This window comes from Papaver somniferum, chromosome 1 (assembly GCF_003573695.1).
Source record: "Papaver somniferum cultivar HN1 chromosome 1, ASM357369v1, whole genome shotgun sequence".
NCBI classification, from domain to species: Eukaryota; Viridiplantae; Streptophyta; class Magnoliopsida; order Ranunculales; family Papaveraceae; genus Papaver; species Papaver somniferum.
This window is the reverse complement of record NC_039358.1, coordinates 248,191,305-248,259,807: the sequence shown is the minus strand read 5'-3', so window position 1 is coordinate 248,259,807 and position 68,503 is coordinate 248,191,305. Positions and strand designations below refer to the sequence as shown.

Sequence of the window (68,503 nt, the reverse complement as noted above, 5' to 3'; positions counted from 1 at the left end):
TGCTACTTCAAGCTGTAACAAAACCCACAAACATAATTTCATAGTTAATTTTCTCTCACCAAAATCAAAAACCCAAACCGAAACCCATCTTCGAATCTTCATTTGAATGATTTTTGTTCGACAAAAAGAAATCATCTTCAACAACACCGACAGGAACAACTTTCTTCCCATTAAAAACCCACAAAAGAATTCCCCTCATAAACATAGAATCCATCTAATCTTTAGGGCATGTTCTTGAGTAAATTCTTTAACCCGATTTCGAATCTGACCTCAGATTAGTGATTAGTATGCTATAATATGCATTACCCATAAAATGTTTTGGTAGTCAAATCATTTACAAATTACAATTTTTTGATTTAATGGAGGAGATTAGAGTTCATCCGATTGTAACTGTATAAACCCATTAATCAAGTAAGTAAGTTTGATATGTTCATCTATTTACTTCAAATACCTTTTATGTGGATTCAATCTTTCAAAGATTTTGTGCCGATTACATCTTTGTTTTTCTAATTTCTTATGATTTCCGTTAGTTTCTCAGAAATCAATTCGAGTCTTGTATTGTTCCAAAGAAAAATAATTGGTTTGCTAATTGGGTTTTTATTTTGTTGCAGTTAGGCGTGAGTTTTGGTTTGTTTGAAGGATTTGGACATTTGGGTATCCATCAGCAGCTGAATTGATCACCAGTTTTGGGTAATTTTCTTCTTTTCTTTCTTTCCCCCGAGTTAATCTTAGTCATCCTTTTGATACGTGTTACCTGTTTGAGATAATGTCTCACTTGCAAATATTATGGATTGCTTTCTCAACAGTTGTTATAGTGGTTAAGAAGATGCGGTTCTGGTTTGTTTTCGTGTAATAATTCCCAGTTCCGAGCTATGAAATCTGTATGTAACTAGTGAAATTATCACTAGTGTTTTCTTATTTTGGCATGTTGATCCTGTATGCATTTTTTTAGGTTATGTTTGCGATTTTTGCAGATCTGAGTAATATGGTAAATGTGATTCTACGCTACATTTATTATGAGTGCCTTGCTTCTAATAAGCTAGAGAGACTGATTGCTGGTGCTGCTGCATATGGTGCACAACTAGTTGTATTCCAGAGGCATTTGTTTGTGGTTTTCCCTGTATTCCCAATTTTGATGATAAAAATGAAAGGAATTCGATTGAGGTCCACTTGGTAATGGTAAGTGATTGGAAAGACCTGTAACTCATTCTTGAACTTGATATGCAACAGTGCAAGTACTCTCTATAACTGGACAAGGGATCGGTATTTTGCTTAGGTGATAAGGTTACTGAGAATTTATTAGTTTGATGAAAAGTTAGATTGGGACAGAATTCGATTAAATTGTTTAATTTACTTAGATTTAACTTCTTATCAATCAGGAAACATAAAGTTCAGATCTTTACACTGTCCTATGTATCTAGTGTAACTTTGAAGTAATTGTTTTTTGATTTCTTGTGTAATTTTATTAGTTATTGTTTTGTTGGTTTCAATTTTTTTTTAATTCCAGCTAAATTCATAGAAAGTTGCTTCCAGCAGACATATGCTAGCTACTCAGGAAAATATCTTTTATTTTTCCTTGTTCAATGTTTATATTTTTTACTTTGGTTAGCATCAAAGGTTTCAGGGTTGAGTCTCTCTTGTCATAAATAATGATTCTGATTGTCTATTTTTATGTGTTTGAAGGTAAACTTGACTAAGAACAGTCTAATTCTTCGTTTTATGTTGCAGGTTCAAGTTTCATTCTATCATCAACTTAGGTAGATTGAAGTCGTTCCAATGATCAATAAAGATTAGGTTCATTGGCCAAGGTCCCATACGTGGATTTTACGTTCTTTACTTAGGTTTGCTATCATGTTTACAACATTTTGATTTTTTCTTTCTAATTTCATACATCTTACATGTTCAGGGACTCCTAAATACCAGGATGCATTTACTAGTTTCATAGATATGGTCAATGGGAAACTTGGAAACCCTGAAATCTTTATTAGTTGTCATTGTGTTGATGGTAGGAATCTTGCTGTGTGAATTGCTGGGAACAGTGTTTTTGTCACTTGCAAGGGATGGACCCTACTTGCATCCATTACCCCAGGTGGTATATGCACACATTTGATTATCACTATTAAATTATATAAGCACATGACTGTAAGTGGTGTTAACTTTCTCTTAGGTCTGACATTTGTTAATTTGATGTTGTGTTATAACACCCATATTACATTTGTGACCGCAATTTGCACTACTACTTCATAAATTCATCAAGTTCAGGTCAGTGAAAAAGTTGTCGATGTGTTCGATAAAAAGAAGTGCACAAAGCTTACAAATCTTGAACATTGTTGAGGATGGTTGTTCCATCACATATGCCTGTGGATTCCAGTCATACTCAAAGCAACAACACCACTTCAATTCCTAGAACTGAGAGGAGTAAATCACTGGCAAGTCATCGGGTATTTTGATTTCAACAACAAAATTTCAAATTTGACTCGTATTCATTTAGATGAAGAATCAATTTTTTGTCTGCATAAATAAATATAAGGACAAAAGTTACACGTTGTCAGCAATAGTTTTTCCGGAGACCAATTTTTTCTCCGTCGGTAGAAAAACAATCTATTTGCGACAACAATTTGTTTGAATACTAATAGTTTTAACGGCAAAATCCTTATTTTACGGGCATTCATTCGGCAACAAACTAATTTTGTCAGTGTAAGATACATTCAGGGACAAAAGTCTCGGATTGTTAGCAATAATATGTTTGGAGACTATAATTTTCCTTTGTCGCTAGAAACTAATTCCGTGACCGAAATAATTGGTCACAAAGAAATATTTAGAGGCGGAGACAGGATTGGTCACTATATTTGGTCACAAAAAAAATATTTTGAGACGGAGACAGGATTGGTCACTATATTTGGTCACAAAAATTTTCAATGACAACTTTAAAGACTAAATTTACCGTTTGTCGCGCAAAAAATATATACGGTGACCAAAAAAAATTCTTCCCTAAACACTAGATTTGTAGACAAAATTTTATTGGTCACGTAAAATTTTGTCACTAAACGTGTGTTTTGTTGTAGTGGTAAACATTATCTCGTACAGTTGAAGACGCTACTTTGGATATTATAGGGTGATTGTGAGAGTTCTTGTGTTCGATCATGTTGTGGTGAGTCGATGGATTTATTTAGTCAATCAGTTTTGTAATTATCAGTGGTTATTCTATAATGAACAAAGAGGTCGTAGTCGTTTGGTAGATGTAGACAATATTACACACATTGTGTATATTATTGAACCACGTTAAATCCGTGAGTACTTTTACTTCTTGTTGCTTTGTTTATAGCTTGCATCTATGTAGCTATCTTTCTCTTCTTCTTATCCTAGATCATAGCAAGGTTCATGGAGAAATCCGAGAGATCAAGTGTTTCTTGTTAGATAATATGTTTCCGCAAGATTAACAGGTAGATGACTCTGAACCCCAACAATTGGTATCAGAGCTTTAGTATCGATAGAAGATTCGGAAGAGAGAAGTTTTGGGTTTTCTGGTTAGCAGAAAATTTTAAAGACAAAGGATTATGTTCCATCAAGTATGTGAGGATTTGATGTTATAGATTACGAAGATGCAGAGTTTGGGAACAAACCAAAGTAAAGCGTATTTTTAAAGGAATGTGATTATATCAGGTGATCTTAATTCGATATGGTCAAGATATGTGGTCTTGATGTTTATGGTGCTTTAGATTGGATATTTGACATTGATATTTATTGGAGCATAAAATCTATGCACGGCTTCAAGTAAGTTTATTTATTCTCTATACTTCAAATTATATTCTTGGAACTGTTTGAAAGACCTGCGTAGATTGGTTTTCAGTTAATCAGTGTTTGCTTGGCAAGACACAAGAAGGCAACAATATCGTAGTTGGGACACAAATTTTTGGTTTGTATGTTTGTGAAAGTAAAGATGAAAATATTAGCATGTCAAAGTCTCATTATGGTTCCATACCAAGGGAAACAATTACTTGGTTATCAATCGTCCTCAATAAGATTATGTTGCTGATTTTATTTAACCTGGAGTTGAAGAATGCGAAGATGGATTCATACTCGCTCTGCCTTAGTTGTCTGTTACAATAAGGATTTTGGGAAATCTCGTAGTAGGTTTCTTTTTGGATGTATTGTCCGTTGACCTGGGTTTGATATGTTCCATAAGTGAAGAGCTTATTTTCAGTCTGAGTATTTGAAGTGTGTGGCTAAAAAGAGTTGCAGGATATAGATCATTAGATAACATGTGATATTGGTTGTGGTGGAGCTATGGTTTCTTATTATTGTATAAGAAGCAGTTCTTGAACACAGTTTGTAGGGTTTATTTGTCTGTGTTGAAGTTTGACATTGTGTCGGGTAGAACAATGTTTTGGAGTTTCTCTCGTACTATTTCCGATGGAGAAGCTAGATAGTTTGTGATCTTTTGATTCTTGTTGATGATGTTCAGTCGAATAGTTTTTTGGTTGTACATCATTTGAAGTCGATCGGAGCTAGTTGAAGTGCAAGACCATTGTGAAAAACAGGTTGGTCTATTTGTGTTGCGGATACGTTCCTACTTTGGTGAAGACCCGTTGTAAGGAATTAAAAGGGTATCTCTTGGAAACTTGTAGAGTTTAAAGAATAAAGATACAATACTACAACGTGTATGGTGGTGCGGCTACGGAAGCTAGCGCATAATACTTGGAGAAAACACAGTGCATGAATTTCAATGGGCTGCAATTTCAACGTGTTTTTCCGAAAACCTTTTATTATCCATTGGATATTTGATTCCCAGATGATTAGTATGAGAATTTCTGTTGGAGAAAGCTACATTATTGCAATGATTATATTTGGAGGGATAACAAGTTGATCGTCTCATGCATAAATGCATGATCTAAGGTGGAGAATTTTTAGTTACGTCGGTTTTTGAGTTTAGGATAAACTCAAACATATTTTGAGTCGGTTAGTTTAGGTTTAAGAAAACAAAACCAAGTCGGTCAAATAATTGGGGTTAACTCTATTTTGTTTACTTGATCCTAAATTCTAGGACCTTAATACCTAAGTTAAGGAAACCGTATTCTTGTAGGAGTAGTAATTTTACTCCTATAAAAGGAGGTTTAGGGTATGAGTTTTAGCTATGGAATATTCAATGTAAAGCTTGTAGACATGTGCCGGGTTCATCCCACCTATTGAGGTGGTTATGTGAGAGACCTAATGGTGGAAGGGGTACATCATTATGGTGCTTATGTGATACTTATCGATGTTGGAATATATGTCGTTATGGAGTATTTGTATGGAGATGTTGATAAGACATCTTTTTAAGGAGAAGATCATATTGTTGGTGCTGGAGTAGATTATTGGTGTTGAGCAGAAGGCTTCCATGATAATCTATATCAGAGTGTACAGAGAAGATCCTCTCGTTGTGGTAGATGTGGTAAACGTTATCTCGTATCGGTGAAGACACTACCTTGGATGTTATAGGGTGCTTGTGAGAGTTCTTATGTTCGGTCACGTTGAGGTGAGTCGATGGATTAATTTATTCAATCAGTTGTGTAATTCTCAAGGGTGATTCTATAATGAATAAAGAGGTCGTAGCTGTTTGGTGGATGTAGATAATATTACACACATTGTGTATATTGTTGAACCACATTAAATCCGTGAGTACTTTTACTTCTTGTTGCTTTGTTTATGGCTTACATCTACGTAGTTCTCTTTCTCTTCTTCTTATCCTAGATCATAGTAAGGTTTCATGGAGAAATCCGAGAGATCAAGTGTTTCTTGTGAGCTAATATGTTTCCGCAAAATTAGCACGTAGATGGCTCTAAACCCCAAAAGAGTTATCATTCAATCTTACCTTTGCCTATGCTGTAACTCCATAGTGGAAACGAGTGATCACCTCTTTCCCAACTGCAGTTGGGCTATCTTCTTATGGAACTTCTTTATCTCTTCTCTAAGAGTCATGTGGTTCTTGAATAATGATTTTACGTCACTGATGTTGGGATGGAGACTTGATAGCGGCTCTGAATGAAGAAGAACGATATGGCATCTTTCACCTTTTTCCATTAGCTTGGAATTATGGCTGGAGAGAAACAGAAGAATTCATGGAGGAAGAAAGAAATCAAAATAAGAGCTGGTGCATGCGGTAATGTTAGATATCTGCTTATGGAGCTCTTCTACAGGGATTTTCAAAGATTTTTCGATGAACCAAATCTTAAATCACTAGGATGATGTAGTTAATAAGATAAATAGGTTTTCTTGTTTTTCCATTGGGTCTTCTGACCCATTCCTTCTGTACAAAACTTTTCCTTGTTAATTTAACCTCCCTTTCTCAGAAAAACAAAAACCAAAAAACAAAATGATCTTCACAGATTGTCGTATTTGAAGTGTTTGGTACATCCAAATTATCGGAGAGTCATATGAATGTGTGATGTGTCGTGAAAATTCTCGATGTTGGGTCTAATGCATTTTTATTTTCTGGCGGGTGTAAAACTGGATGATCCAACACTAATGGTCGGTCCTCACCACAAGAAAAAAAGAGTGATTGGTTTGATTCTCCTCATATGGGTTACCCATACTCATAGACTGTTTCAGAGCATCTTAAGTTATGACTCCATTCCCAATAACCAGTTGTTGTGAGTTTGCTCTTTTTGGGTGAAGATCAAGACCGAGAAGCATTAGCATTAGCTGAACGAATGAAAGAAAATTCATTTAGCATGTTACCTTTAGTGGCGTCTAACAACACTAGTGAAAACGAGTGGCAGGTGAAAGTGAAAGTGTGAAACAATATGATGATTCTCTTAAAAAATTCAAGATGTTCATTTCTGGAACATCTGATCAACAAACTCTAATACTCTAATTAATAGTTCTGGAATTAAAAGCAACAGACATCAGGGTGAAAGAATTGGTTACTTTATACGTACAATAGTTCTAATTCTCAGGACTAAGGAGTGAATGTTCAGTCTTAGTTGTGCAGCAACAGATTGGAGGATTTATGATCATAGGCTAGTGGATTCATGGTTTGTAAGGAAAACAAAATTGCTTTGTAAAGGTGTTGCTGAAGATTCGACAGAAACAAAAGAAAGAAATATATAAATTATATATTAGGGCACCGTATTTGATCGACTTGGCAACGCATAACATCTTCTTTCGGTCCTTTCTTGGATTCAAACTTGGCAGCTTAAGGATTCTAACAAAAAAATTAAACAAACACCTCTAGTTGTACACTTAGCTCTCTGTATAATGCACTTCATTTGGAAACATAGATGTCGAGTTGTTTTTAGCAATATAACGCACAATCATCACACTGTCACACTTTTACAGGGCACAAATCATTTAGATAACTCAATTGTTGCTCATGGTCATTCTCATATACATACTATATCTTACAACTTCCTTGGGAACCTCCTCCTATACAGTTTTTAAAGAAAAATATCAATCATTCTTATAATTCTGAATCTTTATTAGCTCAAAATTCTACAGGAGCCTATATCATGGGAAGGGAATACTCGATGCTTCGTATAATTCTGAATCTTTATTACCTGGTATTGGAATTATAACTAGAAACTCTACATGAACCTATGTCATGGAAAGGGAACACTAAAAAGAGTTAAAAATGTTCAACAAGCTTAAGACTGGGCTATGCAAATAGCAGCTTCAAGTGGTTGGGCTAATGTCATTTTCGAAACAGACAATCTGAGCATCAATAACTTTTACAACATCAAACTAGTCTCTGTCAGCGGCAATGTATACCTCTTCTTAGAAACTATGTAAATATATGTAATAGTTATCCTGTGTGGTCTTGTGAGTTTGTTTATAGGTCTTGTAATAAAACTGCAAATGCTTTAGCAAAGGCAGCTCGTATACATAATTTATGTGGGGATTGGTGGGATTATCCACCCGACCTAGTAATTCATTACATAAATCATGATGTAAGAAATATGTTTATGTAATATAAAGTTTGCTCTTTAGTTCAAAAAGAAAACTGTCAAGATGGTCAACTAACTATGATCCTGAGACCAAAATTCTAATTAAAAGTTTTCAAAGACCCAAACTCAAAGCTGGTCCCAAAGTTTAGACCCAAACTCTAAATATCCCAAGATACTACAGTATATTTTTCAAGAGGGAAAACAGTTAAAAGATTTCGTCTTTGTGGGTTGGACCAGTCTTAGAAAACTCTGGAACATTGTGCTTATCCCAAGGGAAATCATCGAGATTGAAATTCATTACTTGGTCATCCTGCTTGCCTGCTCCTAGGGTATAAGGAACTTCTGCCACCTTCCATATAGAAGTCCGAGGACGCCTATCCTGACTCGAACCCCTCATACCAGCACCACCAGTTGTAAAAGCATCTCCAAGGGTATAAGTAACTTCTGCCACCTGTCATTCAAAAGTGTGCATTTTTCAGTTGCAGTGTGCATTTTCCAGTTGCAGATATAGCAAAACAGGTATCAAAACACAAGACCTAACCAAGGGAGGACATGGCAATAAAAACTATGGCTCAAGCAAGGGAGGAAGGTTATACTATTACAATCTAGTTACAAATTCATAGGGATTAAAAACTTACGGCAATAAGACATTTCAGAGTTCCTCAACAAGAATAAAAATGGTCGTAATCAAACAAGAATGCCAAATAAGATTCATCAACAATTCCGAGATTCTAAAATTCAACTTCAGATTTTCATGCTCAACCAGGACCTAAATCTTACAAAACTAAACTTCTCTATCGTTCCACATGTGAGCATAATCTGCAAGGCCAAATAGCATACACAACCAATGGACAGAACAACAAGACATACATAAACGAGGACTGTTCACCCTACTAATTTGACGGCTCAGTTGAGTAGCTTGGGTACCATTGACCTTTAGAATCCCATGATATACTAACAACAACCTTCAGAACGAACTACCAACAGTTGTTTTATAATGATGCATAAGTGGGGCTGTAAAAAAATGCCATTTTTAAAGAATGCAGACCCATTTTTATTCAAGCTTCTCAGTAGCTAATGTTACTTGTGAATTTTTTTTTCAGTAGCCTGATGACTCATGGTACTAGAAACATATTAAGAAGTGTTTGATTCTAGTGGACAAAGTCAAAATAAAAAGTGTTTGATTCTTGGTAAACAAAGTTAAAAGATGGAGCATACCGCTTTCTGCATGTCCATAAATTCAACTAGGATGCTTTTCCCAACTGTCAATAGTTGATTAATCGACAGCCTAATTTGATCCAGTTGATTGTTTGTGGCAGTGTCAAACGGTTTCACCTGTAGTACACAGTCAGATGAAGGCATGTAAGAAACTATTGGTATAATTTTAACGATATAAGCTGGTGAGAGAATGCGTACGTACCCCGAGTTTGACTGTTTCACTGTATTTTTCACATATACAATCCAACCGAAGATTAATTAGAGATGATTCAAATATAATTTTCCACAAAGCGATACATCCAAGTGGAGAGCCTCCGCCAGTAAGATCAGAATGCTTGACTGATTTTAGTTTCTCAACTGCTTCATATATCAGCTCTGATGTTTCCTTGGCAACCTCAGAAAACACACATTGAAGGGAAGAACGTGTGTCCCCGTATGGATTGCCTCGCTTGTCAGACATATCGACTACATCTACAAAACATTTAAGCAGTGTTTCCGCGACAGATTTTGTTTTAACGCCTTGCTCCTGGAGATTTTTTATACGGCCTCCGAAGGAAACTAATATTTTATTAGTATCCATAACTAATCGAATCGGGTCAACAGAACGATGACAACATTCATCATGAAGATACCGATCCAACAATTCCTAGAACAGAAACTCAATAGTTTAGAAAAAAGGATTCTAATTTATAACATTCAATGGTCTCAATGAGAACAAACAGGAAAAATATGTAGAATACCTTTGATTCCTTGAACTTTAGAATATAAACCAAGATGATGTCAAGAATCTTGCTGGACTGGTCGATAGATGAGGGACTAGAAAAAGGGGAATCCTTGAGTTTCTTCAGCAACCAAGCCGATTCACGTGACATGGTACACAGACTATCGAATAGGTGCTGAAATATCAAAACAAGGTTAAGTAATTCGGAATAAGCGAAGATACTTGGTGATTCAGCAGGATAAAGACTTACCTTTTGTCGCCAAATATAGTAGTCCACGGTGTGCTTGGAAAGGATAAGAGGACACTTGTGCCTATCTCCATCATCAACAGCATTGGAAGAAAATGCAACTGCATCAGACTTTCTCAATTGTTCCAGATGCTCAGAGAAATTATATATATGCAACAAACTGCTGCCCCTGCTGTATCTTGATGAGGTGATCGAGGAAAGACTCCAACAACCGAGCCTATGAAGAGGCACATACATGCCACGACATAAAAATATGTCAAATCCTATCCTATATGCCAAAATAAAGCCAAGATGCCATTTCCAGCAGTAAATATTAATTACCTGCTCTCGCCTGAAATCATCGCCAGATTCTGAACGAATTCTTTTTAGAAGTTTCATCAACCACAAGCTCCCGTCATAGTATTTATCTGCAATAACCACATCATCTGGTGACGCCTCAAGATGCAACCATGTATTCGGCTGGTAACAAATATCGATGTCATTATCCTGTACCCATTATTAGAATATGAGAAAATCACGAGACTTGAGATTGAAATAAAGGCAGATATGCGAGGTATAAACAAGAGTTGAACTTAGTTGCATACCTCATAGGAGGCATACTTGTCCAGGCCAGACATTTTCAACATCCAAAGAAAGCTAGAGAATGACCTCCCGTTACCGTATCTTCTGTTGACATCCGTCCAGTCATCTGCATCATATGCTGCTTCTTGGAGAAACATTTTAAGTGAAACCTCTAAATCTTGTTTCTTGATTTGAGATCTTGAACCTATAAGCGGTTCTCGGGAACGGTGATATGCAAATTCGACACTTAACCTTGCAAAGTATGCGTCTATCCATGAACCTTCTGATGGTGGCTTGCTTTTAGGTTTTGGATGTTTTGCAAGTTCTGCATGTTCAAGTCTTTTCTGTTCTATCAGTCTGTCTATCCATGTCATCTCATCCGTCATGGTAGCTCAAAAAATCAGAGTTGTTGCCTACTTGTTTGTTTAACCAATAATAACCTGCACAAAACCTGAGTTTCAGAGTTTTCTTTTTGACAAATAATGGAACAAAGATAAACGTGAGAAACATTGTGGTGTAATAAGGGCATGGCTTGCTTTACAATAATAATTACAGATTGTTAGACTCACTGAACTAGCTTTTGTGGAGATTATGTCTATCGTATCTCAAATCTGTTTCATAATTGTAAGGCTCGAAGAAAGAGATCATAACCATCTCAATCATAACTAACACATGAGATTTATCTAGTAATCAGTTCAATTCAAGGATCAGCTCTAACAATCAGCCAAATTACTAGATAAATCTCATGCAAACACTTGGATCAAAACCCATAGCAAACGTAAATCCCAACAATAAACATCCTGAAACTTGATATCGCCAAAAAAAAAAAAAATCAGCATGGTTTCCTGTCAAACAATGATCGATGGAACTAAAATACTCATCAACTCTAACAAAATTTCTTACAAATGAACAAACAGTTGGATTAAAACAATAACCTAACCAATAACATTAAACATACAGATCGAAACAGTTCCAGTTTACAGAGATTCGAAACTCACCAATGTTAACCTCCAATTTCTTCCTCATTCATCTGTCGACTTAGAGAGGAAAGAGGGGTTTCGTGTAGCCGGATCTCTCTCCTCTATGTTATAAATAAAAGTAGGAATTACCTATAGATCCTATTATAGTGTTCTTACTTAGTGACAGGTCCACCCACTAAAGCCCAGTAATCGGAAGTCCATAATAAAAAGAAAACAGAAAAATGGACCCAACTTTTTAAGTTCTGGTCCTGCACACATGTGGAACATATGGAGACGTATTTTTAAATATCGAAAACACCCTCAAGTATATAAAAGCAGTAACCAAATCCATTTCTTCTTCATTTTCTCGATCTATTCTTCTTCTTCTTCTTCATTTTCTCGATCTATTCTTCGGTGAAGAGCTCCGGCTATGAAGATCTTCTGAGGTGTTGATCAATTCGTGAACTCAAACTAAGATTAATCGGTAGGTTCAATTCCTTACTGTTGGTATAGTTTAGGTTTTCATTTTTCCTTTCTTCTTCAAAAGCTTATTTTAATTTAGGTTTTTTCTTCTCGGATTAGAGAAATTTTCATGTGTTATAGCAAAATCTAATGTTTAGGTATTATATTTGATGTTGATAGTAAACTGGAAGAGTTTACTTTCGTCGATTTGGTATGATCTCTGAGTGTGTTTGTGTTGCACCGCGTTTTTTAATTGATTTTTGGGTTCGATCTATGAGTACGTATATGTAATACTGAAATATCTTCTTTGATTCGGTTATATTCAGAGTTTTGTCATTGTTTTTGGGTTCGATCCATGAGTACGTATGTGTAATACTGAAATATCTGCTTTGATTCGGTTATATTCAGAGTTTTGTCATTGTTTTTGGATTCGATCCATGAGTGTATTTGTGTTGCACCGCGTTTTTTAATTGATTTTTGGGTTCGATCCATGAGTACGTATATGTAATACTGAAATATCTGCTTTGATTCGGTTATATTCAGAGTTTTGTCATTGTTTTTGGGTTCGATCCATGAGTACGTATGTGTAATACTGAAATATGTGCTTTGATTCGGTTATATTCAGAGTTTGTCATTGTTTTTGGGTTCGATCCATGAGTACGAAGATTTTTAGAACATCTTGATCGATTCAAGAACCCAAATCGATTCTAGCCTTTGGTAAGTTGATTTTCCTTATTAATCTTCTTCTCGTAATGTTTATTGGAAGGTTTCAAGATCTAATCATTAATTAGTTGATGTTTGATTATGTTTTCCACTTTGCACGCATGATTAATCAAGTGTTCCTTCATTTTCATGAAAATAATTCAGATCTAGATGAATAGTTACGTTTTTATTCATTTCGTTACTAGATTTGATTATACTAGTTTTCTTTTGTTGGGTTTAGGTTTTTTCAGTTGTTTTTGTGTATGAACTATCAGTACGTATATGATGTACTGACAAAAAACCTAGTTAATTGTTTAGTTTTTGTTTAAATAAATTTTTTTGTTGTTGTTTGATCCAGCAGTAATATATGCATACTGAATAATTACGTTATTTTTATTCATTTTGTTACTAGATATGATTATAATAGTTTTATTTTGCTGGTTTTAGGTTTTTTTCGGTTGTTTGTGTATGAACCATCAGTACATATATGCTATACTGACAAAAAACCTAGTTAATTGTTTATTTTTTGTTTAAATAATGATTCTTACAGATTTGTACTCTACCTGGAAGCAGTGCAGCAAATATGTACTCGAATTTGTATGCATTCAGATATATAATCGGATTTGTAAGCAATACGACAGATATGTACTCAGATTTCTAAGCAGTGCAACAGATATGTACTCAAATTTGTAAACAGTGTAGAAAATATGTAATCGAATTTTTAAGCAGTGTACCAGATATGTACTCAAATTTGTAAGCAGTGTAGACACACACGTTTGGTAGTAATGGGCATTATGGACATTTCCATGTTTTAATTAATTTTGGACCTCCGGATAAAAAAATGATCCGGTTGGACCTTACTATAAATAACTATATGGGCCTAGGACCAAATAAGAAATTTTCCTAAATAAAATAAATGCGGAAACCTACAAGCTAAGGAATCACCTTATGGGCCTCGGTCCAAATCTGTTTGGGAACTACTTTTAAACGGGTCCGGTCCCTCCGGATATCCGTAACCAGACCCATTTATCTGTAGCTTTCCAATTATTAAATTCATTTATTTCTACAAAATTCAGCATTTGTTTTAACTCCATAAGCCCAGTCAAATTTGTACATTATCCACAAACTCACTTTTATTTCCGTTCACTATTGTTTCTTGCCGAGTAAGTCTTGATTTGACTGAATCACAGTTTGTGGCTACATCACTCGTTGAAAACTATATTTTGCCAGAGAGTAAGTCTTGATTTTGAATCGCTCCGTGTGTTGCTTATCGGCCATGGTGCCAATTTTTCGGTCCCTTAGAATACTCCTCTTGGCCATTGACTTCAGAGACTTTTGGCTCCTATTCTCTTTTTTAGACTTGCTGTAGGACTCGATAATCTCATAATTTTACCCTATGGCATAGGACGACTCTAGTGTGCAGTAGTAATAGCAGTTACAGTTTGGTTTACACCTATGTTACACTGTAACTGTAATTGTCATTGATTAGTGGTGAGCTGTCTGAGTCAGTGTTGTCGGTATTAATACAGCCCGTTCTCTATTCTGTAAAGCACATTGATAAATACAATTGATTTGATCAATTGCATCTGTAGAAATACTTTTATCAAAAGTTCAATGGAATAATTGTTCAACTATGGTACCAGATAAACGTTTTCGATCCTGTTCTTCCGCTCTTCATTACCATTAATGGTGATTTTCTTCTTCTTTTATCAATCAAATCTCAGTTTTTTACTTTTTGACTTCTTCCATGTGTCTCTTTCTATCATCTACTTCAATGGATAATCTCCAGTACGATTCAAGAATTTCAACCATTCCATTAAATCAGATCTCTAATATCATTCAATACAAACTCAAGGATGATAATTTCATTATATGGAAAAGCCTGATTCTACCATTGTTGAAACATTACAAAGTTTCTGGTTTCTTGGATAGATCTACTGCTTGTCCTACAAAGTTTCTAACTCAAGATGATTTGATCAATGGAGTTGTGAATCCTTCTTATACAAACCGGTGTGAAGATGATACTACGCTGATTTTGTGATTACAATCAGCAATTTCAGATACTTTAATTTCCTATGTGGTTGGTGCATATTCGGCTAGAGAATTATGGAATAACATTGAATCAAGATTTGCAAGAACCTCTACAACTCATGCTATACAACTTCGTACAAAGCTACAATCATTCAAACTTGGCTCCAGTTCAATATCTAAACACTTGTGTAGGATTATGGATTCCCACCTTTGTAAGTTTTGGTGGGGAGAAACCCTTGACTCAAAAGATAAGAAACTTCATCTTTTGGGCTGGGAGATTCTGTGTGCTCCCAAAGCTGAAGGTGGTCTAGGCTTTTGAAAAGCGGAACTGAACAATCTTACCATGATTTCCAGAAATTCTTGGAGAATTTTAGAAAATCCTAACAACATGTTGACTAATGTCCTTAAAGCTAGATATTTTCCCAATATTGATTTTCTAAATGCTAAGTACCCTGATAATTGTTCTTGGACTTTGAAGTGTCTGCATGCTATAAAAGAAGTCATAACCTTTTATCCCATGGATTGTGGGAGATGGTCAATATATTAATCATTGGTGTGACAAGTGGATTCATGATTTGGGATCTGCTACTCCAAATCCACTTGTCCCTCAGGATCCTTCCATCAAATACTCCTACTTCATTAAGCCTGTCTCTAGATCTTGGAATATCTATAGGCTTAATACTCACTTTGATGATGCTTCTGTTTAGAATATTATCACCATTCCCTTAAGCCAGCTTTGCACTCCTCATAGGAGGATCTTACTAAAGATGGTAAGTTTTCTTAGAAAACTGCTTATATGGGTATCAGAGGCCTTAGACAATCACCCTGTAACATCTTTGGTTAAAAATTTGGAAGCTCAGGGTTCCTCACAGAATCCAAGTGATTCTTTGGAAAGCTGCTAAAAATGTCCTGCCTGCTAGAACGATGTTGCATATTAGAATGCATATGCACAATTTTGATTGCGCTAGATGCCTTCATCCTCAGGAGTCTGTTATGCATACTTTGGTCTTATGCCCCTTTACTAGTCGTGTTTGGTTACTGTATGATCTTTGCATCAACATTCATGTTTTTCAAAACAATTCTTTTACGGATTGGCATGTTTTGGTTGACTGATTTTGTTTCCAAATTGTCTGATGAAAACCAATGTGTCTTCACTACTATTTTGTGGTCTCTGTGGACTAGCGGAAATAATATGATTTTTCAAAACTTATCTGAAAATCATGTTAATGTTTTTCTTAGAGCCAGAGCTATGCTTTTAACCAGATCTAACCCTGCTTCTATTACCTATATCAGTTTAAGTGATAAATGGATGCCTTCATTCTTTGGTTGAATCAAATGTAATACTGATGGTGCTTATGATGATATTTATGGAGAAAAAGGTGCAGGTTATGTGATGAGAGATTCCTCCTGTAAAGCCTCTCTTTGTGCCTCCCTGGTGTTTCAAGTGAAGTCAGCAGAAGAAGCAAAAGCTAGAGGAATCTGGAAAGTGATACAGAAAGCTTTGGAACTAAAACTCACCCATGTTATCATTGAAAGTGACGCAAAAACTCTTATAGACAAGTTCTCTAAGGGATGTTTTGATGTAGACACTAGAACTGATGTCATTTTCAAAGACATTAAACTTTTTTCTTTTAAGTCTTGTAGAATGCATTTTCAATTTCCAGCCTCGTAACTGTAATTATGTGGCACATGTGCTTGTTCAATGGGCCAAGAAAAACAATGCCTCTATGTACCGGTCTGTGTCTCCTGTTTGGTTATTTCCAACAGTTGAGAGGGATCATTAACCTTTTTAAAGGACGTTATCTATTAAAAAAAAATAGACCCACCGAAAATGTTTCATCGAAGTTTATCCCGACTGAAATAGGAAATGGGACCTATTAAACCCATTCCTAATGCCGACGCTGTGAGTGTTTAATCTCTTCTATCAATTATCCTCTTGGGATAATGCTCGGTGTAAAGTTGCGGTGTGTCTAGCACGGCTGGAAAAGAAGATTGGGTTTCGGTTAGCCTATGTCAACACTTTGACCTGTAAGGAAAACCCGTCTCCATATTGCACTGTTTCAATGGAAACTGAGTTTCCATCGCATTAAGCTAAGCTAAACCGCTCTCGCATAGTGAGGTGAAATTAAACAATCATTTACTCAAGCTATAGCCAAGCCAAAATAATGCTGGGCCTACAGAAATATAAGTCTGCTAAACTGTAGCCGGCACAACATGTAACATCAGCAGCACTCATGGTTAATTATCGAATTTAATATTTATCTTCCAAATATGAACACAAAATGATAACTTTTTCGGTAATAATGATAAAGCTACATTTTTATGCTTCCAACATTTATCTGCCCTCTCCGATGGAAATCCCTAGAGAGTGAAGAGCGAGAGCGGAAAGTTGCAACTTTCATTAAACCCAAATCTAGCTAAGCCTGGAAAAAATAAACAACCACAACTATATATGGCTCTTGGCTACATTAAGCCGGATATTTTAGTTTCTGCCAAACTTAATGTGGATAGATTTGATTTGTGGCTTAAGATAAGAATGGGGTTATGAATGATCTTAAAAGTCTAAAGAATTCCATCCATATTTGTGACGAACATAAAACACGTATGACGAAGAGTGTAAGTTGCCTTGGCACTTGCAGTAGAGATTTATTCGAAATCTACTTTGGATTAGTGCTTTCAAGCTTTTTTTTTTTGCTACATGAAAAAGATGAGCCGTAATCTTTAAAGGTCCCAAATGAGAGCCTGAGCAAGTGCGTCCATAACCCCCCAAAATCCCCTTAACATAGTCGTTGTCGCTGTCAAGTGCACGTACGCCGGGAGTGTGTGTGGTAAATATAGCCGTTGATGTAAAAAAAACAGTGGTTTCCTAATTCAGAACCAATTGGGGAAACAGGGGTTTAAGCAACAAAGATGATAAAAGGAAATTATGAGAACAAAAAAGGATTTAATGAACGAGAATAGGAAACAAGAGCGCCTTTATAACACATAGTTTACTTCTTCTTCCGAGTTTGATTATTAGGGTTCTTTTTCTAATTTGATTATTGAAGATCATTCTTGGCGTAACATAATACATGGTTTTACTTCTTCATCTGAGTTTGATTATTAGGGTTCTTTTTATAATTTTCTTTCTCTGTATCTGATTCTTTAAGTTCTTCTTTCTCTCTCGGCTGGGGATTACTTGGGTTTTTAGAATTTTGTTTTGGATTAGGTTTTGTGATGATAATTTACTTCTGTTGATTGTTAATTAACAAAAAATCTCTGTTTCAAGTTGAGTTGATTCGATCTTGGACGAATTTTCTTTCCTTGGTGAAGAAGAAAAACTCCATCTTTAAGATTAATGGATGATGACAAAATCAACGGTGAGGATCGATGTTCGGGTGATCAGAAGAGGGAAAGAAGAATATCTTCAAATGATGGGAAGAGACAAAAGTTAACTTTAAGATCAATGGATGGTGTGGATCAGTCTCCGAGTGATGAGAAAAAGAAAAAAAAGGAACTGTTGTGATTATGTACCATTGTTGAGGAGGTTCTTGATGTTGATCGTATACGTAAAATGATTGAACCTGCGGGATTGGATGAAGGGCCATTTGGGTCGGAGCAATTTCAGTTTGTACCGGTTACCGTTCGAATTTACACGGACATAAAAGATCGTTCATTTTATCGGTCGGCTGAATATTTGGATGGCAGCTTACATTTCAAAGACTACAAAGTATTTTTGGGACAATGAAAATCTGCAAGAATTCATTATAGGGCCTGATACCGTCCAAGTGTTTCAAGAACTTGACAAGTTTCTAAATGGCAAACACATATACTGGGAAAACGAGAGTGAGGTCTTTGTCCTGTTTTGGCTAGGTTAATTTCCATATGTATTTATTTATCATCTCTTGGTACAATTAATAATAAACTAGAGGAATTTTCATATGACATTTTACAAGATACAATTGCATTGACGAGATGTGTTCGTAAACAACTGCATGGAACACCCATAAACTAATTCTCCGGTTTCAGTTTCCAACAATTTCATCATATCGTTATCAGGAATTTCGATATCAGATTCAGCTGGACATTCTGTATAAATGGTACGGTCAAATTTGGAGAAGCAAACATTTCCATCACTTGAACTTACATCCTCCATTTCATCACTTCTGAGTTTTCTGAGTATAGTATTTCCATTGTGTTTTCTCTGGAGTGAATCAAATCTACATCTATCTCGAAGACACTGGGTCTCAAAAATTCTCTCTGAATATTTCCTGACCTCAGACAGAACAAAGGATCTCCAATTTCTTCAAGTATATTAGCAACCAACTTATCAGAAGGTCTTGTACCTCTTGTTTTACTAAATGTTGTTTCATGCTCTATAATCTATTTTCTACATTTTTTTACATACAAAGAAGACACTATACTAAAAGATTCCTAAAAGGCTAAAACAACTTCTATTCTACTAACTGCTAATAAGTTGAAGTCTGACAGATCAGTCGTCTTGAGAATCAACAAAAAAAATGGTTTGATGGATAGGAAACTAATATGCATAATGTACAAAGGGAAATAATCCATACCTGCTCTTTTAAAATCCTTTTAACTCCATGAAACATTTGGCAGCGCAATCAGCCTTGCTAATTGATTCATAAATCTCAGCTGCCTCTAAAAGAGCAACCCGAGCTAGTTCAGTATTAGAACCAAGCATGTGAATACCAGCAGCTCTAATACCAGAAGCCTTCGCGAGTTTTTCCAAGAATGAACGACCAGCTCTTTCAAACCACACCGTCGCCATCTCAAAATTACCTTCATCAAGTAACTGCACAATTAAGCATGTAAAAATCGTTTCTTCAGACCACAATAGATAATAAGTTAGTACTAGTAGCATAGATGCCAGGAAGAGGGAACATAGAGTGGGCTATTGCAACTAATTTAAAACTTTAAATGAAAAAAAAAGGGATATACTCGTGTGATAATCATCTAAAAACGAATCTATATGATATCTAACCACTTTTCGTCTAACCATCCATCCAACAGATGTACATTTGATGGTGTAGTCAGATAAATTCTAAATAGACCTTAACCATGCCATGTCGCACATGTAACTTATACAGGAAAAGACACTTAAGTACTGGCGAACACATTCTTTTTAGCAAAAATGTTAAGAAGGGTAAATTAAATCTAGATAGATTGAACTTCCCCCACAGATATTCTGTACTCATGAATGTGTATAAGAGGTCAAACAATTCAAAACACCAACCTTAATACCGCGTGAACTCCATTCTCTTTGCTGCTCGTAAATTGCATTGCTTGTACAACTGGTTCATCAAGTTCTCTTACTTGAACTAGACATAACTTCTTCCAGTAATCAAACATAGGCCTCGAAAATCATCTATATTCTCACAGATCCAAGGTCTCTGCCTGGTATGAGTACACTCATGAAACACAATGAATCATACTAAGATAAATTCTAAATAGACCTTGAACTCGAAATACAAAAGGAATACCATAACCCACAACATATACCTGAAAATCCCATGCAAAGAAAATGACCTTGTGGTTGCAATTTAAGATTGTGAAAGTTACCTTATATCACCAACTCTCTCAAAATATGGATTTCTCATACTCTTCCATCAAGCATCAGTAGGAACTTCTGAAACATTATGACAAGCGGATAATTTTCAGGTGGAATGTCCTTGAGAGAATCTGGTATATCTCGAAATTGAACTGCATCATCGACATCAGGAAACTCGATGGAATAATGCTGCATTAAAAGTACAAGAAAATTAATTAGAATAACAAAGTATCAAACGTGAAGTTGTTGAAAACTTTGATATTTGAAGCTCTCATGCCAAGATAGAACAATTCGGAGATGTGCGAACATAGTAGATATTGTTGCTCATAGAGAGCTCCTAAAACTTTCAAATACAGTACCTGAACTCCTTGCTTAAGTTTACAAATTTTATACGTTTATAGCCTTCAAGAATCGACCCTTCACTGCCTAGAATACTCTATATAACATTTAAACTAACACATACAAAAACCGACCTTAGGACAATAGATAATTCTTTTCATCTCTAACTAGATATCTAAGCTTTGCATTACAACCGACTTCGTATACTATACATTTATCTAGAAGACCGGTTCTAGCTCTAGATTTATCTAGATAGTTCTCTACTGATCTAGACACTTACAAATTATAGAGATTCCAACAGAAGTGAAGATAAATAATTTCCATGAACACATATTATCTAAACCTACAAAGGCACCACAATCTACAACAAACATACAAAAATAAAGAAAGTAATATAGGTATTTCAAAGCTGACACTACAACATACCTTTTCAAGTTCGATATTTGGTTTTTAACAGCAGAGCATAGTTTTGAGCTGACTGTTACGAACAATTGCCGTAAGATAGTACCTTTTGTCTCATTCCCAACCACTCTGCACATTTCCCGGTTGGAGCACTCAAAGAATTATTTCCTATGGCTTCCAAATATCCTTCAGAAGAAAAACAGTGTTGCTGCTCCTTTGAAACAGTCCTTTAGCTTCTCATATTTCGACTAACTTTATTCTCTATTGCAGTAATTTGGGAAGCGTAAGAAGATGCGATACCTATGGTTAAGCAATTCGAGTGCCCAAACAAAACCCAAACTTTGAGAACGAAAACGAAGAATTTGATGTTATGAATACCCTGCTTTTGACACTAGCTTGTGTATGACACTCATTGCCAATTAGGACAGTGTGTCGTATAGCTTGATGCTGCATGGGAATCACCGATTCACACTAGTTCAATTGACATCAATTACCAACAAATCCAGTGGTTCCGGGTCTACCTCATGCAGATTATATGAGCTTGACACTGTGGGAAAATTGAGGGATGAATTTTTCAAACAGAACTCTGTTAAGAAACTTCTGTTGGTGGAACTTGGAAGGCAATCATCAAGAGAATGACCAACAGATCTTAGAACTCGCACACTTTTAATCCTCATCTTCTGTAATGTGGATGACGTATATTTAAATGCTCGATTTCCTTATGCCTCCTTGGAATAATTTTCTTATCGTGCAAAGAGTTCCTCTGATGCTTTGTTAGACACCCAACTTTGAGAGAGCAAAATTTCAAGAGATTCAAGCAAACCACAAAGGGTAAGCATCTTTCTGAAATTATCCGTGATGCTTCGTTCTAGTGGTGCCGCTAAAGCTCTGAATCGGTCTTTTGCAAACTTGAGAAGAGACATGTGGACTTCAGAATTCCTTCCAATTTTCTCCGTCACGTGAACTTCTGTATTTATTCCATTATCTAAAAGCAAACCATACTGATATACAGTCTTCATGAAAATCCACCACGGAATAGAAATATTTCTTCCAACAAGTTAATGAAGAGAAACACTCGACAAGACTGTCCACGCGATGATCACATAAATCTCTCTAAGATAACTACATAACTCCAATTTATTCATATTCCCAAACAAGAGAAAGTCCCCTAATGAACAACCTGAGTTGTTCTTTCCCAAGTCTGATTCGCAAGCATCTTTGTGAAGGTTTAAGTTATGTGGTGCAAGTTCAGCATTGCAATATTCTCTTGGCACAAGCAAGTGTGCTACAATCCATACTTAGCAAGCTATATACTGATGGTGTTGGTTTTTCCTGTTCCAGGTGCATCCCAAAGAAGTTTCACAGAAGACCCAAAACCTCTGCTCTTTGAGATTCATTAAGAGACAGTAATAATTGTGAATCAACTTTTCCGGCCAAATCCTGTCAACTTGTACAGAACAAAGACCACAATTTTCCTTTACCTGCATTACCGTAAATCCAACATTAAAAGATCTTACTACTATCTTTTTTCCCATATCTATGAAACATAAAAGAAAGAGAGACCAAAACTAACACGAAATTGGAAAAGAAATGCTTGAGGTTAGGAAGTTAAGCTGAATTGCACAATAGCATCATTTGTTATTCACATTACGAAAAGTGTTTAAAGGCTTAAATGGAAGATATATCTTACCATGTAATTGGGACACAGAACTTTCTTTACGATATTCAAGTTTCGGAATATATGCAATGCCTTCCATGTTCTAGTGTTCGTTGCCAGGTTACCAGAAACACCACAAAAAGTGATTTCCTCCTGCCGTCTTTCATCTCTATCTTTATGGGATTTGAGGTCCTCACCTGAAAGCATATAACTTCGTCCCCATGCCCTACAGAATAGGACTGTTTCACATCTTCTACAACTGAAGTCAAAGACCAACTGCTTCCAAACCGCTGCAAGACTGAAGAAACTTCAGGTACAGTATCACCCAAAATAAACAGATCCGAAGGTTTCAGGCTGTATGGTTCTTTGCAATAGAAGAATGACCCATCTTGCAGCTTAGACTCCTCCACTGATGTTACTTCAGCGTGAAGTACACCTGACATAAACTCCATTTGTGAGCATATATCTATGCGAGTTTCTTCCAGCAACGACATAGCATAAGTGCCAAGATAATGCTGTATGGACTCGAACCATATTGGATTTCCACCTGAATAAAACATGCACAATTTTCAAGTTTAAACAGGACATATAAATTCAACTGATCATACTTCAAAACCCATGTATGATTACTACACTTTATCTAAACCCACCAATGAGAAGTTACAAATGAGCACATAAATATAAGAAGCTATGCGCAATATCATTAAAAGACGCAACATAAATATAAGATAATCATAAAAGTGGAAGTAATAAGAGTCGGTAAAGTGGATCAACCTAATCAGTTCAGGAATGAGAAAATGAGCAGTTTCAAATGAACTGTAAAAACTTTCATAAAAACTCTGGAAAATAGCCATAGTGACTACTAAATTGAAGCTAAATGTCACAATTAAGCATACTTTGTTCCCTGCAGTTTCATATAATTGCTACTAAGGTTTATAATTCATACAGTAAAACTTCCATAATGTTTGATGCAGGAATCAAAATGCTGCAATTCATGCATTAAAGCCTAATTTGAATAGAAATTGCTTAGAAAATAAATCGCTGCGTATTTTGTTAACCATTATACAGGAGGCTGTGGTGAACCTGTGAGAACTACTTATAGCATGCCACTCAACTGTTTCACCCATGGCGAAATTACAAAGGGTAAACCAGGTCTGTATGAAAAATAACATCTAAAATTCTATCACTACACTATGCATACATATGCATGCCTTAATCGAAGCACAGTGTTTATAATACTAGATGAGAAATGGTATAAAAATATTGTATAGCAGCCATTAGACATGAGGCGTGTTGATTAAACCTAAAAATCAAACAATCCGAACCCCAAATTGTTCAAATTGAACATCCTACTTGTCTCTAATCAAAGGAGCATAATCACCTAAATTATACACTTCCAACATCACCGCACCCACACAGAGATCCAACTCCAAGTTGTCCAACTGCAGAACATCCATAATATCTTTCGGAAAATATGGATCACCAAAATCGGGGATAAAATGATCTAATTAAGCATAATCGGCATCATCTACGTAACCTATTTAAGAAACAAGAATACAAATTACAACTGAAAGCTGTAAAATAATAAAATGAGTAATCGAGTGAGAAAGAGAGAGAACCTTCTGTTCGTAGAGATCATCATCTTTAGTTCCATAAATCAATTCTTCTTCTTCTTCGTCTCTACTCCTGCTTCTACGAAAGAGGGGAAGAGGGACTGAAGCCCAAATTAAGAAAATGAGAAATGAAATATTATTTTTTTTGGGAAAAAGGGAAAAATGTTGAAGACGAACTTCTAAGGCGCGTTTGGCGCCACCTAGGACTGGGACGGCCAATTGCAACGGTATCCGGTTGCCAGTACAAAGTTATAAAAAATTTTCTCAGTCGGTAAAAAAAAAGGTCTCAATCGGTAAAAAAAAATATGATACTGATGGATTTCTTCGGGTCATTAGTATCATCAATGACTTTACTATTATACTACAATGACACCTATCGTTGAACATATCGAAATTACAGTTTCAATACAATTATGCCAAACATTATGGTTTGCCATTTCGCTTGGCTATAGATTAAATGTAGCCAAATGAAAAGAGTGTTTGGTTACACCTTAACATGGGAGAGGGGCTTCGCATAGCTTAACTAGACGGAAACTGAATTTCCATCTGGTTAGCTTTTGTGACCCATCGCTTAGCTTGAACGCGCGACAAATATGTTCCACTCTTTAGCAAAGCCAAACGAATTCACCCCATTAAAGCCAAGTGATATCTCATAGTACTCGTCTTTCTCTGTAATTAAGCTATAGCTTTGCGAAAGATGCTATCATAGTGCTTGGTCTTGGGATTATATTTCCTAGTTCTCTCCCATCAAACTTCTTTTTCGGTTTTCGGTTTATTGATTTTTTTCCTTATTCTTATAGTTTAGGAATCATTGAAGGCTTTATGAAGAAGTCTAGAATTTTAGAGAAACACGGGTTACATTATTATTTGATTAATTAGATAGAGTTGTTTTAGAAATTTTTCTAATTATAATAACTTATGCGCTTCCGTTGAAACCTTAGTTTTTATTTGGATTTTCTGGTGTGAAAATAGTAGGTAGGAGAAGAGGAGGTGTCAAGTTTTCCAAAAGATGTTTACTATGTAAGGTTACCAGTGAAATACAAGGATGCTAATGGATGTACCAAAATTTATATAACGAAAACTAAAAGTTTTTATTTCTTATATGGACTTTGGTTCCCTCTTTGGTAATCTGGCATCACCATTAGCAATGGTGGTGAAATCATTATTTTTGTGCAAATGTGTATGTGGGTAACCATTATTTCCGTCCCTACATTTGTGAAGTACCGTATGAATTTTACTTCAAAAAACACTCCTAGATTTATTAGTCAAAATCCTGAAAAGAATTTCTACATCGTATGTCAAATAAATCCGAATCCTGAAAAGAATTTCTACATCGTATGTTGTCATTCATTATCATCAAAATCTAAGAAGGGAATAGACCACCTCTCGTTAAAGATTCTAGTTATCATATTTATTTGTTGGATTCTTCTGATGGTTTGTCATTCTTAAGATTTGGTTATAATGGCGTAATATTTTGTGTTTGGGACCTCGCCACGAGAAGATACAAAAGAGTACCACGATCACCAAGCATAGTTCAAGACATTTATGCTTCAGATTATGATTGCAAAATTGATGATTAGAAGTTGTTAATATCTAGAGAACTTTCTATAGATGTTCACACCGTAGGATTGAGATCATGGGAAGATAATGATGATGGTGAGTTTCTTTTATAAGATAGCAATGGTGTAATTTTATGTGATCTAAAGTATTTCAGTGCTAGATAACCAATTTTTTATAGTTTGAATGCAGTTGACATAGAGAATAATGTTGAAAGCCTAGTTACGCTCAACTCTCGTACTTTTGTCGTAAGATAGAGTTATAAAACAAAGAAGATCCGACCAAAGGAAAATGATAAGAGTATATGTACCATGTAATAATAATAAGTTTTATTTTCAAAGTTATAAAACATGAAGAACATTCAAGGAAAGTAAACTTATATATACCTTTATGCATTTCATCCTTGTTTCCATTGAGATGAAAGACTTCTTAACTGATAACACTCGTTACAAAACAATAACTACATTTTCATTCATCATGAGCCGACAATAACTAATTGATATTAAATATGCTTAACCTCCATTAAATTGGGACGAACACTAGATCAGACAACTTTTAGAATCTGCAATTTATTACGCAATTGAACAATATGAGTAGAGACTGTTTGTGCAAACCTTTCTTCAATTGCATCCCAGTATAGGTGAATCTTTGTCAGACTTTCCATTCATAGTAGGTGGGAACTCTTAAGAAAAAAAATATCGTGAAGTAGTATATTCAACCATCAATATACTACTTGAAGACTTGAAATCGGCGAAATAATGGAATTTTTTTTTAAAAAAACTCCTAAACATCCTTCAACTTAATAAGGATAATATGTAGAATTGTGTTAAGAAGGAAAAATGAAATTTCTGTTGAGAAAATACATATTCATAATATAACAAGAATGAATTGAAGGCGAAAAAAGATTAAATAATCATAATAGTAAAGTAAGTAATGACAGACCGAAAATAAAAATAAGTAAATCCTGAAAAAATTCAAATTAATGAATGTAAATCTAGTAAGAAAAACCGAAGAAAATAGAAATGGAGAACATTAAAAATCGAGAACTGGAGTAGCTAGATAAAAGAAAAAACAATAGAACCTTACAGGTGTGAGAGTTACGTATCTAAGCTTGAAAATCAAGAAAAATCTAATTTAAAAAAAATGGTACGTAAGAAGAAAGAAAAAATATTGTTTCTCTGAAAGAAAGAATAAACAAAAAACATAAAGAACATCATCAAGGAAAAATCATTATCATTTGCCTTTCTTTGATCACATGTGAAAATGATGGCTTTATATATATTATTTTCTAGATAAAGATAATATCAAAATTATGCATTAAAAACTTGGAAGGAGATTTCGTTCTTAAAATTTTGTTGGGTCAAAAATGTTAGAGAGATGCATAAGGAATCAAAAACGAATGCTTACAGATATATGAACCTACTAATAAATAAAACTTGTATATAAAATTTATTTTATTTCATTTTTTTTTTATTTTCTAGTGTGTTTTTAATACATGATACACATTTCTAATCAATTAATCAACATAAGTACACAAAGATACATTAATCAGAATTTAGCCATACATTAGTATAATTATTGTTATTATTATTATTTATTTTCCCTGGGTTTTTATTGAAATAGATTAGAGAGTAATACTTACATATGAATGAGTGGCATTAGAGCAACAATCTGTGCTCCAACGCTCTAATAAATTTAGAAATGTATCATTTAGATATCATCTGGACATATGATGAACTCCTGTTTATCTTTATCGTAAGAAATCATAAGTTATTATATATTCATCATCTTCCAAGTGCTCTGCTGATTAATAAAACTCATTATTCGTGATGTTTGGGTGGATCCGAACTTTGACTTGTATAAACTTAACTTCCACCCAATCCAATTCATCTTGTTTTACCAATTTATTTATGTGCTCAATCCTTAATACTTCTTTTTCAATCGGCATTAACTCTTCCTTGGGGAGGCGTATAGCGTCTTGCTTAGTTATGTCAACATACCAAACTGGTTTGTAAGATGGAAATTTGATGACTTTTGTGATTAAATTTTTTGGATCCTTGTTTCCCACTTTATTTGTTGTGCTAAAAACTGTTCCACCTACAGTGATTTCGATTTGAGCAACACCATATGCAACTTGTTTGAGCATGTCAAGTATTCCATCCTTGGATGTTGGTTTCTTACCGTTAGAATTTCATCATTTTCTTCTAGTTCACCTCCACTATCGAAACAGTGAATTTTTTTTCTTCGATAAGTGTTCTTTTTTTGTTGGTCACGAAACTAAGCTTGAACTTTTTTCCGGGCTCCGTATCCGACATGACCACTATGAAATACGTATCATATACCGGTTCGGGATCCAATATAGCATTTGTGTCTTCTTTATTTTGTTTATTACTCTTGTAGTAGTTTTCTAGTTTACTAACAATACTACCATGAGAAAAGTCTTCTTCCTTGCTATCTTTATTCCATGCATCTCTTAGACCAACATACATGAGCTACATAATAATCACCATCCAAGCCTATCAAAAACCCATCGCAAAATACAATTTTTTCTACGGTTTCTTCTAATCGTAGTCAGAGTCCACCGTTATATGCCCACTGGTAACAAATAGTGTTATAATCATTTTCATTCACGTCAGGATTCAATCTAAACTTCTCAACATAGTTTAATCAACTATCGGACACCACGTACAAGTAACCACCATCGCAGTACACAATAACAACGATTCCCCTAATTTTCTTAAAATTTAAATATTGAACAAAGTTGGACGACTTCAACTCTAGTAACTCCATTCTTACTGATCTTATAAAACCAAACAAATTTTTTATACGATATAACTGCGAGGAATATGAGGAGAATAATAGATTGTTCTCTTTCATATGGATTTCATCTATATTTATATGTATATGAAAGCAGTCGACGAATTGATTTTCTATCCCAAACTCAGTTTTCTTTTTTTTTTGCATTTTCAGAATTTGAAAGCATACCTAAAAATATTCATCCAATCTATAAATGTCGTTCAATTTCCTTTATTGAACAACGATATAATAGAAACCCATCATTATGAAAATCCATAAGAAACCAAAATTGAACTATTGAGATAATTCAACTTAAGAAACAATGTCAGATAATCAAACAATTTCCATAGTCGTCACATCAAATTAAGAAACAATTTCAGATAATCAAACAAATAGTTCAGCAATTTCAATTATAGATTATATAACAGAACGATTATCAGTTCAAACTTCTGCAAAATCCCCATTACATCGTTTGAATCAGATTGATTCCTTCATCAAATATCTTCACTGTAATAGTCCCAAACAATCCACTTTGCTTCAAATTCCAAGACATTATTCTTGCATAACAAACTCGGGTTCTACTACGATAGCACGTTGAAGGTATGGTCATCCCCAAAATTTTGAATCTTCTCTACGAAAGTAGAATTTTTTGAGTCTTCATAAGTTTTGTTGTTTCTTTTTACTTTGTTAGTATATAATTGTTCGATAAATTGTCTCTTCCAACTTTCTTCAATTTAAAGGTAATACAAACAAGTGTAGCCACTTGAATGCTTTCTAAAACAACTCCATCAAAGCAATGATTTGATTGATTTTGTTTTTATTTAAGTAAATGTATCTGTTAATGTCAAAGCTGAGGCAATGATAATCAATTGTATATGTTTTCATTAATTCATGATTTCTAGCTAAAACCCACGTCTTAAAATGTAAAATGTCAATCTTTCACGCAATTTCAGCGATATTTTAATTAGAATTTTTGAAATTGAGTGGTGGATGGTGGCTTATAAGAAGTTACGCTGAATTTCTTAATTTGTCATATGGGGGAAGGCAGCCTATGCCGGCTCCTATCTTGAGTGCCATTAGGTTGTCAATCGAGTGTCTTTAATTGCGCCTACAACTTATGCATTTTTGATCTTTGTGTCTCAATGAGGAAATGTCGTTGATGATTCTGTAACTCATTGTCAATCGAGTGTCTTTACGTAAGAGTTACGTATCTAAGCTTGAAAATCAAGAGAAATCTAATTTAAAAAAAAATGGTACGTAAGAAGAAAGAAAAAAAATTATTTCTCTGAAAGAAAGAATAAAAAAAAAAAAAAAAACATCATCAAGGGAAAATCATTATCATTTACCTTTCTTTAGTCACATGTGAAAATGATGGCTTTATAAATATTGTTGATGGTGGTTTTTTGTTCAAGGGATAAAATCGTAAACCCACCTCCGAGGGACAGAGTGGCATAGACTTGTACAACGGAAAGACGTCTAAACGCATGCCCGGTCGGTCCCACCAAAAACTTTGTCCGTCCTTGATTTCGGTGAAGCTAAAGAGTGATGCTTGCGCACCGTTAGATAAAAACCTGATTTAGATTCAAGCTAATATTTCCCAACCATTAGATCGAAAACTTAGCTTGTTACACACACTTGACAATGCACACTTCTAGGTTTTTTAACCATACCCAAACGTATGCACTTGTTGGTTCAATAATAGTTAACCAAAAGGTTAGTCATATGAGCATCTCATATCAACCATTTTCTTCTTCACCGTAACTAGTTCAAATGACTCATATGAACTGGTTATAGAGTTGTTCAATTGTAAGGAAATCTCATGTACTACACAAGACACAATTGAAGCAAAGATGATTTGATTCACATGAATCGGTTCATGAACTTTATAGCCACGGTTTGCAAAAGCATTCCTTAGTCTTTATAAGTTTAAGTTCAGAAATCATCTTGAGATATATAACCTTCTCAAATTCGCAGACTAGGTTCGCGGGCTTAAGATACTTGACAGAGTTTACAAACTCCAGCAGAAATTCTCGGGATGAGAACTTCGCCGATTCGCGGAATGGGTTCGCGGACTTAGCTCACGCAAGTAGTTTGTCAACTCCAGCAGAAATTCTCGGGTTTGAGAACTTCTGCAGTTCGCGGACTTGGCTACAAGCCATTCTTCCAGTATAGGACTTATGCACATATGTTTTTCCACAACAATGTTTATGTCCATCATTGGTTATGTAATCTAAACTCTCATTTCAATCATTGAAACATTTTAGAGAACGTTATATAGTTGTTACACCATTTCTCGTCAAAGCAATTTTCAAAGTGATTCAAACATATCATGACTTTCGTCACTAGGTAAAGATAAACTTGATTGGAGCAAAACGCTTACCAACACATATTTCGAGATATATATAGGCGAGGTATACTCGGCTCGAAATACCAAATGTGTATAATCCAGTCTATATATATAGCATACGACTTCACATACCTTTTTGTCGATAAGTTACATCGGTTCCTTGAGTAGTTCTTCTTCTTGTTTGATGAATCATCATGAAGTTCTTGAGCTCAACTACACTTTCTATCCTAGTCCGAGACTTAGCTATAATAGACTAGAAATCAAGACTTATAGTTTTGATCACTAACATTGACAAACATGCTTGGGATAGCAACGCATACGAGTTCGACCGAGCAATGCTCTAACACATTGGGTACTGAGATTCTAAACCTGCTGCGCGACGAGAATATTCAAGAGCTATTCTAATACTGTCGCTGCTAAGTTAAAATATGCCACGCAAAAAACTCGCATGTGAAAGAATCTCATAAAATAAGGGGATTTTCGGATCAATAAAGGGGAATTGGAAGACCAACAAGAATTTGTCCCACTGAAACGATGATCTTTTGATCACTCCACTCCTCAAGAGAAAACCATTCAGGTCCAAGTTTGGATGAAGGTTTTGATCGAGCAGGGGCAGATAACGAAAAACTCGTGCACCAAATTCTTTCTTCAATCTATCAAATGCCTATTTGTTCTTCCAACCAGCTTCAGGCATTTTTAAGTATGGGAATGAAGAATAATCAAAGGATTATCAGAGATGATCAAGATTAAAATGGGAGAGAAATAACAGAAAAAGTACGGGAAGAAATCAGAGGGACAGTAACAGGAGAAAATAGTTGCAGAGAGTAAAGAAAAATCCATAAGTAAAAAGAAGTATGAAGAAGATAAAGAGTAAATAAGATATTTACTCTCGATTCCCGAGATATTCACTCATTAATACGATGATTAAAAATGAATGGATAAGAAAAATCGGTTGTAAAAGACGTGTCAGATCAAGAGTAGCTAAAAAGACACGCGTAAGTTCTCACGCTTAAATTAGGGGAATACGTCAACTGAAAAGAATATGAAAGGATGAGTGAGTGCGGCATTCTAAAAATTGGAGTTTCTCATATCGCTTCCTTTCCAAAGAAACGACATGAGAAGAGGCAAAAAGTAGATACTAAATACCGCACATCCATTGTGTATGCGAAATTACGGTTGGATGAACAAGCGAAGGTTATCGCGTATAGTAAATTTAATATGACGCACCATACGACGTCAGGAGAGTCACGAGTAAAGTGGGATGATCGTGCGAAGCTACAGAGTACGTGTGAGAAAAGTGAAGGTAAGCGTGCGTTAACGACGCACGCCAAATCCGAAAATAAAGGTTTTATTAGCTGTCATCCACTATGTAAATTCCTATATAAGAGGACCGAACAATCTGGTAGAAGGAGAGATCTTTTTGAGAATTTAGACTTGGAATTGAGGAGAGAGAAAGATTGTTTGTTTTCCAAGTTAAAGTCTATCTCAAATCTTATAACTAAGCTGAAAATTTTATGAATGAATGTATGAATTTTAGAATGATTACTTGAATTGATATTGAGATTTCATCAAGATTCTTCATTCTTCATTCTTACTGCAACCATTGTTGAGATCACAATGCTAAACTGGGCTTAACGTCATAAATTCAAATGTTGTCTCTATGGATACCCTTATTTGTAAATTTGATGTTGTGTGTCTGTATCAGTAAATATGGTTTTGGTTGTTGTTTAGTTTCTTGGCGATCTGGGAGAACGTGCATGAGAACGTAGTACTCACAAACACTAACTAGCTACGAAGGACCAACTTCAGAAACATCCTCTGCTTCGGTTGCATTTACAATTATGGTTTTACAAGCACTTAACACTTGGTTCATGTTGCTGCTGGAAATAGTTGCGGCATCTTGGTGGTATATGCCTCTTACTGGATGCATGTCACTTAAGGGACTCAATTATATTAGATGTCCAGTGTCTTATCTGATTATCTCACTCGTCTAATCTTCTCATTGAGATAAAAATAAACGAGTAATGTTCATTCTCAAATGTGACTAAGGGAGCTCAGTATCTAAGTCTTGAAAACGTTGATCAAACTGCACAAAATCAATATGCACGGTTCAAATTCTCGAACACCGATAGGACTTCAAGAGTCGGAGACAGGGGAAAACATGTCTTGTTCAGTCAAATTTCGTAGTCTTCACCGGAAAGAGAAACTGACTTAAGTACCCAAGCCGATAATAATTAATTATACACCCCATCGGCTCATCATCATAACTTGGCAAGCCCATTACTAGAACAGCATGAGGCGGAGACAAAGGAGAGATCCTGGGATTGAGATCAACATATATATATTTCTTTAATGTTCCGAGAGTACTCGATGAGGGTTTACATTAGCCGATAAAAAACACCACAAAAATATTTAGACCAGTAAAACTCAATTCTAAAAATAGGTACCTGCGATTTTCGTGTTTGAAACGCTGAGCGTGGTTTCCTTGGCAACAAGAAAAAATACCTTTCTTTCTCTACGCCATTCCCAACAGACGCAAGCTTGACTTGGGTTTATATGTCGAATGAAAAGGTAGTTGTTGCACTGAATAAAACAACCCAACCAACTGGCTCTTGAAAAATATCACAATTTGACTTCGAGAATTCTCATTATCCGCGGCTAGATTCTTATTTTGAAATACCAGTTGCTTTCCTCCGTCCTACCAGTCAGTTGCTTTTTTTTTTCTCTTAGGGGTAAACTTAAGGTGAAATTTGAAACCAGCACCGGGACTCTTATTTTCAGATGAGGTTTCCAGAATTTACTAGAAAGAACTTGCATCTGCGATATTATTTGGTAATGATCATGAATCAGGAACAGTTACAATCTTAGAGTCTGTAAATCCTGATGACATGGATTAAACTTGCATCTACCAATGCCAGCCATACTAGCTTGTACAAATGTGGACGGAAATAACATAACGTACTGTACCAAGGGATACATACATATTGAATTACGAAAATGATTGGTGTATGCAACCGCGGGAGAGAGGGAAAAAAGATGGGCCCCACCTTTGGCTCTGCATTCTTCTTTTTTTTGCTTTATATGTGTTCTTTGTGGACCTGCTTTCATGTTCAAACGATGGTACGAGAAAGCTTAATTTGGCCAAACTTACTGAAGATATCACGAAAGTACCGGGGGATGAAGAACAGAAACACACCACCATTATATATGCTATCTAATGTCCCAGAAAGGGCGCTGTAAGGTCATCTCTAGGGAAAAAAGCGTAAAAACAAATCATTTATAAGTTAAATTGGAAGGTAGGAATGGCTAAACATTAGTCAAAAGCATATAAGAAGGCAAAGGCTAATCAATTGGTTTTATTCATTATTTATATGGAGAAGAAACTAATACATTTCCATGCATTATAAACCAAAAATCTTCATCTATCAGTCGAACGAATGAATCTATATATGTTTGCGTGCATAGTGCATTGAGGAATGTCTTAACAGTAGCACCAGCAGACATGCTTCCCATCCCTAATCTTGCATTCTCCACCCCTGCAGCTTGAAATGCAGTAATCGTTACAGCGCACCATGTCATTTTTGTTGCTCAGATTACATTGACCAATGTGATTTGGTTGACAACATGCTGGATTTGCAGTTGATGCCATAACGCTGTTAAAATCTGCATAACATATACGTTGCGGATTTACTAATATTAAACCATTAAGGCATGTTAGGAAATTGATAGTAAGAATTATCTGGAGCAATAATGCAATATGAAAAAAAATAAATTATGCGTAAACTTTTCGGTTAGTAATGTTGCGCTAGCTATCAGATATTCAGATTTATTTTTACCTGTGCAGAAAACCATGAACAGAACAAGGCAGGCAATAGCTGTTACTTTTCCACTGGCCATTTCAGAACGCGAAATTAAAATTTGAAGAGTAGTCTAAAAAGAATGCTGATTTTCTTGGAAGATTGTGGTAATTTTGGTGTGATGAGATTGATGTTCATGGCTCTCAATTTATAGAGGATCAAGAGATTATAACATGCATCCACTAAACTTGTACCGGGATATTTTGTAATCGAAGGAATTAATATGCGATTCATATTTCTTGTCTCTAAGAATATTTCTCATTAAACCATATATTGTTTGCTCTTAATTAAGGATACGAAAATTAATTTAAAGAGATAATTTCCTATATCCCCCATAAACTATGTTAACTATGACAGACTACTACTACGGTCTGTATGTATTTGAAATCTTTTTGGTCGTAGCATGATGGATCTAAACTCCATTTTTATTTAGAAAATAACAATTCAACATCAAAAGTAATCAAATACAAGCTTGATCAACTTCACAGAAATGAAAAGAATAGACTGGGATAGATCCGGATTAGTTAAAACCGGATTAGAGCTGGTATAAGTGGACAGCCGAAATCGAAAAGCTCGAATGTACTAGCACCATGCTTTCTTACGAGTTCCAGCTGTCGATTATCATGTTAGAAACACCTTACGGGTCCCAGATCAACTCAAACGATTTTGAAGTATGTAGAGAAACCAATTTAACTGAGGATCACGAAATATTTGACTGATAATTGAAGAATATATGTCTCACATACGTCCATATATGTTGGATCCCGTATTAGAGTCCATTGTAATATGTATCCATATAACTCAATCTATATTATAAGGGACAATGATGTTTTTTTCCTATGGACGGAAATCTACAGTTTGGATACATAAAGGATGGCTCAGATTGAGATGCATATTTAAGTTATTCTATTACATTTCTGACATATAAAGAATGGTCCAGATTAAGCCAAATATTTAAGATTTTCAATCCACATTTTAAGCATATAAAGAAGGGTCCGGATTAATTCACATATTAATTTTAGATAAGACAATTAATTTAGATTTTTAATGTCATTTATTTGGGAGTTATTCCTCATATTTAATGTCAAACCATTTCTTTTATTCTAAATCAACAACTCTATTCATCCTCTACACAACTCTATTCTCAAGGTATGATTCTTTTTTGTTTTGGTTGATTGAGATAATTTTTGTTAGATTTTCTCTTTAACTTTTGTTAATTTTTGTTAGCTTTTCATCCTTTGAAAAACTCTATTTTCAAGGTATGATTCTTTGTTATTTTGCTTGATTGAGATAATTTTTATTAGCTTTTCTCTTTAATTTTTTGTTTAACATCAATAGATTCACGGTGCCTCGCTCCTAATATTTGTGTCATATATGCAGTTTAATTTTTCTAGATAATTTTTTTTATCTTTTATCTTTAATTTTTGTTAATTTTTGTTAGCTTTTCATCCTTTAAGATTGAGCTAAATATTTAAGATTTTCAATCAACGTTTTAAGCATATAAAGAAGGGTCCAGATTAATTCACATATTAGGCATATAAAGAAGGGTCCAGATTAATTCACATATTAATTTTAGATAAGACAATTAGTTTAGATTTTTAATGTCATTTATTTGGGAGTTATTAATTTTACTTAAGAAAATGAATTTAGATTTTTAATGTCATTTATTTGGGAGTTATTCCTCCTATTTAATGTCAAACCGTTTCTTTTATTCTAAATCAACAACTCTATTCATCCTCTGCACAACTCTATTCTCAAGGTATGATTATTTTTTGTTTTGGTTGATTGAGAAATTTTTGTTAGCTTTTCTCTTTAACTTTTGTTAATTTTTGTTAGCTTTTCATCCTTTGCAAAACTCTATTTTCAAGGTATGATTCTCTGTAATTTTTCTTGATTGAGATAATTTTCGTTACCTTTTCTCTTTAATTTTTTGTTTAACTCAATGGATTCACGGTGCCTTGCGCCTAATATTTGTGTCATTTATGCAGTTTAATTTTTCTAGATAATTTTTGTTAGCTTTTCTCTTTAATTTTTGTTAGCTTTTCATCCTTTGCACAACTATATTCTCAAGGTATGATTCTCTGTTGTTTTGCTTGATTGAGATAATTTTGTTAGCTTTTCTCTTTAATTTTTGGTGCCTCGCGCCTAATATTTGTATCATTTATACAGTTTAATTTCTCTTTGTTACTTTTCATTAATATAGTATTTTGTTATCTCGAGTTTTTTTATTTGTAGTCAAAAGATACTGATCATATATGATTGCTATCTATTCATTTTTGTTCTTATGTTAGGTTCTTTTTAATACCATACCATTTAATTTCTATTTTTTACACTAATTTTTTTATTTTTCTCTGGACAGGAAATTGTCCAATTAGACTGACTTCTACGGGCCATAATCATAGGATTTATATGGAGTGAAAATAAATGACGAAGAAAACGATGGTTCCATTGTTATGCACTTAACTTAGGTCGGTAAATAACATTTTTTAACTGTATTGCTACTTCTGTTAGAGAGTTCATACTCTTTGTTGGATTAGAGTCGTGTACATGTTCGTATTAAATGGATTAAAGTTTCTTGATTATGTGTGTATGTTATTCTTCAATTTTTTTGGATCATGTGAAACTTGAAATAACATTTCTTCACATTAACTACCTTTTGATGGTTTACAAAATGAGTATTTTTTTTATCTTAAATTCTTCGTGCATAGTCAAATAATGATTATATGCAGTTGACATCTAAAAATATCTATTCTCTTAAAAGATCATCTTAAATTCTTTATACATAGTCGACCATCTTGCTAATACTGAAATTTAAGAAGCCCAAAACAAGCAACGTGAAACTGGCTTATTGAAACTCACCATTTTCTGGTTTCAAGAGATTATTTTAAGCAATTAAGAGAGTAGTTTAGGGAGAAATACAATAATACAATTTTCTTTTCTGTGTGATGCGTTACTATATCTATATGTGTCGGGACTACACAAATCTTCATTGTATGCATTTTATCATTGATGCAAATGAAGAATTTTTGGTATTCCAGAAAGGTACAAGTCTAATTTTTGCTAGAAGATGTGGTTCATATGTGATTGCGATGACTAAATGTAATTGTCGAGTTTTTTTTAAAGATAAAGCTTAGTGCATAGGAACTCATATACATTTTTCATCTAAAGATACCATGACTAATAATTGATCCATTACCCATCTTTTACTATGTAAATATTATCTAATACTTGAGCTTCTTTTATTTCATTGAAGATACCAAGTAACCAAGGTTAATACAAATATCTTACACTTCATAGAAGTTGATTTAAAAAATATTTTAATATTCAATTGTATTGTCATGTTCATTTTATGCTAGCAAATTATAAAATTATGGATGTTTTAGGTCTCTTATGTACTCTTAGGTTAAGGTGTAATATCAGTTCCATTTGCAAGTTTTCATACCATTCATATTTAGACTGGGTCTCTTATTTACTTCTAGGTCTCAAACGCATATTCCAATAAAGAGAAACTCTCTTATACACGTATCATATTAGAGGGGGAAATTTCTTTTGTTTGGATATGCAATTTTATTTAGCGCGAGTCTTTCACTACTTAGTTAAGACAATAAGATTGTATTATTAATTTGCAAGGAAAAGCATACTTGGCATATGATATATGCAACATCATCACGCGCGTCATTTTTCACCCTAAGAAAGATTCAAGGACGCTTCGTATCACTAATATCCAAGGGAATGCAATAGGATTTACTGTTTTACATTTTTTTTTTGGTGAAGCTGTAAGCTGGGCATTTTTCATATGTTAGTTTAAACCATAAATGTATAGTTATCATTCTTTATCAAGGGGTATCATATTACAGTATAACGTCTCTCAAACCTAGAATATTGTAGGGAATAATGGCATTTAATGGCCGTAAAAATGTCTGGCCGTAAATTATATTATCCCAACCGATTGATATTTTTTTTACCATGAGTTCAAGTATTACTAATGTGTAATTACGCCAATTATACGTTGATACAAGCACAAAGTCAATATTCATATTTTAAAACTGTTAGCGGTTCAAAAAATTAATGTAGATATAAGGATATGAAAGAAGGATTCCCAACTCAGATTCAATATTTTGAATTTCGAAAAAAAAATTACTAAAATTTTTTTTAGTACAAAATGACAATGTATTTAAATGATGACTGAACTGCATTTGTAATTTGGAATGGAATCGACAAGTTACTTTTATTCAAACCTGTAATTTCTACGTGTTCCTTCTTGGGACATTAGGTTTTCAAGTTTGCTGGTATTATTTGCAACAACTATGAATATATGGTTATCTCAATTACCATAAATGAAAATGGGCGTAGATCTCATTTTACACACTTACATTGGATATCTTAATCACCAAAAAAGATACTTTCTGTTGTATATATGTCAGTGTACATCCATGTGGACATCCTAATCGTCATTTAACAAGAAACTGATCCGATTGATGTTAATAGTTTCGATTAAAGCTTCGAATTCAGTTTGAGAAATAATACAGTTCCCCAAGGGTTCCCACGCTCAGCTCTTGGTAGTCTCACAAGAAAAAAATATTTAACCAACACAAAAACAACTCATAGCCCCATGTCGTTACGGCACGGATCATATCCTAATATAAATATATGTCTCAATAACCTAATAAGGTTAACTCAGAGCTTCCATAATTGTTCATGGTACCTAGAGCCAGAACGATCTCTCAGAAACCCTAGCCTCAAAATTTTTTCTTCTTTTCTTCAAAACCCTCGCCTGCTCTTCGTTTATTCTTTTCTTCTTCTTATGTTTCACCATGACAACAACTTCAACTCAAGACTCATCTACCGTTTCAATTATGTCACACACCACAGGAACTCCAACTCTCACTGCTTCTCAATCCATCAACATTGGTTCTTTCATGACCTCATCGTTTCTTCCTTCTTCAACCAAAATCGTTCTCTTAGACATAACCAATTTTCTTCTCTGGGAATCTCAAATAACACCCATTCTGAAATCTCACCGTCTCTTTAAGTATCTTGCTGATTCATATGAAATACCAGCTCCAGAACTTGTTGATAACATAACTGAAGAGAAGACCCCTAATCCTGCGTATGAAGAATGGAAAGTCATTGACCAAACCATCAGGTCTTGGATCAACTGCTCTCTAACAAAACCTATGAAGTCTGAATGTGCTCGACGAGGTAATTCCCGAGCAGTATGGAAATATCTTCGCTCTACCTACGCTACTATCAATCCATCCAGAATTCTACAACTCAAGGCAAACTTATCAACCATTCAGAAAGGTAACTCTTCTATTTCTGAGTATATTCTCAATATGAAGGACATCTCTGACTCGTTAGCTGTTGTTCTACAACCTGTGTCTGATCTTGAACTTGTCTCCACACGTTGTGGGAGATGATTGGACAAGTATCTATACGGCTGTTATTGCGAGAACCTCTCTACCAACCTTTACTGAACTTCATGCACTACATCATGAATCTCATCTGCAATACCTTCAGAGTCTTCAAAACCCCACATCTGATTTACACAGCTCAAGTGCTCTCTTTGCTGGTTCACCATCTGTTGGTTGTGGTCAACCCTCCAATCGTGGTCCTGGCTCACCTAATGGTCGTGGAAATTGGAACTCAAATGGCAATGGTCGTGGTCGTGGCAACTGAAACAATAATGTTCGTCCAAATTGGAACAATAATGGTCGTGGCAACTGGAATAATGGTGGCTAGAACAATGGTTTTTCCAACAACAATTGGTCCAATACTCGTGGTCGTGGAAGCAATGGTAGTTCTCAATTCAGCAACAACCACTCTCCTAGATCCTTTGGTCGTCCATATGCTAATGGTCTTGGTTATAATGAGCCCTCAGTTCTTGGTCCACCACCTTCATCGTCTGTTGTTTGTCAATGGTGCGGAAATCCTGGTCACGTAGCTTCAACCTGCCACCGTCTCATGCAAGCTCAAACCATTGACTTACCTCAGGCATTCTCAGCAATGCAAGTGCAATCTATGCCATATGAAAATCATTGGTTTGCCGATACTGCTGCCTCGGCACACATGACTTCAGATGTTTCTCAAATGTCGAATCGTGTCGACTACAATGATAATGCTAAAGTCCTTGTAGGCAATGGCAAGCTTTTGCCTATCACGAGGACCGGTGATATCACCATCAACTCTCCCTCATCTAAGATGTTATTAAAAAATACTCTTCATGTGCCTTCAATTGCCAAAAATTTAGTGTCTATTGGACAACTCACTCGTGATTCTGATTGTGTTTTTGTCTTTGATAAATTTGGCACTGATGAGATTTTATTAATCAGAAAGAAAAGAAAAAGCAGAAAAAAGGAGGACAAAAAAGAAGAAATCTCAACTTCAGTTTTTATACCTCTGCGGATTTTGAATGCTTGGCACAAGATTCGACCCAGTTACTTCAAAGAGGAAAGACTGTTGGCTCACATTACTAATTCAGCTTTATACAGCAACACTCCAAGTAACTACATCGATCAAGCGTAAAGGATTTGTAGTTTAGGACTTGAGACGAGACGTCTTGAAGCTTTGAATCCTGAATCCATTCCTATTGTAGATGATTTATTTTTTTTCCCATTTTCATATTTCATTCTATTCTAGATGAAATTTTTTCATTTTCATAATTCGTTCATTCTAGATGGTTGAATTATATAGAGGAAGAGGAGAGGAACGAACTGCTTGCAAGTGCGAGTGTTTTTTTAACAAGAATAATGTGGTGCAGACTCTCAAGAGTCAGTCCTCAGCATAGTTATAGTTATTCTATGTACAGTAGGTCTATTGATGATGCCAGATCGGCAGAACCATGGTTACATTCTGCAATTTTCCACAAAGGTTCCAGCTAGAGTATGCATCTACCTTGACATCGAATACACCCCTTTTCTGTATACTGATAGCATTCACTCCACCGGAGTATTTCAGATTCAAGTATCCAGAATATCGTTTGTAAACTGTACACATAATTAGTGTAGAATTTTAGCAGTTAGCAAGTAGATGGATTGTTCCAGGAGAAGCTCTCAATCATGTAGTACAAGTTGTACTGTTTTTTCATGACCAAAAAGATCTTGCTGTAACATTTTTGTCATTATTTCGACTACGAAAAGATTTGTCTGGTTCAATTTAGAGTTTGTTACCGCCAAAAAATTAGCTCTGGATTGAGCAACAATCTAGTCTTAATTTATTTCTGTATCAGTATCAAACTGTTCAGCTATTTTTGAATCGCGACTTGTTCTCTCTCTTGGTAAGCTGTTCAGCATCCACTGACTTTCTAAATTTACTTTCTCTGGATTTCATCAGCTCAATGAGTCTCAATTCACCAATGTCGTTGGGTACTTTAAAAGTACGTACCTGAGCAAGTAAAATTATCATTAGAATTCTCCCACATAAACTAGAAAGTATGCTATTCGACGGACTTCTTACAATCTCTAACACGAACATGGTCACTTAACAAAAGTTCTAGGCTTCTAGCTATACATGTGGTCTACATTATTATGAAAAACAACGACTTGTTTTTGATGAATATAGTTTAGAAAATTCGAAAACTAACAAAAGGTTGTCGTGTTTAGCATTACGACTTACATTTAACTAAGAACAAGGGTTAAATTTCACCATTCAATGTAATCCAACTATATTCAAACTTCATATCATCTTTAGAACTGTCTTCAAGTGGAATGCAGTAATGTCTTTGGCAAAGAACTAATAAATCACTAGTCCCTACAGCCTGTGACTACACTCTAGTGAAGAAAAGAGCTTGTATTAACTTGGAACCTCATCCAACTTTTCATTTCGGAAAAGATGTATAGGAGTTATGAAGATTAAACAAAGCATTTACAAAAAAGCATAAAACTCAAAAATAGTTTGGTTGGTGATGGCCTTATTACCTTAAATCTTATTGGCTTAATAATCTCAATTACCAGGGCATCACCATTATCCAACTTACGATCCATTGGAAATGCTTTCCATTCATATCAATGTTATCTTTCTAGCTTACCCGCCATGAGCTCACATTTGAAAGAGCCAGTGATTTAACAAAAAATGGGTTTCTAGACGTCAAACCGCTTTGAAAGCTCATGGCCCCCTTCAGTGCTCGGATCGTTCTGCTTTAATAGGAACTCTTGTTAACCATCAGGGGTTAGCCGAGTTGGTCAGGAGCCTGACTATCAAATAGGACATCAGCGGATGGAGTATCCTCTCAAGAGTTTGGATATCCCATGAAATACTCCCCTTATGTAAAATCAAGTCTAGAGTTTAAGTTCTTAATGTTTCCTTTCGTATTAAAGAAAAAGACAATTGGATATATATCTCTAATCATTTAAACGAATCCAATATCATTTTAGATAGAAATTACACCTTGTTTCGTATCTTTTTCTCTTGAGGACGTGAAGAGCCCTTGGTAGTAACTTGATTTTGAGGACGTGAAGAGCGTCTCATTAAGTCAGAGCTCACATGAGTTATCTTTGATTTCACTTGATTTTTCTACATCATTACATTGGTATTTATCCATATCAACTAAAGTGAAAGATTCATAAGTAGTCGAAAACTCACCCCGGAGTCTTGTTTTCTTTCTCATAACATCTAATAGACTGTTGGCCATTTTTAAAACACCCAATTCCTTAAAACATCGACAAGAAATGGTTATGTAGGAGTGAAATATCGCACATTCCTTATCTATGCGAATTAGTGATGATCCAGTATGAGCGAAGATTATCGCTCATTGCTAAATTTAGATGACGTACCTGATAATGTCAGTAAAGTCACGAGTAAAGTGTGAAGATCTGTGCGAAGTATAATGTATACGAAGTTCAGATAGTATACATGAGCGATTGTAACGCACAATAATTCCGAAAATAAAGGATCTATTAGCTGTCATCCACTACGTTGTACCTTATATAAAGGGAAAGGTTGTCATGTAAAAGGAGAGATCTTTAGATTGTGTTAGATAAGGAATTAAGAGAGAGAAAGTTTATTTGGAGAGAAAGAAAATTCTCTACATAACATTGTATCCAATTAGAAGTTTGAATGAATAAACAAAAGATTTTCATTATGATTTCTTAGAATATTGTTTACATTCTTGTATGGATGTGGTTGTAGGATTTCCTGCAACTACATTTCGGCGCTAGAAACAGCTTGATATACTGTGGTGGAGGACGACAAGAAAACAATTAAAAAGAATAATTTCAGAAAGTTCATACTCATTGTTCTGATTTTTTGTCCTTGTTAGAGAGCAGTCGTTGTTTTAATTAAAACACGAAAACAAGAAATAGTGAGAAGAAGCAAGAGAATCGCTGGAAGGATAAGGAGTGAAATTGCAGAGTCATCTAGGATGGGAGAAAGAAATAATCAACCACAACCAGATCCTCGTCCAGATCAACGAGAACCTGTACAAGATAATGTTATTGATTATGACAGAGTGAGTGTCCATACTTCACAAACAGATTCAACTGAAGAGGCTGAACAAAGAACTGGAGAGGAAGGAGTCATACAAGGAAATGATGGAGATATGACAATCGCAGAACTTCGACAGAGGTTGGTTGAACAAAGAAGACAAGAAAATCAACAATGTGCGAATTTGATGCGTCAGAATAATGAGTTGAGAGAAGAGAATATAAGATTACAGGAGCGGAGATCGAGAAGTGTGACTCGTTCAAGGTCAAAATCAAGTACATCAAGACGTAGTCAATCTAATCGAAGAGATATCAGGCAGCAAACACGTTTGGATGATATTGTAGAAAACAGTCAAGAAAATGATGGTTTACCCGATCGACAAGATGAATATCGCATGGATCAACCACCAATAGATGATCGATATGTGCAACATGGTTAAGGACATCGAATACAAGAAGATAATGGACATAACAGGTATGAACAACGAATTGAACGACAACAAGGTGAACAACATGATCCAGAACAAGGAAGGGTGATACTACAGGGTATGCGAGAATTGAAAGATCAACGTGTGCGAGAGGCCGAGATAGAAAGATATATGGCATAACAGAATCACACACAAGATGAAGGAGAAAGACGTAGGAGGAGACGACAGGAAATTGAAGAACGAGAATTTCAATATGATGTACGCGAGAACAATCGTGAGAATCGAATAAGAATACACCAAGTTAATCTCACACTTCCAAACCAGATTGTGGAGGATGGAGAAAAATGGAGAAGAGCTAGGTGGTAAGAGACATAGATGGTCAGAGATCGATACAATATAGTTTAAGAGGATGACAGAGAAAGACGGAAACGTCGGAGAGATGCTGAAGAAGAAAGGGAGTTGCAGGAGGCTATTCGTCAAAATAGACATGAAAACAGAGTAATGCAAGCAAGATTAAAAAGACATGTGCGACAGGATTTGGACCAAACTATGAGTGAAGAAATTCTTAAAGAAGTGGCAGAATTAAGAGAAATGATAACTGTGCGAAGAAATGGTGGAAGGAGACAGTTAGAGGAAGCTGGAAAAACACCTTTTCCAAGACAAATTCAAATCGCAGTAATACCACCTAAGTGAAATTTACTAGTATTCACTAGTATATTTGATGGAAGCACATGTGCATCACAACATATTAAGGCTTACAGTCGATCTTTTCCGGCGAGTTTGACAGGAGAGGCTCTGCAATGGTTTGAAGGATTGCCAGTAGGAACTATCAGATCATTTCATCATTTACAGAACGTATTTTTGGGACAATATATCAGCAATAATATGTCAATACCAGGGATTGAGACGACATTTGGGCTTCTGATGAGTGCCACATATTGTATATATTTATCCCTTTTTGTTGGCATTTTAACTCATCTTTTATGCATTAATTCTACATTTTATCCCATATTATGTATTTTCATTGTTTTCAAGAATAAATATTTTTATTAATTAATTTTGCATTTTTAGGTAATAAATAAAGTCTGGATGACTTGCGGAGCAAAAAGAGCAGAGAAGTAATGAAAAGCCGAGAGAAATCACGCAAGGAAGCCGCGAAGAATGGTGCGCACAACCTCATTTTCTACACACAAAAACGCCTCCGTTCTCAGCCATCAGATCAGTTCTCAGAAGCATCCGACGGTCGCTCCTTCATAGAGCATCAAAATCTGAAGTCTCTGCCAAGCACCACAGCGCTGAAATTCCAAGCCTTCAGATTAGATGGTAGTTGAATCCAACGGTTGCTCCCTTGCTGTGCATCAAAGTTTGATATCTCCGCCTTACACTACAGCACCTAACCTAATCTAGCACCGTTCGTTTCGTTGAATCCATTCATCCGACGGTCGCTCCTCGCTTGCCTCCGCATCACCGTCCGATCTACCTACCAGCTCCACATCTCACGGCTTAGTCTCGCTGAACATCAAAAATCGATGAATCCGCCACACACTGGAACACCCGAACCCTATACCAGCTAACCAAACACCCCCCTTCTTCCCAAAACAGTCGACCCTCACCATCACCTTCACCACCACACCCTGTTTGCAGAACCAACTCCACTGCCACCACCGCCGTACCTCCATGTCCGCTACCACCAACTCCCCACCTGCTCAACATTGAAACCCCTATCACTCTAACATCCTCTCACTTCTTTTCACTGTTTTACCCTAGTCTAGGGTTTTGAAAATAGAGAAAAAGCATTGATAGACATGGTAGAGAATTAGGTGAAGCTAGAGTGAAATTGAAGGCATGGAGAGGTAGAGGAGGACAAATAGAAGAATGGGTCGAGTTCAATTTGATGTTGCTACATCAAATTAGGTAAAGAAATCAAACCCTAGTCTACTGTTAATTTGGGAATTTTTTTTGGTAGAACCCTAATTGTGTCTGTGGGTATAAATAGGAACTTTGGGATGTTGTAAAAACTTTATGCTGGACTAGCCAGTGTCCAGAACTATGTTCTGTTAAGGTTTTCCTCTTCAATGTGTTCTGTTCAATTTCACTGCATATGTTAAATGTGTATGTTTTAATTTCTTGTTTTCATATCCTGTTGATGTTTGTTCTGTTAACTGTTATCCATTGTTAACTGTTACTTTGTTCTGTTAATGTTCAGTTTTAATTTCCAATCAATTCCTGTTAATGTTGTTCACTGTTAATGCTTTATGCTCCTGTTGATGTTTGTGTAATGTTAATGTTTAGTTCACTGCTGTTAGTTTGATGGAATGCTAGGCTAGTTACCTTTGAAGCATTGAACTGATTGTGCAATGGAAGAAATCAGTGCTCATAGCAAGCTGATTATCTTGCCATTCCTTTTGTATGCTTAGGTTGCACTGATTTGATTGATCATTGGGAGAAACTAGTGCTCACTAGTGACAATGAGCAAGCTAGTTCTCTTCCCACTCTAGAAGAATGCCTTAGCTTTGCTCTGTTAGCTTCTCCACATCCCTGCCCTTGGCCTTAGGCCTTGGTTTGTTTTGTTATCTTTCTTTGGTGTCTAGTATTTGCTTTGTTTAGTTCTTGCATTGTTCTCTGCTTGTTTTCTTTATTGTCTTCACTGTTTTGTTCACTGCCATCTTTTCTTTCTCACTTGCCTTGCACTGCTGCATTGCTTTTCTTCCTTGCTTGTGCTGCTGTGCACTGCTTGTGCTGTTGTGCACTGCTTGTGCAGCTGCTGCTGCAACCCATCTGCCCTGCAACTCTCCTGTTGCCTTTTCCTTCCACTGCTGCTGCTGCTGCATTGAGCCCAAAAGCCTCAGAAGCCCATAAGTCCAAAGCCTGGGTTTTTAACCATTGGCCCTTTACAAACCAAAGCCCAGGTCTAATCAAAAGACCACAGTCCACTGTTAGCTCAATCCCATTGAGCCCAAAAGCCCAAAACAAGGTTTAAGACCTAAAGCCCATAGTCCACATTTCTGAGCCCAAGCTCAGTTCAACCCAATTTACTCAAAGGGTATTCAAAGCCCAACAATAGCAATTTAGGAGCCCAAAATAGCTAGAACACTTCAAAACACTCCCGATCTCTGTGGATCGACCCGTACTTGCACGAGCCACAACTGACGACCGTGCACTTGCGGTATTACTGTAGGCCCGCGTTTTTATTGCGCTTAATTTTATACACTTCTCCGGGCCCACCAAGTTTTTGGCCGGGGATAATTTTTAGGACCTTTTAGAAGCCTACCAAGTTTTTTCCTCTGCTGGGACGCCACCAAGGAAAAGAACCAAAGCCCAACTGGGTTTTTGCAACAATATCAGACCAGCTGGGCTGTGCTTAAAAGGTAACCCATTTAAGAGAACCCGAATTGTGGGCTTCCAATTTTTAATTGTGGGCATGTAATATTAAAGCCAATTTTTGGGCTTCTCTTATTTTCTGTTGGGTTTGTAATAATTTATTTGTGGGCTTGTTTGTGGGCTTGTATTTAATTTTTGTGGGCTTGTTTAATTTGGACTTATATCTTGTATTCTGGGTTTTTAAACCCAGCTGAGCTTGTAACCGATCACGCTAGTTGAACTCGTTAGTGGGCCGAGTACCCAAATTCTAGGCCGAGATTTTGGACTGAATTCCACCAAAAGTTTTCAACCAAGCGGAGCCAAAGCAAACACAAAGGCTTGCACAGTGGGCTTGCTCCCATTCAAAAACCAAATTTTATTTTCTTTTAAAAAAAAAAATAAAAAAAAATTAATTTATTTTTTTTCCTGTTTAAAAAAAAAAAAAAAAAAAAAAATTCTTGCTCCCATTTTTAAACCAAATTTTCTTTTTCAAATGTATCCCATCAAAACCAAATTTTTCCCAAAAATCCAAACCCATTAAAACCAAATAGTGGGCTTTGTGTCATTTCAAAATGGGTCAACCTCGTGCTCTCCATGAATACATGTATCCGTCAATAAAAATTCCATTATCATGTATTGTATTACCTCAAACCAATAACCCTTTTAAAATAAATGCAAGCATGATACAAATACTTCCTATATTTCGAGGGTTCGATTCTGAGAACCCCTATACTCATGTAAGAGAGTTTGAACAAATTTGTCGGACTATGCAACCTGATCATATGTCCGAAGACTCTCTGAAATTGCGTTTGTTTACATTTTCTTTAAAGGAAAGGGCCAAAACATGGTTTTATGGTTTGAGACCACAATCAATCAACACTTGGGACCAACTCACAGATCTATTTTTCAAAAAATTCTTTCCACATCATAGGACCATCGCTATCCGTCAAAGTATCAATTGTTTTGTCCAATTGGATGAGGAAACTGTTTTTCACTATTTTGAACGTTTTAATGATTTGTTGAGTGAATGTCCGCACCATGGAATTGAGAAGTGGAGACTTGTCGTCATCCTCTGTGAGGGACTAGACTTTAAATCTCGAACCATGGTTGAGTCTATGTGTAATGGTGAGTTTATTGATAAATCTGTGGATGATGCATGGAATTTTTTAGCCGAGATTGCAGAGAAAACCCATCAATGGGAATCCGTTAGGGAAACAGGAACAACACCACATGATATGAGTCACCCCCATGAATTAGAGTTTTATTCTTGTAATAGCTCCGACCTTAGGATTGAAAATTATCCTAGATTGCAAAATTCCTATCATGATGATGATGATGATTATGATGTTATGTTAGAAGAACATGTCTATACTGAAAATGTTATGGAACCTTTGGGTTCAAATACATTAGGCTTCTCTGCCCCGACCTTAATGCATGATATTTCTTCTAGTATTCCATGTGATGTTTCCCCTGATGTGCCGATACACGAGAATAAATCTGTTGATGATGTTGATAATTCTGATTGTAATCTTGCCAATTTGATTGATGATTTGAGCATGATGTGACATGTGTAGATGAGTTAGAAGATTTTGATTTGATTGATAATGATATGCCTATTCTTCTACCTAAGTCACAATCTGATGGCCTTCCACCCAACCTAGATTTGGTTTGTACCCATATTGTCAAACCGATTTTTCTGAAAATTCCTAATCTAGGATTGGAACTGTGTGCTTCCCAAGTCCTCTTGGACTATTTTGCTTCAAAATATAACACTTTTAAAGAGCCGCAGTTGGAATGCATTTCTTTGCCCATCCCGAACAAAGTCCATTTTCAGTTAGACCTTTTGAATCCTGAACCCCTAAAATTGTTAGATTTTGTGCTTAAAAGTGAACCTGTTGAAAAATTTTGGTTTAGTGTTTTGCCCATCCCGCAGTTGGAATTCATTCGGTTTTTCACTCTCACTCCCATTTAAGTCCAATTTTAGTGTTTTGAAACTTTCTATGTCTCTACATTTTTTCTTTTGGGTTGATCCTCAACTCTTTAGATTGTTAGTGTATGGTGAATTTTTTGTATATAATCCAGTAGATAAAATTTCTTAAAAACCCTTTTGTTCCTTTTGTATATATTTTGCTAATCCAATATGATCTCGGCTGAAATATGTTGGATTTTTTTCCTTGAATAACGGAGTTTTAATTCTGCTTTCGCCGAAATCGGGTATTCTCTCTCCTTTTACTCTACTCAGCATGTCCCTTTCCATATGTTGCATTTTAATTCTTTCCATATTTTGAAACATTGAGGACAATGTTTAGTTTAGGTTTGGGGGTATAGAGTAGATACCATGATAATATGCCATAATTGAAAACGAACTCCTTCCTCTTTTTGAAAAAATTGAAAAATTCCAAAAAAATTAAAAAATCAAAATTCAAAAAAATTAAAAAATTGAAAAAAATCATAAAAATGGAGCTCATTTACCTTGAAATGTTGACTCTTGTGCAAATATGTATTTTTATTAGGAGTCTTAGTCTAGATATTTAGGCACCCTGATTCTAGCACAATTCACATAGTGATAAGAAATTTGCACGCGCACGATCTACCAATACATGTATGGCCTCGATCTTCAAGGTGTTTGATAGGAAGTTACGATTGCCAATCACTTTAGAATACTGAACGAAACTTGACTAGCTTGTTCTTTGGTTGGTTGGGATAGAAGGTGGAGGTTACATTAAGAAAAACAACCATCGAATTTAACTGGGTGCATCAAAAAGGGCTACCTCTTGCAAAGTGTCATGTAATTTTTGTTTCCTTTTGTATATGTATCAAAAGTGTTTCCTTATTCAAAAAAAAAAAAAAAACGTGTACTTATTCAGAAAAAAAAAAAAAAAAAAAAAGAGAGAAAAATATATCAGAAAAATACAAAAAAAAAAAAAAAATCAAGTATTTATCAATTCCATCATCTCTTGTTCCAAAAATAAAAGAGAGAGTAGTATGTAAATAAGAGTCATGTAAAGAGTTATTTTGTTGTTTTTGTAATAAGCAAGGAGGGTGTATGCCATTGATGTACAACGCGAGTAATTGTGAAATACCTCCAACTCATTCACAATTCTCGTAAAGTCCGGACAGCTAGCTAGATTTCGACCTCAGTTCTTAGCCTGAGAAACTATCTCTTGGTGATTAGTAGTCATGACTTCAGATCTTTCTTTACACATGTGTAGATACACTTTACACTCTTATCACATGTTTTTTTTGTTATCAGTGCTAGGATTGTGCCTTTGATAGCTAGATTGACATCTCCATTTTGCTGTGAGCTTAAACTGTTTTGCACATGTCACATTTGATGGAATCTGAGCTTATATTTTGACCTAGAACTTTGTAGGTACGTTCTAAGCAAACCTTCACGAGACTTCAACTCGTCCACTAGGGACACTTAGTGGTTTAAAAGGCTTAGTGCATACGCTAAATGCATTCGAGAGACCAGCGACAGTGGTATAGTTAGGATTTCCTTAGTTTTGTTTTACTTGAGGACAAGTAAAATTCAGGTTTGGGGGTATTTGATGAGTGCCAAATATTGTATATATTTATCCCTTTTTGTTGGCATTTTAACTCATCTTTTATGCATTAATTCTACATTTTATCCCATATTCTGTATTTTCATTGTTTTCAAGAATAAATATTTTTATTAATTAATTTTGCATTTTTAGGTAATAAATAAAGTCTGGATGACTTGCGGAGCAAAAAGAGCAGAGAAGTAGTGAAAAGCCGGGAGAAATCACGCAAGGAAGCCGCGAAGAATGGTGCGCACAACCTCATTTTCTACACACAAAAACGCCTCCGTTCTCAGCCATCAGATCAGTTCTCAGAAGCATCCGACGGTCGCTCCTTCATAGAGCATCAAAATCTGAAGTCTCTGCCAAGCACCACAGCGCTGAAATTCCAAGCCTTCAGATTAGATGGTAGTTGAATCCAACGGTTGCTCCCTTGCTGTGCATCAAAGTTTGATATCTCCGCCTTACACTACAGCACCTAACCTAATCTAGCACCGTTCGTTTCGTTGAATCCATTCATCCGACGGTCGCTCCTCGCTTGCCTCCGCATCACCGTCGGATCTACCTACCAGCTCCACATCTCACGGCTTAGTCTCGCTGAACATCAAAAATCGATGAATCCGCCACACACTGGAACACCCGAACCCTATACCAGCTAACCAAACACCCCCCTTCTTCCCAAAACAGTCGACCCTCACCATCACCTTCACCACCACACCCTGTTTGCAGAACCAACTCCACTGCCACCACCGCCGTACCTCCATGTCCGCTACCACCAACTCCCCACCTGCTCAACATTGAAACCCCTATCACTCTAACATGCCTCTCACTTCTTTTCACTGTTTTCCCCTAGTCTAGGGTTTTGAAAATAGAGAAAAAGCATTGATAGACATGGTAGAGAATTAGGTGAAGCTAGAGTGAAATTGAAGGCATGGAGAGGTAGAGGAGGACAAATAGAAGAATGGGTCGAGTTCAATTTGATGTTGCTACATCAAATTAGGTAAAGAAATCAAACCCTAGTCTACTGTTAATTTGGGAAATTTTTTTGGTAGAACCCTAATTGTGTCTGTGGGTATAAATAGGAACTTTGGGATGTTGTAAAAACTTTATGCTGGACTAGCCAGTGTCCAGAACTATGTTCTGTTAAGGTTTTCCTCTTCAATGTGTTCTGTTCAATTTCACTGCATATGTTAAATGTGTATGTTTTAATTTCTTGTTTTCATATCCTGTTGATGTTTGTTCTGTTAACTGTTATCCATTGTTAACTGTTACTTTGTTCTGTTAATGTTCAGTTTTAATTTCCAATCAATTCCTGTTAATGTTGTTCACTGTTAATGCTTTATGCTCCTGTTGATGTTTGTGTAATGTTATTGTTTAGTTCACTGCTGTTAGTTTGATGGAATGCTAGGCTAGTTACCTTTGAAGCATTGAACTGATTGTGCAATGGAAGAAATCAGTGCTCATAGCAAGCTGATTATCTTGCCATTCCTTTTGTATGCTTAGGTTGCACTGATTTGATTGATCATTGGGAGAAACTAGTGCTCACTAGTGACAATGAGCAAGCTAGTTCTCTTCCCACTCTAGAAGAATGCCTTAGCTTTGCTCTGTTAGCTTCTCCACATCCCTGCCCTTGGCCTTAGGCCTTGGTTTGTTTTGTTATCTTTCTTTGGTGTCTAGTATTTGCTTTGTTTAGTTCTTGCATTGTTCTCTGCTTGTTTTCTTTATTGTCTTCACTGTTTTGTTCACTGCCATCTTTTCTTTCTCACTTGCCTTGCACTGCTGCATTGCTTTTCTTCCTTGCTTGTGCTGCTGTGCACTGCTTGTGCTGCTGTGCACTGCTTGTGCAGCTGCTGCTGCAACCCATCTGCCCTGCAACTCTCCTGTTGCCTTTTCCTTCCACTGCTGCTGCTGCTGCATTGAGCCCAAAAGCCTCAGAAGCCCATAAGTCCAAAGCCTGGGTTTTTAACCATTGGCCCTTTACAAACCAAAGCCCATGTCTAATCAAAAGACCACAGTCCACTGTTAGCTCAATCCCATTGAGCCCAAAAGCCCAAAACAAGGTTTAAGACCTAAAGCCCATAGTCCACATTTCTGAGCCCAAGCTCAGTTCAACCCAATTTACTCAAAGGGTATTCAAAGCCCAACAATAGCAATTTAGGAGCCCAAAATAGCTAGAACACTTCAAAACACTCCCGATCTCTGTGGATCGACCCGTACTTGCACGAGCCACAACTGACGACCGTGCACTTGCGGTATTACTGTAGGCCCGCGTTTTTATTGCGCTTAATTTTATACACTTCTCCGGGCCCACCAAGTTTTTGGCCGGGGATAATTTTTAGGACCTTTTAGAAGCCTACCAAGTTTTTTCCTCTGCTGGGACGCCACCAAGGAAAAGAACCAAAGCCCAACTGGGTTTTTGCAACAATATCAGACCAGCTGGGCTGTGCTTAAAAGGTAACCCATTTAAGAGAACCCGAATTGTGGGCTTCCAATTTTTAATTGTGGGCATGTAATATTAAAGCCAATTTTTGGGCTTCTCTTATTTTCTGTTGGGTTTGTAATAATTTATTTGTGGGCTTGTTTGTGGGCTTGTATTTAATTTTTGTGGGCTTGTTTAATTTGGACTTATATCTTGTATTCTGGGTTTTTAAACCCAGCTGAGCTTGTAACCGATCACGCTAGTTGAACTCGTTAGTGGGCCGAGTACCCAAATTCTAGGCCGAGATTTTGGACTGAATTCCACCAAAAGTTTTCAACCAAGCGGAGCCAAAGCAAACACAAAAGGCTTGCACAGTGGGCTTGCTCCCATTCAAAAACCAAATTTTATTTTCTTTTAAAAAAAAAAATAAAAAAAAATTAAATTTATTTTTTTTCCTGTTTAAAAAAAAAAAAAAAAAAAAAAAAATTCTTGCTCCCATTTTTAAACCAAATTTTCTTTTTCAAATGTATCCCATCAAAACCAAATTTTTCCCAAAAATCCAAACCCATTAAAACCAAATAGTGGGCTTTGTGTCATTTCAAAATGGGTCAACCTCGTGCTCTCCATGAATACATGTATCCGTCAATAAAAATTCCATTATCATGTATTGTATTACCTCAAACCAATAACCCTTTTAAAATAAATGCAAGCATGATACAAATACTTCCTATATTTCGAGGGTTCGATTCTGAGAACCCCTATACTCATGTAAGAGAGTTTGAACAAATTTGTCGGACTATGCAACCTGATCATATGTCCGAAGACTCTCTGAAATTGCGTTTGTTTACATTTTCTTTAAAGGAAAGGGCCAAAACATGGTTTTATGGTTTGAGACCACAATCAATCAACACTTGGGACCAACTCACAGATCTATTTTTCAAAAAATTCTTTCCACATCATAGGACCATCGCTATCCGTCAAAGTATCAATTGTTTTGTCCAATTGGATGAGGAAACTGTTTTTCACTATTTTGAACGTTTTAATGATTTGTTGAGTGAATGTCCGCACCATGGAATTGAGAAGTGGAGACTTGTCGTCATCCTCTGTGAGGGACTAGACTTTAAATCTCGAACCATGGTTGAGTCTATGTGTAATGGTGAGTTTATTGATAAATCTGTGGATGATGCATGGAATTTTTTAGCCGAGATTGCAGAGAAAACCCATCAATGGGAATCCGTTAGGGAAACAGGAACAACACCACATGATATGAGTCACCCCCATGAATTAGAGTTTTATTCTTGTAATAGCTCCGACCTTAGGATTGAAAATTATCCTAGATTGCAAAATTCCTATCATGATGATGATGATGATTATGATGTTATGTTAGAAGAACATGTCTATACTGAAAATGTTATGGAACCTTTGGGTTCAAATACATTAGGCTTCTCTGCCCCGACCTTAATGCATGATATTTCTTCTAGTATTCCATGTGATGTTTCCCCTGATGTGCCAATGCATGAGAATAAATTTTTTGAAGATGTTGATGACTCTGATTGTGATCTTGCTAAACTGATTGATGATTGTGAGCATGATGTGACATGTGTAGATGAGTTAGAAGATTTTGATTTGATTGATAATGATATGCCTATTCTTCTACCTAAGTCACAATCTGATGGCCTTCCACCCAACCTAGATTTGGTTTGTACCCATATTGTCAAACCAATTTTTCTGAAAATTCCTAATCTAGGATTGGAACTGTGTGCTTCCCAAGTCCTCTTGGACTATTTTGCTTCAAAATATAACACTTTTAAAGAGCCACAGTTGGAATGCATTTCTTTGCCCATCCCGAAAACAGTCCATTATGAGTTAGACCTTTTGAATCCTGAACCCCTAAAATTGTTAGATTTTGTGCTTAAAAGTGAACCTGTTGAAAAATTTAGGTTTGGGGGTGATTCATTCGGTTTTTCACTCTCACTCCCATTTAAGTCCAATTTTAGTGTTTTGAAGCTTTCTTTGTCTCTACACTTTTTCTTTTGGGTTGATCCTCAACTCTTTAGATTGTTAGTGTATGGTGAATTTTTTGTATATAATCCAGTAGATAAAATTTCTTAAAAACCCTTTTGTTCCTTTTGTATATATTTTGCTAATCCAATATGATCTCGGCTGAAATATGTTGGATTTTTTTGCCTTGAATAACGGAGTTTTAATTCTGCTTTCGCCGAAATCGGGTATTCTCTCTCCTTTTACTCTACTCAGCATGTCCCTTTCCATATGTTGCATTTTAATTCTTTCCATATTTTGAAACATTGAGGACAATGTTTAGTTTAGGTTTGGGGGCATAGAGTAGATACCATGATAATATGCCATAATTGAAAACGAACTCCTTCCTCTTTTTGAAAAAATTGAAAATTCCAAAAAATTAAAAATCAAAATTCAAAAAAATTAAAAAAATTGAAAAAATCATAAAAATGGAGCTCATTTACCTTGAAATGTTGACTCTTGTGCAAATATGTATTTTTATTAGGAGTCTTAGTCTAGATATTTAGGCACCCTGATTCTAGCACAATTCACATATGATAAGAAATTTGCACGCGCACGATCTACCAATACATGTATGGCCTCGATCTTCAAGGTGTTTGATAGGAAGTTACGATTGCCAATCACTTTAGAATACTGAACGAAACTTGACTAGCTTGTTCTTTGGTTGGTTGGGATAGAAGGTGGAGGTTACATTAAGAAAAACAACCATCGAATTTAACTGGGTGCATCAAAAAGGGCTACCTCTTGCAAAGTGTCATGTAATTTTTGTTTCCTTTTGTATATGTATCAAAAGTGTTTCCTTATTCAAAAAAAAAACGATGTACTTATTCAGAAATACAAAAAAAAAAAAGAGAGAAAATATCAGAAAAATACAAAAAAAAAAAAAATCAAGTATTTATCAATTCCATCATCTCTTGTTCCAAAAATAAAAAGAGAATAGTAAATGTAAATAAGAGTCATGTAAAGAGTTATTTTGTTGTTTTTGTAATAAGCAAGGAGGGTGTATGCCATTGATGTACAACGCGAGTAATTGTGAAATACCTCCAACTCATTCACAATTCTCGTAAGTCCGGACAGCTAGCTAGATTTCGACCTCAGTTCTTAGCCTGAGAAACTATCTCTTGGTGATTAGTAGTCATAACTTCAGATCTTTCTTTACACATGTGTAGATACACTTTACACTCTTATCACATGTCTTTTTTTGTTATCAGTGCTAGGATTGTGCCTTCGATAGCTAGATTGACATCTCCATTTTGCTGTGAGCTTAAACTGTTTTGCACATGTCACATTTGATGGAATCTGAGCTTATATTTTGACCTAGAACTTTGTAGGTACGTTCTAAGCAACCTTCACGAGACTTCAACTCGTCCACTAGGGACACTTAGTGGTTTAAAAGGCTTAGTGCATACGCTAAATGCATTCGAGAGACCAGCGACAGTGGTATAGTTAGGATTTCCTTAGTTTTGTTTTACTTGAGGACAAGTAAAATTCAGGTTTGGGGGTATTTGATGAGTGCCAATATTGTATATATTTATCCCTTTTGTTGGCATTTAACTCATCTTTTTGCATTAATTCTACATTTTATCCCATATTCTGTATTTTCATTGTTTTCAAGAATAAATATTTTTATTAATTAATTTTGCATTTTTAGGTAATAAATAAGTCTGGATGACTTGCGGAGCAAAAAGCAGAAAAGTAGTGAAAAGCCGGGAGAAATCACGCAGGGAAGCCGCGAAGAATGGTGCGCACAACCTCATTTTCTACACACAAAAACGCCTCCGTTCTCAGCCATCAGATCAGTTCTCAGAAGCATCTGACGGTCGCTCCTTCATAGAGCATCAAAATCTGAAGTCTCTGCCAAGCACCACAGCGCTGAAATTCCAAGCCTTCAGATTAGATGGTAGTTGAATCCAACGGTTGCTCCCTTGCTGTGCATCAAAGTTTGATATCTCCGCCTTAGACTACAGCACCTAACCTAATCTAGCACCGTTCGTTTCGTTGAATCCATTCATCCGACGGTCGCTCCTCGCTTGCCTCCGCATCACCGTCCGATCTACCTACCAGCTCCACATCTCACGGCTTAGTCTCGCTGAACATCAAAAATCGATGAATCCGCCACACACTGGAACACCCGAACCCTATACCAGCTAACCAAACACCCCCCTTCTTCCCAAAACAGTCGACCCTCACCATCACCTTCACCACCACACCCTGTTTGCAGAACCAACTCCACTGCCACCACCGCCGTACCTCCATGTCCGCTACCACCAACTCCCCACCTGCTCAACATTGAAACCCCTATCACTCTAACATGCCTCTCACTTCTTTTCACTGTTTTCCCCTAGTCTAGGGTTTTGAAAATAGAGAAAAAGCATTGATAGACATGGTAGAGAATTAGGTGAAGCTAGAGTGAAATTGAAGGCATGGAGAGGTAGAGGAGGACAAATAGAAGAATGGGTTGAGTTCAATTTGATGTTGCTACATCAAATTAGGTAAAGAAATCAAACCCTAGTCTACTGTTAATTTGGGATTTTTTTTTGGTAGAACCCTAATTGTGTCCGTGGGTATAAATAGGAACTTTGGGATGTTGTAAAAACTTTATGCTGGACTAGCCAGTGTCCAGAACTATGTTCTGTTAAGGTTTTCCTCTTCAATGTGTTCTGTTCAATTTCATTGCATATGTTAAATGTGTATGTTTTAATTTCTTGTTTTCATATCCTGTTGATGTTTGTTCTGTTAACTGTTATCCATTGTTAACTGTTACTTTGTTCTGTTAATGTTCAGTTTTAATTTCCAATCAATTCCTGTTAATGTTGTTCACTGTTAATTCTTTATGCTCCTGTTGATGTTTGTGTAATGTTAATGTTTAGTTCACTGCTGTTAGTTTGATGGAATGCTAGGCTAGTTACCTTTGAAGCATTGAACTGATTGTGCAATGGAAGAAATCAGTGCTCATAGCAAGCTGATTATCTTGCCATTCCTTTTGTATGCTTAGGTTGCACTGATTTGATTGAGCATTGGGAGAAACTAGTGCTCACTAGTGACAATGAGCAAGCTAGTTCTCTTCCCACTCTAGAAGAATGCCTTAGCTTTGCTCTGTTAGCTTCTCCACATCCCTGCCCTTGGCCTTAGGCCTTGGTTTGTTTTGTTATCTTTCTTTGCTGTCTAGTATTTGCTTTGTTTAGTTATTGCATTGTTCTCTGCTTGTTTTCTTTATTGTCTTCACTGTTTTGTTCACTGCTATCTTTTCTTTTTCACTTGCCTTGCACTGCTGCATTGTTTTTCTTCCTTGCTTGTGCTGCTGTGCACTGCTTGTGCAGCTGCTGCTGCAACCCATCTGCCCTGCAACTCTCCTGTTGCCTTTTCCTTCCACTGCTGCTGCTGCTGCATTGAGCCCAAAAGCCTCAGAAGCCCATAAGTCCAAAGCCTGGGTTTTTAACCATTGGCCCTTTACAAACCAAAGCCCAGGTCTAATCAAAAGACCACAGTCCACTGTTAGCTCAATCCCATTGAGCCCAAAAGCCCAAAACAAGGTTTAAGACCTAAAGCCCATAGTCCACATTTCTGAGCCCAAGCTCAGTTCAACCCAATTTACTCAAAGGGTATTCAAAGCCCAACAATAGCAATTTAGGAGCCCAAAATAGCTAGAACACTTCAAAACACTCCCGATCTCTGTGGATCGACCCGTACTTGCACGAGCCACAACTGACGACCGTGCACTTGCGGTATTACTGTAGGCCCGCGTTTTTATTGCGCTTAATTTTATACACTTCTCCGGGCCCACCAAGTTTTTGGCCGGGGATAATTTTTAGGACCTTTTAGAAGCCTACCAGCTTCGCAGAAGGATTAATGAGAGTTTGCGTCATCTAACCACGCGTTGGAAAACTATGTGTAGTGAAATGGCAAGAAGAGTAGATGAAATGAATCTTATATTAGCCTTTGTCAATGCTCTTTTCCCTACATATTTATTATACACACAGATCTTCAGGATAAAAGACACCATAACAATGTCAGAGTTGCGCGAATTTCAAGAGGAATACATAACACTTGAGGAGAAGAAGAGGGATATGGAATCTTACCCAGTTGTGATACCTAAGGCGAATAATGGGAATGCAAGTTTACTCCCAAGGATGACAAATGTTGTTGCGAGTACATCGCAGGGAAGTCAAGGAAAGAATATTACAGAGGTGGAAAAAAAGATCATAACCATGGGTAGCGCAGATCAAGAAGAGTTCGAAAGAGAATACAAAGAAAAACAATTCCAAAATCACGGAGGAAATAATAGGATTCAAAGAATGGATAATCATCCAGAAGGATATGAAGGCCAACAACCATATTATAATAAAAAATAAGGAACTGGGAAAGTGGTCTGGGAACAAATAAACTTGTCAAAATTGAACACTACAGTAGACAAAATCTGGGAAGCTGTTGTATTAATGGAGGAAATTCTTGAGCCACATAATGTAGGAGATGAGCCACCACCAGGGAGAAGGATCAAAGAATTATGTGTATATCACCGCTTTCATGGTCATACAACAAGTAACTATAGAAATGTGAGGAAAATCATACTGCGAATGATTGAGCAAGGAAAATTGGACCACTTCTTAGTACAGCAGCCACAAAACTTACTACCATCACCACCAGGAGGAAATACATATGGAGCAGAGAAAGGAAAGAATACATATGTAATCGAAGTAGGTGTGAAGTCAAAGAGCCTATATTGTAATTCAATTATACATTCATTCAAGAATATATAAGACTTTCATCATAATATCTTAAGTAGTGTGCAAGCGAGAGATAATGATGGAAGAGAAATATTCAACCTTGCGAAGATATTATCATTAAAGGATTGGCAAAAACATAAAATTTCGTTCAGCGCGGAAGAAACACCAGGAGGAGGAGAACCACATGAATATCCACTAGTGGTGAGGTTAGGGATTAATCCGAAAGCAAAAGTAGAGGATGATGATGAAGAAGAAGCGAATACTTGGGCTATAAATAAAATACTCATAGATTCTGGAAGTTCGGTTGATATCCTCTTTTATCATACATACAATACTATGGGTGGAAGAGATGACGCGTTAATTCCTTCAAATTATAAAATTTATGGCTTCAACGGCACTGCGAACAAGCCAAAAGGAGAAGTGACAATGAGAATTCCTCTACATAGTCTATCAACAGAAATTACATTCTGTGTTGTTGATGTTGAGTCACCTTATAATGCTATGATTTGAAGACAATGTCTTCATAGTATCTTGGGTGTAGCTTCGACATTCCACCAATGCATAAAGTTTCCATTACCCCAAGGTCTTGGCATAATAAGAAGAGACACAAAAGAAGGAATTTTTTTTTTGGAAACTGATGTTGACAAGTGCGAAGAGCGAGAATGCAAACGAAGAAATTGGAAGACGCGTGCTAAAGATAGTCAAAGAAGTGAAAAGTTAATAGTAGATGTAGTGTCTAAAAGTGGGAAAATAGATAAGCAGGATGCTGATGCAAATAATTCTGCGAATAATAATACCAAATGCGCCAGAAAGATTAGTCCTAAAGAAGGAGAATGTTTGCAAAGGCGGAATTTGTGTTTTCAAGAAAAAAGTGAAGTGTGCTATGATTCTCGTACAAAAGAAATCGAAGATATCATGCGAAATAATGTTATGAGAAGCATCTGCGAACTTAAAGAGATGCAAAAGACGAAAGAAGCAAGTGTCTAAGCAAAGATATTTTTATCCATGAGCAAGAAATTAAAAAGAATTCTATGTATTAGAGTTGTATAACTCGAAGAATAAGAATGGAATGAAAAATTCTATTTTCATATGATGATATCATATCAACAAAAGGAAAATGTAAGTCCTAATAATAAGACCTTAATAGAAGGCAACAAAAATAAAAACTCTAATTAGGGAGGCTAGGTATCTGAATGTGGCGTGCAACCTAGTTCGCATAAATGCAAGAGGAAAAAAGTAAGACCTATCGCACGTCATATTCGGGGAAAACCTGGTAAGCATGAATCAAGGGAAATATACATCGACCCTGGAACTTGAGTCATGGAGATTTGGGGTGAGAAAAACGAAAATGCCCATCCAGGAGAGACACCTAAATCGAAAGATTGAGGTAATGATATTTCTCCTAAGGAGTGCAGAAACTCGATCAGGGCGCCGAGGTACACGATTGAGTCAAGAATGCCCCGGGCGTCTGGAGCGTACATTCCCACTCTTGACAAGTCCTGACTATGATGCACTCGGTCCGAAGAAACACCACTTAGGGTAACGTCTCGTAACCATAAACCTTATAGGTGGAGGGATAAGAGACTGCGAAATCAACTGGTTGTTGTATTAACGGATGGGAGGAGCTAACCTTAACCTTGTAGAGGTAAGTTTCCTTGAAGGGGAAACCAGGGGGAAGATAAGGACGACACCCTCCATTAGGGAGCTGAATTGTGTAAAAAGACGTAAATGTCATAAGGCTTTTTACTCATGGGAGTATTAAGGATTTTCGTATTTACGCACATAATTAAGAAACGTGAAGAGGCAATAATACAAGAATGAGATAATGCGAGATCAATGGGTCGATACACTACAGTGTAAAGACGTCCTTCGATTTCGTCGCACAAGAGCAAAGAAAATTTTGGGCAAAATAAGACCTTTAATTAGGAAGGAAAAATAAGACCCAATGAGAAAAATAAGTTATATGCTAACTTTGTTTTTCAGGGGTTGACAGGGAAATAAGTTTGCTGAGAATTTGTTCGGATGATAAAACAAAAGATTGGGGAAGAGAGCGACATTATGTTTATCAGCCTATCAATATGTGACAACTGACAGAGGCAAGAATTGGAATGCAAACATAAGAAGAATATCATTTGTCCCATTTGATAGTCTCATACATGTGTGAGAAAGAATGACATTTTGCAACTGAGCGATAGAAACATAATTCAAAGGGAACATATGTTAAAGGAACAAAAATTAATACTTTAAAGGTGTTCTTTATTCCATAAAGTATGAAGATATACAAGGGCAGAAAAAGAATTTGCAGCAAGTGATAAATGATCAATTTTTGCCTAAATTGTATTCATCATCTCGCTCGGAATCTGAATTGCTTACTTCTTCTTCATATTCTACTTCACTATCCGAGATATCAGGAATAACTCCATTAGGAGGAACGTCTGCGAATGCGTACTTTGAGAGAGGAATGTTATTATCAATACAGACTCTCTTAACATCTGCATCACGAGCCCGGGTGGCGTCCTTGCTATTGTTTGAAACAGTAAGGATATAATTCTCCTTCAACTTTTGATACTTGTAATTGCGAGCAGAAAACTTCTCAGCTTCCTCAAGATGTTTCTTTTCTTCATCAACTAAGTATGTAATCGTCTGTCTTGTCGTGTCGAGTTCCCCAGAGGCCATCTTGCCTTCAAATATGCTCTGAGTGGCGAAGCATTGCTCTGTTGGGTGCCCCATCCTTCGATGGTAGTGGAAGTATTTGACTCAGTTTTTATCCATTTTGTTGATATCCACTTTGGTCGGGGGTAGCTGAAATTATCCTTTGGCAATCCATTGGTTCAAGAATCTAATTGTGCGTTCTTTGCCGCAGGGGAGAGGGGGTGGTTTTTTATAATCGCGCCTACTTCCTCCATTTTTCCCTCGGCTTATGCCATCGATTTGGGGTTGGTATCTATTTTTCTTACTAATATTAGGTCTTACATTGCGTGGGGTTTCCGACGCAGCACTAACCGTAGTGCGCCAAACAGAATCTTTGGGTGCCTCTTCTATGCAATCAGCGATCCTCTTAGCTGCTTCTTCTAACTCTACGAACGTCTGGAATCTGAAATTGATTAAGCTCCCTTTAAAAGCTGAAGTCATTCCTTGTACGCAAATTTTGACAAGAGCCTCCTCGTTGATTTCTTTATGGCAGTCCAATGTCAAGCTCCGGAATCGTGAGTTGTATTTTCCTACTTCCTCACTTATTCGTTGCCCGCTCTTGCTCAGATCTATCATTTTAATCTTAATTTTATCCGAGTAAAACTTCCCGAGAAAGAGCATAGACAGATTTTTCCAGGAGTCCACGCTTTCTTCCTTTAGGTTGTCATACCAAGTGAACGATGTGCCCATGAGTGACTTAGGGAATTCTTTTAAGCATAGCTTTCCATCAGTGGCCTTGTCGTTCATTGCTGATAATAATCGGATGAGATGCTCTCGCGCGTTTCCTTGGCCTTCATACATTTTGAACTTTTGAGAGATGTAGTCTTCGGGGTACGAGTATTCCCGGATGTGCGCGGGATATGGTCTATTCACACGACAATGATTATCTTGTTTTACCACGTCATAATTCTCCTCTAGGTACTTGGCTATTTCTTTTTGTGACGTTACCGTCGTCTTGTCACCTTTGTGTTGTGCGCTCCCCATTGCCTCTTCGGACGTACGTTATCCTGTCATTACTGCCTGTGTTATCCAGTTTTCAAGATCTCGTCTCCTTCGTGCGCTCTCATCCAATTCTTCCTGCATGTTTTGTAAAGTGTATAATACGGGTTTCGTTAGCCGGTCTGCCTGCTCGTTCTTCTCCTGTGATGTTGTCACTTATTTACTTTGGGGTCTTCGGTTTACTGATTGCTTGATAACGCCCAGAATCGGCGTTTCTTCCTCGCTGTCATCCTCCTCTATTGTCACTTCGTCAAGGTTAAGAGGTTGACCGACCGCTTGGTTTTCTGTCGTGCCTGAGTTAGCACCTTCTAGGTGTATCATGGCGAGCTAGGTACGAGCCTCCGGGTGTGGTCTCCAAATGTTGAGGGGTGAATTTGATTCAGGTTCTACCCGTTCTAGCTAGCCAAATGACCTCACTTTGCTAAGAATAGTAAGAGAGATAGTTGTATTTCCATTGTACCTTGTCCTCCTTTATATAGACTTTCCAAAAGCTCCTTCTTTTTATGACATCATGCCATGTGTCTTAAACTTCTTTAATTACTACTAATGTCATTCCTTCTAATAAAACCTCCTTCTTTCCCATTAATTCCTCCCTTGTCTTTTCCATTTAATAAGCACCTTCTTGGTGGACTTTGGCTTTAGTCCCTAAGTCCCCATGTCTCATGTCGGGCTTGCCTCCCATTTGAGTGCTTACTAACCCGGCTAAAGGGTTAATATATTTCATGTATCAACAAGCAGCATTCAAGAAATCATTCATCGAAATTGGAAAATCTCGACTTAAATATTTGCTAGCCAAGATTTAACCCGTATTTACAGGAATATCACGTTGTACTCGTATTCCTTCGCCAAGGTTCGTCCCACAGGGTTTTTCTAATCAAGGTTTTAGTGAGGGAACATATACATGTTTGTTCTAAGTTTTTTTAATAATTGTACTATTTTAATCCCCTTTGGTTATGTTTTGTCACTCCATATTTTCGTAACATAGTTTTAGGACTCAGTTAGCTTAGATACAATGGTCATCTAGGGGAACATACACAAACTTATTATATAGATTCCCCCTTTAGTGGGATCATATTACTTGGGCACTAAGTATCTAAACTTGATAAATAGATCCCTGAATCTTTGTATTTTATGGACATATGAATAGAATTCTCTTTTATTTTCTCCTGCTACTTTGTGTCTCCTTCTCTACTTTCTAGTTTCATAAAAAAAAAAAAGTTAAACAAAACTTAATACTAACACTTTTCCATTACATCAACAATGAATGCAAAATGTTTAATGATACTCAAAAAATGGTGAACACTGTCTTTTCCTTATCCCAAAATATACTTGTTTTTTTACTAACCATAGATTAGTAAACTTTTTTAAATTCATCGGCAAGATCAGTTTTAGACCGAGGGCCTATGATAAACTCGTGGGTAACTTGATTATAGAATAAACATAAATGGTGGTCAGTGAAGCAGTCTTTTACGATTTTAAATATTCAGATACTTTATAAAAAAAAAAGAGTCAGATTTATTCAAATAAATTCGAATCTCGCTTGATAGTAATTTTATCATCTCCCATTTCCCCTGATTCCTCTATTTCCTTTATGCAATTAGAGTTTAAAACATCAGGAGTTGGACTCAAGCTAGCACTTGGAATATGCATGCCATCATCATTAGATCCTCATTCCCATTTGGGTTTGATTGGGTGACCAAAATATCAGTCGCTGGTAAAATACAATCACTACTACCTGAATCCAGCCACGACATTATCCTCAACATCTATACTTGAAAGAAATTCTTTTTTCATACTCTTTAGTCTCAGATTCTCAAGATTAAAATGTATTCTATTTAATCTAATGTCATATACAATATACAACTTACCAATTGTTACAATGAAAAGAAATTGTGAAAAAAAAAATCTAAGAAGAAAAAAAGTATTATGATGAAAAAGAAGTTACTTTTATAAAAGAAGCAAAAGCTATTTGATGTTACTGTGCGAGTACAAAGAAATATTTTTTAAGAATAAAATTGAGAAGAAAGAAAATGTCTTTTTTTTTTTGATAAAAGAAATTTTATTGATTAAGTAGGAAAAAAATTACAATCTCTTGCCAGGAGAGTACAAATCTCTTAGGTGAAATTACTGCAAAGATAAGCATTGGTGGTTGTTTCTCTCACTGATTTAGAAATTGAATCAGCTACCTGGTTATCTTCCCTACCAACATAAGAAAATTGACATTGTTCAAAACTTAAAGATAAATGTTTTATTTTCTTAAGAAGATTTCTGTTTTCCCACTGTATGAGGAGAACATTATATCTAAAATAGATTGAATGACCAATTTCGCATCAGCTTCTATATGAATCTTTGTGAAGTGTTCCTCCCTTGCCCACGTCAAAGATTCTCGAATTACCATGCATTATCCCATCTCTGGATGTAATGCTCCATATGCATAAGACCTTTTGATTCCTTCGCAATTGCCTGAATGAGAATGTATGACAACACCAGTTCCAATCGTGTTAGTATTGTAATCAAAATATACATCTACATTGAATTCCATAATATGCTGCAACGGTGTTTTCCGCTATGAGATACTAGGAATAACAGTATTATGAGAATGAGACTGTAAATCAGGCAAATGAGAGTGCAAATAATAGTAAATCTTATGCATGGAAGTAAAATGGTTAGGAATAACTCCCTGGAATGCAGAATCACATCTATCCTTCCATATTATCCAGGCAGTAATAATCAATGTGAAGAACCTATTATAATCATCATGACTATTTCCCACCATTAGACAATTCTCGACCCATTCTGAAACACTGTGAAAAGTGTTATTAACCTCATCAATATCAACAAGGTTCCAGACTTTCTTGGCATGCGCAAAACTGAAAATTATATGCTTCATTGTCTCATCTTCTGATCCACATATAGCGCACAATGTTGTCATTATATAGTGCAAGCTTCAGTCTTGTGGAATATGCTTTATGTAAACATTTCCATACAAAATTTTTGATCCTATGAGCGAGTTTAATCTTCCATAAAGACTTCCATACTTTGCTCTGAATAACCTTGTCACTAACTATAACCTCGGTGTTTTCCATGGTGAGTTTCTTATAAGCACTTTTAACTGAAAATTTTCCATCCATTGTTGGCATCCATATCATATTGTCTTCTTTAGGAGTATCAAGATATAAAATTTGATCTTCAGCGAAGTATTAACATCAAAGAGTTGGTTGAGTAATGATATATTCCAACTGTTTGTGTTGGGAAGAACTAATTCTTCTACTTCTTGATAAAATCTATGCATCTTATTGATAGGTTGAGGAGGAGTAGATAAACCAGGAATCCACTTATTTTTTCCATTGTTGACCTCTATAAAATAGTTTTGTTGAACTACCAGCAGCCCTTTAGTGATTCCATTCCATGTATAAGAGCCATTGCCATCTTTGATGTGCTGATGTAAAATGTCACCATTTTTGAAGTACTTGCTACCCATAATTTGTGACCCCAGTGCATCTGATTCAGTGCATAGTCTCCATGCTAGCTTAGTAAGTAGCGCTAAGTTTAGCATTTCAAGATCTCTAAAAGACAATCCACCAAATTCTTTAGGTTTGCACACTTTGAGCCAAGCAACAGGATTTGTGCCCCTGTTTGAACTGTATACCAAAAGAAAATGTTATTTAAAAATAGATTTTTATTGGTTATTTGTATTATTGAAAAAAATTGATGATGATAATGATGAAGATATGTTTGCTTAGTTGAAATGACGCTAGGATCGATTTGCTAACAATGACGATGATGATGGTGATAATGAACAATGCTAAAGATGTTGTTGATATTTGTGACAATGATAATGGTTTTAATGAACAACCAAATATATTGCTGATATTTATGATAATTTCTTGGATGATGTGATGATGAAGAAAATGATAATTACTTGGTGTTTGAGAGAAG

At 36.0% G+C, this 68,503-nt stretch overlaps 1 protein-coding gene and 3 long non-coding RNA genes across 7 annotated transcripts in view; 1 reads left to right on the top strand and 3 right to left on the bottom strand.

Annotated features, from left to right (window-relative positions):
- LOC113340334 overlaps positions 1-2,646 on the top strand; it is a 2,702-nt gene extending 56 nt beyond the window's left edge. The window contains exons 1-5 of one of the 2 annotated variants that reach the window (XR_003355450.1): positions 1-411; positions 612-690; positions 975-1,179; positions 1,729-1,841; positions 2,010-2,646. The exon at positions 1-411 is cut by the window's left edge and continues 56 nt beyond it. This is a non-coding gene — a long non-coding RNA (uncharacterized LOC113340334). Of the gene's footprint in view, positions 412-611; positions 691-974; positions 1,180-1,728 lie in introns of both variants that reach the window. The other variant, XR_003355449.1, reaches the window with a different exon arrangement.
- A 5,322-nt stretch (positions 2,647-7,968) lies between these two features.
- On the bottom strand, positions 7,969-11,723 carry LOC113340325. Its single transcript, XM_026585533.1, has 8 exons — positions 11,668-11,723; positions 10,693-11,109; positions 10,430-10,594; positions 10,112-10,325; positions 9,881-10,036; positions 9,343-9,786; positions 9,141-9,257; positions 7,969-8,373 (listed from the first exon to the last, which is right to left on the bottom strand). Exons 3-8 carry the CDS (start codon positions 10,447-10,449, stop codon positions 8,128-8,130), a joined length of 1,197 nt encoding a protein of 398 aa, XP_026441318.1. The 5' UTR covers positions 10,450-10,594; positions 10,693-11,109; positions 11,668-11,723; the 3' UTR covers positions 7,969-8,127.
- Positions 11,724-19,095: 7,372 nt separating this feature from the next.
- Positions 19,096-24,509, bottom strand: LOC113324466. 3 transcript variants are annotated; one of them, XR_003347939.1, is made up of 6 exons: positions 24,392-24,509; positions 24,154-24,309; positions 22,806-23,319; positions 21,140-22,596; positions 20,060-20,563; positions 19,096-19,618 (listed from the first exon to the last, which is right to left on the bottom strand). It is a non-coding gene; the product is annotated as an uncharacterized LOC113324466 (long non-coding RNA). The 3 variants fall into 3 exon arrangements; XR_003347940.1 differs by lacking the exon at positions 24,154-24,309 and having other exon boundaries at positions 20,060-20,220; positions 20,386-20,563; positions 24,392-24,493; XR_003347938.1 differs by lacking the exon at positions 24,154-24,309 and having other exon boundaries at positions 24,392-24,493.
- Positions 24,510-34,413: 9,904 nt separating this feature from the next.
- Positions 34,414-35,229, bottom strand: LOC113340320. The gene is made up of 2 exons (XR_003355441.1): positions 34,922-35,229; positions 34,414-34,748 (listed from the first exon to the last, which is right to left on the bottom strand). It is a non-coding gene; the product is annotated as an uncharacterized LOC113340320 (long non-coding RNA).
- Between the last annotated feature and the right edge of the window lie 33,274 nt (positions 35,230-68,503).

What these genes read in the sequence shown, in the direction of transcription:
- LOC113340325 (XM_026585533.1), bottom strand. Translation starts at nt 10,449, where the DNA reads ATGATTTCAGGCGAGAGCAG. An exon ending in TAAAGTTCAAGGAATCAAAG is followed by an intron (nt 9,787 to 9,880) that starts GTATTCTACATA and finishes TTTCTGTTCTAG; the next exon opens with GAATTGTTGGATCGGTATCT. An exon ending in TTATGGACATGCAGAAAGCG is followed by an intron (nt 8,374 to 9,140) that starts GTATGCTCCATC and finishes TTTGAATGACAG; the next exon opens with GTGGCAGAAGTTACTTATAC.